The 72,089-nt window shown below is 39.6% G+C and overlaps 1 protein-coding gene and 2 non-coding genes across 3 annotated transcripts; all 3 read left to right on the top strand.

Annotated features, from left to right (window-relative positions):
• The first annotated feature begins 17,534 nt into the window (after nt 1-17,534).
• On the top strand, nt 17,535-17,698 carry LOC139698191 (U1 spliceosomal RNA). The gene has a single exon (XR_011702870.1). It is a non-coding gene; the product is annotated as a U1 spliceosomal RNA (small nuclear RNA).
• A 1,429-nt stretch (nt 17,699-19,127) lies between these two features.
• Nucleotides 19,128-65,953, top strand: SP1173 (major facilitator superfamily domain-containing protein SP1173). Its single transcript, XM_071596493.1, has 10 exons — nt 19,128-19,309; nt 22,984-23,193; nt 26,506-26,726; nt 30,329-30,756; nt 43,468-43,972; nt 48,307-48,536; nt 49,989-50,260; nt 55,475-55,645; nt 61,121-61,348; nt 64,507-65,953. The coding sequence occupies exons 1-10, from the start codon at nt 19,249-19,251 to the stop codon at nt 64,584-64,586; spliced, it is 2,406 nt and encodes an 801-aa protein (XP_071452594.1). The 5' UTR covers nt 19,128-19,248; the 3' UTR covers nt 64,587-65,953.
• On the top strand, nt 40,336-40,499 carry LOC139698202 (U1 spliceosomal RNA). The gene has a single exon (XR_011702880.1). It is a non-coding gene; the product is annotated as a U1 spliceosomal RNA (small nuclear RNA).
• Nucleotides 65,954-72,089: the final 6,136 nt, after the last annotated feature.

The following is a 72,089-nucleotide window of genomic DNA, read 5'->3' as shown; positions in this document are numbered from 1 at the left end:
TGACTTGTTGAACATGTAGGGACAGAAGACGTAAACCTCGCACCACGGATCCGAGGAAATTTTGCGTTATTTCGAGGAACCCGAATTCGGAGGCGGAGAGCAGTTTCTACTTAAATTTTAGCATTTGCTCAATCGGTCCGCGATTTGACCGCTGTGATATGGTTTGGAGCCGGATTGAAGGGTTGAATAATAGATTGGGGAATTGGAGTGGATGGACTTCATACGCTTATAGTTTGTCCTTGCATCATGTCGGGAATATCACAGTCGTTCTGGAGTACATCGTACGTTTCTACATCTACTTTATACCCCACAAGCCGCCGCAAGGGCGTGTGGCGGGGAGTGTTAGGGCACCACCCGTAATTAAGAAAAATACCGCATGCAAAAGCCACAAATTAATACAAGCCATAAACAAAACAAGGTATGCATTCATGCAAAAGCCCTTACAACCCACACACATGCAAACACAAATTACCAACTAACATACACATGCACCTACAAAAATACCTGATGACATTGCAATGTTTACTTATGTCCATACTTGTAAATTAAATGTTTTTAATGTTTCTAAATTGACTTCGGTTTCTTACTATAATGATTTCTGATTGTTCCGGGAAAGAATGAGTAATTGTATCTCTCTGTCCTGGAATCTATCTCCCTTATTTTATCTTTGTGCTCTGATCTACCTAAGTAGTGTTGGGGGCCAAAATAATTCCTTTCGTGTCATCGTTAAAGTCATTTGTGCTGAACCTTTCTAAAAGTCTAAGCCTCGCTTGTTCTCTCCGCACTTGAAGTGGTTCCCAGCCTAAATCCCCCTAAGAAACCTGCCACACTTGTGTTCTTATTATAACAATTTTTTGCGAATCTGGCAGATTTTCTCTGGACTTAATCTAATTCTTTTTGCCAAATTTTCTCCCAAGGATCCCAAATACTTGCGGCATATTCCAAGTGAGGTCTAACTAGAGCAAAAGAACACCTCTCTTTAACTTTCTCATCACATTTCCCCACCACCCGTTTTATGAAGCCGTGTTTCTTTAAAGCGGATCCGCATATTGTCCTGACGTGATATCCTCATGAAAGGCGTGGTGAACACGGTTGTGGCATCGCAGAAGGCAGTGACGAGGATTCATTCAGCAGATGAAGATGAGTTTAGCATACTTGGTAGTTTAGAGAGTAGGTCAACGAGTGGGAATTTTCCCAATGAACATTACACGAGTCATTCTCATAAAAATCATGACAAGATTCACAGAATATGTAACAGAAAGATCAGACTAACGATAGGACCCGAAAATGTGCTGGAAAAAAATATTCCTAGATTAAGTGGCATCAGAAAGGGAAATTAGCCGATTTAATTATAGAAACCGAGAGCTGGTTATCGGAAGATATTACAAAAGAGGAGATTTTTTCAAAAGGCTTTAGACTTGGTAGAAGGAATAGAGAAAATAGAATGGGAGGAGGAGTATTGATATGTATTAAAGATATTCACGAAAGCAGAAGTGAGTCTTTCTCCATGGTAACAGAGAAAGCGATTGGTGCTCCATAAGAAGCCCAAGGCCCGGAAGAGTCACGCCTTGCCACAGACATCCCGATTCCGGAGACACGTCAATTTTATAATTATGAATGAAAGGTCGTTATTTTGAATTCCCATGTACACAATAGGAAAATCACAATCGGAGGGGATTTCAACCTGCCCTCCGTATACGTTAGAAACAATAGTTGCATAGCAGGAGGTAAGGACACGGAGTCACTCGAGTCACTGCCTCGTGTTTTCACATCATATTCATTGAACCAGTTAGTACTAGCACACCCAGGAGGAAACAATATACTTGATCTATTGGCAAAAAATTATTCGAAGGCGTCCTAAATGCAACTTGAAGAACTTGATGACCTCTGAAATGTGCTGTTTAAAATAAATTTGATAACACAGAAAAATCATAAACCCAAAAGAAAGATTTAGTTGTTTGATCGAGCCGATTACGACGGATTAAGGCGTGGCCTGTAGAAGTCTTGGGGTTTACTAATGGTAAGTGGTAGCAGCTGAGACAGTGAGAGTTTGTGGAGTGCTTTTCTCGACAAAAAGTGGGCAGTAGTGGAAGAATATATGCCTATTAAATTGAAAAGTTACAGGACGGAACTTAGATTGTACAAAGTTGAAGTACGGAAAGCATTGAAACACCAGAGAGCATAGTATGAAAAATGAGGAGATAACACAAGGACTAGCATAGCAATGAGGAAAATGAAGTAATACATAAATAAAGTTAATGTGGTGAAAATAATGTTCGGGTCGATGCTCCATATTTCTGCTGAGATTTTGAAAGGGTATTCGACCAAGTCCCTCCTAGAAAGTTTATTCAAAAGTTGGGAGGCTATGGGATTACTGTGTAATAGACTAGATTGATCAATTTTTAACTTACCGCGAGCAAAGGGTCGTAATACCATACGACAGAGTAAGCGTCACATCGAAATTCCCACAAGGAAGTTTCATCGGCCCGCTATTGTTCCTTGTATGCAATAAAGACATAGGTGTGTCAGGTTTCCAGTAAAATTTGTCTGTTTTCTGACGATGCCGTTGTATTAAATATCAAATCATGAAGGTAGGATAGCATTGTCTAACATGACCTAAATTCAATCTAAAAGTGGTGCGAAACATGGGAGCTAGAATTGAACGTGAATGAATGTGTTTCGATAACTTTTTGGAGGAAGAATATTTCACCCTAAAATAATACTGACACAAAACTGGACACCAAATTAACAAACGTATCGTAGAATCGTTAAAATACTTGGGTGTGATGATAGCTAAGGATATGCTGTCCTGGGGAAAACACATTTGCGAAATTTGCGGAAAGCAAATAAAAATTTAGGATTTATGAAAAGGACATTAGGGAATTGTAATGAGTGGGTCAAAGGGCTGTGGTCATTTCACGCTTGAGTACTTATACTGCAGGCGTGTAGAATCCTCACGAGGAAGTTATAGCGTTAGAACTAAATCGAGTGCGACGTAGAGCAGCTAGGTTTGTGAAACGTTGATCAGATCAAGGTAGCAGTGTGAGGACACTATTGCAGCCCTATTGGCGTGGCGGGCTGTCGAATCCCCACCCCGAGCACCTTCCCTCTTGGGCCAGAAGCCATCCCGCCGCCATACTAGCTCCCGCGCCATTCTTTCCGACGTTGCAATACGATCCCTTACAACTAGAGTTTTTGAGCATGGCAACAGGGGACCTAAATGAAACCATCCTAAATTAAGAAAAAAAGTTCCCAAGAAAGCTAACCTGAATAAAACTTTTTGAATTTTTCTAGATTTGAAGAATTAATTTATCCCACTCCCTATTCGCGAAAAAAACTCGGGCGAGAATCATGAAATGAAAATTGGAGGGTGCTGGCTCAAATAGCCAGGAACGGGTTAAAATATCCTCGCATTTAACCCGATGCTTGGTGTTCGAACGCACCCCGCCACTCGCCCTTTGGCCGGGTGTCGTGGTGTTGAGTGAATAAATGTTTTATTTCTAATGTATTTGTGAGTTGCTCGTCGTGACGCATTAGAGCACTACATGATAATAAGTATTAGGCTGTTTCATGTGGCCCTGATCTTTCTGATGAGCATCTACTCATGTCTTCTTAATATAGCCAGGGGAATGGTTACTAACTGTGGAACCATTATAATGTGTATGCAATTACATACATAAAAACCCTTGCGATTCGCTAAGAAGGTGTGTGGCAGGGGGTGCAAGCACTTTGGAAAGGGTAAGGGATAAGGGGGGAGAAGGTGTTTAGAAAGGTGGAAGGAAACACTCATTTAAAATCCATGAAAAGACGCTCTTGGTGGTGCGCCAATATAAATGTGAGCGGATAACTTAGTTTTTAAAAAGTGTTGATTTTACTCCCTACAGAGGTTCTCGGGTTTATATGAAAATAAGAGGGGATAAATATGAGTATCAACCACTAATGCAAGGGTAGGCTGAAAAGTAATGCACACATGCATTTAGAGCGCGAACAAAAACAAATAGCAGTATCGGGCAACAAGCACATTCGAGTACAAATGTTAAGTTTCAAAATCATTTATATATTTTTCAACATAGTCGCCGATAAGGCCAACACATTTCTTCCTACGTGTTACAAGGTTTTCAATTCCGTCACATAAAACTCTTCCGACTTTTCTCGAATCCAGGACTTGACAGCTGCCTTCACCTCATCGTCCGAGGTGTAATGATTACCCTTGAGGTGTCTCTCGAGTTGAGGAAAAAAATAAAAATCGCAAGGCGCAAGATCGGGGGAATAAGGAGGGTGTGGAATCGGTTCAAATTTCAGGTTTCGCAGAACCTCTCCAGTTGCGCGCGAGGCGTGTGGACGAGCGTTGTCATGGTGCAAGATTATTGGCGCCAGGCTGCCTTTAACACGACAAACTTCTTCCTTGGATATTCCAATATGGTTTACGGTACACTTCTGAGTGATTCGCCGGTCATTTTGTATTAAATCTTTGACGATTTTGCGATGTTTATCGTCTGTGGCAGTGATCGGAAGATCGCTGCGTATTTAATCAACTAGTATGCCAGGTTCTTACCACGAAAATGTACTACCCATACATTTACTGTAGACCAATCAACAGCAACGTCACCATAAACAGCCTTTAAATGACGATGAATATCTGTAGGAGTCACTTATTAAGCAGTTAACAAATTCAACTGCTGTACACTGTTTAACTTGCATTGACATGGCACTAGAACACGTCTCCATACTTCCGCTTCACGAAATACCCTGGATGAATGAAACGACCAACGACCTAAAACCTGCGCATACTTGTTGAGGGGGAATGTTACTTCCACATTCCACCAGGAGCCCTTCTGTAGGTCATTTTGTTTGTGGTCTACGAGCATGTCATTAGTTTTCAGCCTACCCTCGTACGATCGACCGCCACCATACTAAGGCCACCACCCGTCTTAACCTACCTTAACTCCTTGGGAGGACTTGCATATATATACATGCAGAATTACTGGAACAAGCGGCTTTGAATTAACTTGCTAAGTCCAGCCTAGCATTAAATCGTCTTACTTCAAATGATCCCCAACCCAACTCGAGAAACATTTGGTGATGATGCTTTTCGCTTAACGTAACAGTTTTCAACGAATCGGGCCGCCCTGCGTAGAACCTTAATTTGCCAAATGAGACCTTTTTCTGTCTGATCCCGTACACTACTGCATGGGACCTCACGAGAGTATGGCAGCAACGGTCCGTGACCATACCTTCACCCCTCCAACAATGCGCTTAATGAATCCCAAATTTGGATTTGCTGACCGGCAGGTTTTACCAATGAGAGGAGTCCCGTGATATGTCTAAGCGGTCATATGTCATCGGTCGACATCAAGATATACCTTATGACCCATTGTATTTATTAATGAGCACATCGTACTCCAATAATAACTCATTCACCCATAAAAATATATCGCAATTAAATTTAATAATTTTAGCCCGATGTCATCGTTGTAGCCCCAGGGATCCTGGTTTGTTTACCTCTTCGCGGCCTGTTATTCGTATCCGAAGGGAAGCCTTGTCATCCGATGCACGGCATTTTCCCAAAATTCGAAGGCCCTCCGATCAACTACGAGGAGAGAGAGCCGTGAATGCGCCCGACTGTGGCGCCCCTCGGCGGTGCACGGCAGCCGGGTGCAGCCGACCAGAACAAATGAACGATGCTTGATGGCGAATCGGGGTCAGCGAGGCGATGCGCGCGCTCTCGAGCGGAGTTCCTACGAAGCTCGTGCGCTCTTGGGAGGGCAACGCACCCCTGCTCGACAACCCCCGTCTGCGGGGGCGGAAGGGGGAGGGAAAATAGGAGAAGGGGAGGCAAGCCCCCTCCATCCCTTCCATCCCCCACGGGAAGCCTCCTAAACCCTAAAGCCGGAACTTACTTGCGAAGGAGCAAATAAAAAGTCAGGATTAATAAGGAGAGTATTTGGGAATTGTAATGAGAGGGTCAAGGAGCTTAGTTATTTTACGTTAGTTAGGCCTCACCTTGAGTGCGCTGCAAGTGTATGGGATCCTCATGAATTGGGCTTAATTTTGGAACTAGATCGAGTCCAACGTAGAACATCTACCGTAGGTTTGTGAGAAGTTATCATGAGCAAGGTAGAAGTATCACGATACTAGTGGAAGGGATTAGGACGGGAGCCGCTACTTGTCCGTAGGCTTAAATACAGGTTACTTCATAATATAGTGAGGTCACTTAATCGAGGATGTTGAAGACATATTACAGGCCCTGAATGACTCTTGTAGATCAGATGCGTGCGTAAAATAAGGGAGATTTATTTTAGAAAGGATAGATTTAAAATGTCGTGGTTTCCTTGCGCCATTCGAGATAAAAATAGGTATGATAGCAGTCGAGTAGGAGATTATTAGAATTGGTTGTGAACATATATATTTTGTCAATACCCTGTTTTTTTTAAATTTAATAGACCCATCTGTTTAACAGTTCTGCAACATGATTTGAATATACGTATTGGACTACTGACCGGAGGGCCCGGATTCGATTCCCGGGCAAGGCACTCTGGGCACCTGCAGCTCCACTCTAGCCAAAGTGATATTTCGGGTACCAGATCTTCCTGGGAAACCATAACCGGAACAGGGAAAGGAACTGGCCCCCCTACCCTGATGTGTGAATTTCACACGCCGTATAGGGCTTAGTACTGGGTGATCTCTACCATCACCTACCAAACCGACCTTCGGGTTGATTACTGTGTTTATGGTTTTTCTTATCCTGTTGTTGAATATTTTTACGTGTAAGTACCTTCTTTCGTGTGACTAACTTTCATCCGGTGAATGATCGAACTGATATTTGGGTATAGATGACATGATTGTATTCCATTGTTCCTGGCTCAACTTTGTGGATGTTCATACCGCCACACGCCCTGGCGGGGTATTGTGTAGATGTAGATATCCATTCACGACGTCCTCTACCTCAATTCAAAGACCCCCGCGATCCATGAAAAAGTTGTGTGGCAAGGGGTGTAAGCACCAGGTGGGAAGCGGTACCGATTAGGTAGTATGGGAGTAGAAGAGAAAAGGGAAAAAACACTAGTTAAAATGCAATCAAATAACGTGCAAATTTGTGTACGTGGTGGAGGAAGACTTAATTTAAACAATTGTCAATTTCGCCTTATGAATTAGTTCGTTGTTATACGTAGAAAGGGAATAAAAACAAACATTCACTCGACAGAAGTCCACCATGAAACGTTCAGTATTGTATTGCAGAACTGGAGAGTAAGAAGGTGAAATTCTACCTCGAGTGTTTCATGAATATTGAGTTCATGGTCCCCGCCCCTTAAGTCACGGGCATAGAGCGTGACGCGCCGCTGTTGGCAGCGGACGGCGTGGGCAGGTAGTCTCTTTTGGTGCGGTTGGGAGAAAAACCTCAATTGAAGTAATTACGGTGAACTTATCCTGTCCTTGTAATTTCTTCCATACTGCACCGCTCTTGCATACATTTTTTTCTCAGTTTCCTGTTGATTGAGACTGCACACTCGAACACGCCCTCCGATTCGGGGCGTTCCCCGATAGAGAGAGACCCCTCCCCCTGCACCATTCAGGGGGGTCAGTCAGTGCATGTTGTGGCTGGCTGCATTCCCCCTCCACTCCCCACCCCCTCCACCAAAAACGCGCGCTTAAACGTGAGTGAACTGAAAACTTTCCGACCTCAGCATGGAGACGGTAGAACCCTTCAACAAAATTGGGGAATGTGTGCTGCGCATGCGTTGAATGGTATTCCATAAAATTGGGGCGCTCAGATGTTGTTTTACAGTCGTCTTAGTTGGTTTTTGTGAAAACGGAAAACATGGAGAATGGAGCCGTCATTAAATATTTGTTTTTGAAAGGCAAAAAAAGCCTTCGAAAATCAATCAAAGACGAGTGGTAGAGAATGGTGCGGGGGCTAACGTACTGGCTTCCCACCCAGAAGGCCCGGATTCGAATACCGGAGGTGGCAGATTTTTTCAGTGGTATCCCAATTCTTACTTGAGGTGCTTTGTGGAGGGCACTTTGAGTGAGTACGCCGTCCGTCGGATGGGACGTTAAGCTGCGGACCCCTTGGCGCCTTTCGACGAGAGTAGGCTAATGCCGACGCCGGGTTTCTCTCTCCACCCGCCCTCCTATCTCATCCATCCCTTAAGGCGCAAATGACCTTGGCTGTCGGTCCCCCCCCCCCAAAATATTACTACTAAATACTACTTTCATGCCTTAAGAACAACAAGAAGCTACTTGAAAAGTTTGCAATAAGAAAACCGGCAAATACTGAACCACAATAAGTGAACTAACTGAAAAAGATCCAGTGTAAAATGTAGCAATGAATTCTCCTGTTTTATTTTTCTATTCAGTAATTATTTCTTCAATTGTTGATCGTTAATTGAACACCTAACATTGCCGTTTAACTTAGTTGTAACAAACAACAGAGTAGAACATATGGACCAGCATTTTTGAAGTGTCAAGCAAAAAAATACACCTGTGGATTTTTAAAATTTTAGAATATTTAATGTTTATTCCTTATGTCGGTTTATTATTTGTGTTGCTTGGATAACTGAAGTCCCATGTGTTAAACCCTAGTGATTGAGGTAAACATAATGCCTGGGACTTAATGTTGTTTTGCTAACACGCGAATTGATTGAATGCTTTGCGTGTCTGTGATAACCCATTGTATTGGTGTATTTGTGATATTTTAGTGCACACATTGGCAAAGAGACATGTAATATTCGGAACATTTTTAAAGACTAAGCACGTTGTTTGTATCTTAAAATCTAAAGCATACTGTACTTGCTGTGCATGAACATTTCTTTATTGGTGAACTAATGTTTTTGGAAAAGCGGAAACTAAGATTCAAATGAATACCCAATTTAGGATTTTCGGAACCATACGTGAGGCCAAATGGGTCCAAAAAACAAAAGAAGAGAATTTGGAAGCTTGAGAGACGCAGACTGGGCCTCTGCTAATCTTCCAATTCTCTTTTTTTACTAAATACTACTACTACGATGCTGTGTCCGGGAACTCTGCAGCTTTATATCTTTTACAACCGTGCAATTTTGGGCAGTTTAATTTAAACGTGGCCGCACCAGATTGGTTGATGAAGAGCGTCCGGGACGGCCAAAAACTGCGACAACCACCGATAACTTCGATAAGGTTCATCAAATGGTATTGAACCACCGTCGACCTAAGGTTAGCGACATTAGCAGATGCAATGGGTATATCGAAAGTATGCGTTTGTCATATACTGACCGGAGAATTGTACGTGCGTAAGCTATCCGCGCGTAGGGTGCAGCGTTTATTCACGTTGGACCCAAAACGCATTCGAATGATCATCACCAAGTTGGTGTGAGCGGTTTAAACGAAGCAAGTAAGATTTTTCGCGTCGATCCATAACTGTTGTAGATGAGAGTTGCATCCACCATTCTACTCTCTAGACGAGAGAGCAGTCAAAGCAGTGGACGGCAACGGGTGGACGTATAAAGGACCTGTGTGTTTCTCTCCCTTTTCCTATGCAAGGAAAGGGATAGGAACACACACACAGAGTGCGTTCCCAAAGTAATGCAATTGAATTTCCCGCGCCGCTCCTATTGGTCGGAGTGGGATCGAAGCACTTGGGGTAAGTGGGAGGGGGGGGCGCTAAGCATTGCCACTACACCAGTCTCAGCGCTCTCCGAGCTGTGGAAGAGGGCAGGGCGCCAGTTATTGTAAACCTCGGCGTGCCGACCGTGCCACGAAAAATGGAATCGACGATTGAGCAACGATACTCGATTATTCAATTTTGTGCTAAACTGAAAAAAATCTCTTGAGGAGACAAACAATATGATTTGTCAGGCTTACTGGCACTCTGTTCTGTCCTACTCACAAGTTTCTAGGTGGCCAAAAGCCTTCAAGGAGGGCCTGTATAAAGGACAAACACAGGAGAGGTGGGGAAAATGGAATCGAGCAGATCACAAGCGTGAAATGGTTTCCTTGACCAGGGTGTAAACCACCGATCTTTCCTTTTGCCGGGCCCTTGCTTAGACCATCTGAGTTATCGAGTGGACGTAAATTACGCTGAAATTTGCGTGGGCTTTATGCAACCAATTGCCCTTCGATTCTTCGTCCAAGAGATGGCGATCGGGAGCTATTTCATCCGCCATAGTAGAAATGGACGAGGACGCAAGAGGAAAGGATTGTAGGGAAAGCAATCATTCAGCGTCCTAAAGGATGGGAGCAGTGCGTTTCGTGGCATGCATAGCCAGAAGAAGAGACGAGCCACTTTGGCCTAATACACATTCATTCAAACACGGGAAGCCGCCAAATGGCGAATTCATATTCATTCACATGGACAAGGAAGCGCCCGGCCATATTTCCCTCGCACCCCGCCTTTCACCGTCTCTGTCGTCCACCCAACGTCTCAGCTCAACTCCCCCCCCCCCAAGGGTTCTAGACCCGGGTCGGGGGGGGGGGGGGGGGGGGGGCATTTGCATCCGAATGTACGCTTGCCAGCCATAATACTCGGCTCCGAATCAGAGTACTATTCACGGTATCTTCACCCGCAGCGCCTTGACCATCTACACCTTTCGCCTCCACTCCTTCCCATGGCCTCAATATCGGACCATCAAGTCGACCCGGTCGGCGCGGGGGAGTTTATTGCGGCGGAGAAAGGGTGAGGGAGCGGGCCTTGAATGAGCGCCGATGGGGTTGGACGGCTGAGCAGCGGCGACGGAATATGGCGATGACGCGCACAGGCGGAGCCTGACGTCATTGTTGCGAGTCGGCGTTAAGAAACGGGTGGTCACGTGACAGTGGGCGAAACTGCAGGTATCGCCATTGTTCACTTATGCCGTGCTTACGCATGCACAGAAATATTCGTGACAGGGAGAACCTAAATTTTCTCACAGGTTTGTTAAGTACTGCACAGTGTAAGCATAAAGATAGTAACTGCTTTAATAGACGTAATTAACATCGGTAATTCAATGCACATAGCTTCGGTATACTAAGTGAATGTTTCATTGGTCCCTGCTTTTATCTTCTTTTTACATCATGCGCATAATTACTGTAATCGAAATGAATTCTTACGTATTTTGCATCTTTGTTCAGGTGAATAGTTTTCCTAAAATTGACGAAGCGAAACGAAAATGGACTAAGGAAAAACTATTTTCGAAACGTTTTTCCTGAGAACGTTTCCACCGAGAGAAGCTTGGTGGTCGGTTCAGATGATGTTTCTATGGTTAGCGAATTTGCGGATCCTAAAGCAATCGGAAATGATATTATTTTCAAAAATGACATACAAAGAATTGATGATAAAATGCACCCGAGAAGTGAAATACGTAAAATGAATTGATCCAAGAAAATTATAGGGAAATAGATTTAATGTTTGTAAACTGTGACGACTAACTGAAAGAGGGTAAGCATTTAATCAATATATTTAGTGTAGCCATTGACAAAGGAAAAATTAATTCATAAGAAGAATAGTAAATTATAAACCACGATTAGCAAATAATGTGGAAGTATTGCAATGTGAAAAAGAACTCTGGAAGGGAAGAATGAATCTTATGCGAAACTGCGGCAGACGGGGGCGTGTAAGAAAGTTAGAAGTCATTAATTGCCTCGGCACTGATTAGTTCCGAAAAGAAAAGTTGTAGTTAGTGGTCCATTGATAAATAAGCTTAAAACTTATGTTGGAAACGCCGGTATCAATATAATGCAAAATGGGAATAAAATCCAATTCTGTCAATTAATGCCCTTGGCGGTAAATGACACACGAGCTGTTATATTTTAATTTGAAAATCACGAGGCATCGTTTCTGTTTGGCTGTTATTACATAATTATACAATAAGGGCCAAATTACGTGAATAATATGCAAAACACTGCACTTCAATGGTGGAAACCGTTCATTTATCCGAAACAAAAGGGAACATAATTTATGAATGTAAAACATTAACTATTATATTCGCTATCCCAAAAATTCATTACCCCACTAAGTTAAAAGAACTCCCAAGCTTCACATTTGTTAGCATTATTGGAAAAAATTCGGCGACATGGACTCATAAGAAACATGATGAGCATTTCGCGGATAACATTACGTTGTCCTATGCCAACCAATCAGGTTTTGGGAAAGATTTCAATGAAAAAAGTGCAGTCATCCCTACTCATATTTTGTCGGTTGAAAGGGGAGCTAAATTGTGATACGAGTCGGATGTTAGACGTCAAAAGTGCATGTGAAACTGTAGATGAAGATATTTTGGTAAAGTATTACAATATATGGAAGATTAGGCATTGTTACAGAATTATTCAGAGTTGATGAATTAAAGAATTAAATTAACAGGATTAAATTGACGCAAATCACAAAAATTAAGAATAAAACTAGATATACCCGAGGAGTGACGGTGGCGTGACTGTTATGGACACGATACATGAACGATTAATGCTTTCAATTTTGATGTTCATTTGAATGATACTGAATGCAAATAATGGTGCAGAATGTGTTACGAAAAACTGCCCACCCCAGTGAATGAGTGCATGTGCAAGGCAGTGAAGCAATCCCTAAGGTCTTCAGGCATTGGTTTGAAGTGACTCCTAGTCCTTCGTGATCTGCCTTCATGGTCATCGTTTATATTTCGTTTGTTTTTGCATTTTTTAAATGTGATCACGAACATTATTTATTTTTGAACTAATATGCGTGTTTTGAACCATTATTTTTGTATTTGAAATATTAATTGGAAAGAGACGCAACAAATCATACGTTAACTTAACCAGTGTATATTTTCTTTGCATGTTTAGCTTGTAAGAAATTCATAGACTTCTTACAACTTAACACCTCGATAAATGTTTATTAAAAGGTATTTGCAAAATGTTAATATCCTTTTACGAGTTGTTTCCTTAAATTAAGCGAAAGCAATGGAAAAATATGGAAATGGAAGTCGGCATTGTATTGTGTGTATGCGCGCGTCGTTTTGCACACCCCAGCGAGATGACCACCTCAGGGGCGAAGGGGGGGGGGCGTGGTTCATCGCGCAGCAGTGACTTCATGACGACTCTCGAGCCTGGCGGGGGTTGCTCCGCGCATGCCCGGCGTGGGCGAAACGTTGGCGTTCTTCACGAATGACGAAGGCACTGAAATTGTCGAGGCGCGAATTCTCCCCTTGGCATTGTGACGTGACGAAATTATAACAATAAGTATTTCTCCCGCGCTTTTAATTCTACCCAACGGCCGGCTTCGAAGTTCCACTAAGCGCATTCCCGAGATGCTTCTCTATATTTTGACTCCCCATGCAAATGGCGTCATTGGACTTGGAAACCGGTCGTAATATAACATTTGAATTTTGGAATTTTACAAATTAGTTCATAATGAGAATAAAAGGAAACCTAACATGTCCACGATAAATATAATTATATAACAGTATAATTCATATATACAATTTAAAATAGAATATATATTATAATTAATATGCATAATTTATAAAACAATACAATTTCCTTTATTGTGGAAATGTTGTTTCTTTTTACCTTCATAATGAAGGAATTCAACAAAGTTAAACCTGAAACTGTTGCGTTTAATTTAGTTTATTTTCAAATCTGAATGAACTACAGGTCTGCTTGACTTTTGAAGTATATAAATGTAATCACAGATAATCATATTGATATGAGCATACTATAATGAACTTCTCTACGATACTTTGCCGTTCCGCTGACGACTCATATCGACGTATAAGGCCTGTCCCAAAAGTAGGACCGAGTTGATGAATTAAATTTATTTCCACAATTGATACATTCACTTAAAAGTCTTCGACGTAGCATCCTTGTGCGTCCACACTCCGCTGCCAACGAGTGTTTCATGCCTCGTACGCCTTCCGGAAGGCGGCGACCGGAATGCTGCTAAGCTCAGTCGTCACGGCCTGTTGTAACACAGCCGTGGTCACGTCCTTTCGGCACGGATTTGAGGCGGGTAAAGAGAGTGAAGTCTGGTGGGGCAACGTCATGTGGCCGAGGCATGGTCGAGAAGCTCTTGGCAGATCCGCGTACAAGTTTCCTTCTGTTCGTTCGAGAGCACTTCGTCTGGCACCAACTTTGCACTCACCTTTCTCATTGTCCATGTTTTCGGTCACAAGTCGATTCACATCAATTTTAGGGATGTCAAGTTCATCAGAAACCATGCGAACACTTAACCTGTGATCTCTGTCCAACAAAGACTTCGCTCTTGTAATATTTTATTCTCTTTTTGAGGTCGAATGGTGTCCTAAACGTACGGCGTCTTCAACATCTTCTCTACCATTCAGAAAAAAATGTGTGCCCCCCGAAGATACCTGATCTACCGATGGCGTTATCACCATAAGCTCCATTGAGCATATGATGAGTCTATTTCCAGGGTTTTCCCGGTTTCACGCAAAATATAATGACTCAGCGCTGTTCCAATAACCGTTTCATGACGTAGCGTAACGATGTCATGTTACAGAGGTTTCGCAAACTAACGATCCGCACTCAGCATAGGCTGGGGGCCAATTGCCGCTGGCATTCGGTCTTTCTTAAGAATACCCTCCGGCGAACCCAGCCTGAGAAACTGCCACCCGTCCGTCCGTCTATCCGGAAAAAATAAGTCATACTACTTTTGGGAAATACCGTGTATTTCCCGTGATATCCATCTCGTTCCGCGCGTCGCAACCCGTCGGCTAATGATCTGGCGTCGGATGGAGCTCGCTGTCTGCTTGGTTCATTTTCGCCTACTCGAGGATTCGGGGTACAAGTTACTGTTTCCTTCGAGAAAAAAAATCATCGAGGGATGTCGTCGGATATACATGTTTCAGGTCCCTTGGAATAATTTAAAACGTTCTCCAAGCGTTGCTCGTTTGCGTGTTCGTGTGTCTGTTACAGGTTTGCGAGATTGAAATCTTGGAAACAGACTACACACTAGACTAGACATTCTTAACCTCACCTGACAAGACAAAATAAACCCTCCCTCGATTCCGTATCCCTCCCTCAGCATCCCTAACTTGTTCCTGCCCTTTCCTCGTTTGCCTAACATATCCCCTCCATCACAGGCTTCAACATCCCGGCTGCTCCCAACAACCCCCTCTCCTCGCCCACCATAACTTGCACTTCCTCGTTTGTTTTCTCCTCGGTTCATTTCACCTTCTCCATTCTTCTCCACACCCACATTTCACCTTCTCCGTTCTTCTCCACACCCATATTTCAAAAGCCTCCAATCTACGTCTATCCTCCTGCTTCAATGACCACGTTTCCGCGCCGTACATAACTATGCCCCTTATTAAAGTTTTGACAATCCTTTTCTTAACATCCTTACCCAACGTCCCTGTCATCAATTTTCTCCTCTATGTGAAAGCCTCTTTGCTTTGCGCAATTCTTCTCCTTTCCTCCCTGCTACTTGGACCGTTTAGGTCCAAAACATTTCCGATGTACGTAAACTGTAGTTTTATCTGCTCTAGTTTCTGCCCGCCCATTTTAATGTTTTGCTTAAACTTTGTCTTTCTAGAAAATAGCTCAACTTTGTTTTATTTATATTGATTCTCATCTCATATCTATCACATTGAATTTCCAATTCACTCAGCAATGCTTGCAACCTGTTGGCTGACTGACAAACTCAAGTTTGGTCATCAGCAAACTTAATTGATTTTACGTATTCCCCTCCGACTTCCATTCCTATCTCCAGTTCTACCTATGCCTCTTACATAATTTTGTCCACATATACCTGTACGTTGGGCAGTACCGGTGATAATGGATAACTCTGCCTTAAACTTCTTTTTCCGGGCTACTCGTTCCCCACTCGCACCTGAGCAATGCGAGACTTGTGCAGGTTGACAATTAGCCTCGGGGATCGAGTTGGTGCGGTGGCTACCGTACTGGCTTCCCAAACAAAGGGGCCGGGTTCAAATCCCGGCGGCGTCGAATATTTTACAGTGGTGTCTCAATTCCTACTTGAGGGGCTTTGTATAAGATGTCCATCAGATGTGACGTTAAGCTGCGCACCCCTTCGTTTAGTGTACGCTAATGACGACGCCGGGTTTTTCTCCACCCTTCATCCTTTCCTGTCCATCCCTAATGGCGCAAATGATCTTAGCTGTCGGTCGCCTCCCTAAGTACCACTACTACAATTAGCCTCCTATATACTCATTAGTTTTTCCCAGTTCACTCTATCAAACTCCTTATCCAAATCTTAGAAATGCGTCTTGATGGTATTTTATATTCCTCTCGATTAGCGATCTCATTACGGCAGTGGCATCGCGCGTGCATCTCCCCTTCCTGGGCTCAAACTGATCATCCCCTTAGTAATCAATTGCCCTACTCTCTATCATTTTGTTGAGGATCTTCAGAACCATTTTAGCTGCGTATGAAATCAAACTTACTGTTTTTCAGTCCTCACATGATTTCGCGTTAACCTTTTTTAGAATGCAATAGACTCGATTCGACAATTTTTACGAATTTATTATTATTTTGAATTATATTTTTAATTTTTATTTTTACCGCAAATGTCGTGATATATGGCGTATCATCCGGCTGGGTAAGCATCACATCGGGTGTCCCGCAAGGAAGTGTTATCGGTCCGCTGTTTTTCCTTTTATACAATAATGACATCGGTTCCCTGGTTTCCAGTAAACTTCGTGCACTTGCTGGAAGTGTTGTGATGCAAGTGCCGGGAAATACAGGTATCCAGTCGCGAAGATAAGGAATAATTATCGACTGACCTGAATGTTATCCGATGGTGGCGTGAAACATTGGCGCTGGAATTAAATTTGAAGAAATGTTTCGATGAATTTTTGGAGGAACAGTATTCTACCCGAAAATATTTTTAGCGTTCATAAAACTAATATGAGAAATGTGTTAGCAGTAAAATAATTGAGTGGTACGATAATTAATGATTATTAATGATAACGTGACTCCTCGTCCTAAATTCAGTGTATATAGATCAGTGTAAATTAGACCCTTAATTGGTTTTCTTCTCCGGTATTAATTTTTGCGAATTCTATATCTGTATAATAGAGTAATGTTTTACTTATAAATTGCGCTGACTGTTTTGAAGGGCCCAGTAATGCGGAATTTGAATGTATGATTCAGTCGCAAACCTCAGTTTATTTTTTCGTCTCGTATACTATTCCGTAATTTTTTTTCTTCTTCGAATCATATTTGCAAATTTATATATTGAAGAATAGTCATGATCCAATGTACATAAGATAATTGTATGTTTATTGTTATTATGCTCCCGGAAATAACTTGAATGAGTGAGTGAGTACGACAAGCAAACCTCGGGTTGAGAATCGGCCGGCGTAAATTCTATGCGAAATCGAGTGCGAAAGTTGCGAACTTCCCTCTGTAATCTGACCGTTCGTAAGAAAATATAGAGGTGTTCGGATAGAAATGCGAATACTACGAGTGAATCTTGACGACGGTTTGTCGCCCATATCCAGAAACATAAAATAAAATGAAGGTAATTGTGCTTTGATGAGGAGCATGGAAAAGGATACGACCTCATAACTTAGCAGTCGAAGCAAGCGACAGTGCGAGAAACATTGGGGTTGTTTGAAAATGGAGATTAAAGCATACTTACCTGGCGTAGGGGTCTACCATGATCCGCAAGGTGGTTCCCCCAGGACGAGGCTTGCCCATTGCACTCCGGGCAGGCTGACCCCTGCGATTGCCCCAAATGTGGGTAACTCGGGCGCGTAATTTTTGGTAGTAGGGACTGCGTTCGCGCCGTCCCTAAATAATATTTCCAGAGGTATGACAGATGCAGATTCACCTGTGGCTGGGAAGAGACTATTATTCGTGTCTATCGTAATAATTCCTTCCTTACCGATATTACATTACGCCTCCCTGATAGTCATTCCCGTGTCGTTAATTCCTGACTCCTTAAGGTGCCATTCGTTTACCTTTAATCGCTAGTAATTTCTCTTATCTTCGGGTCATTCTCAACCTTAATAGTTCAACGTTTAGGACAACAGTACCTGGTCTTTATACGAAACAACCACTGCTCCATTCATCTCAATCCGTCACCTTTTTGAGGGTCTGCTGGCTCGCTTTATAGGGGGGTAGAGTGTTTTGTGGTGCATTTTCATGTGGTAGTGATGTTTCACATTCTTGCTTGTTGTGTCCTGGCTTCCGTGTTGTAGGATGGCTCTCGTGCTGCATCCTGGGGTGCAGTTTTTAGTTGTTTTGCGGTATATGTGTTTGCATGAGTGTTGGATGAAGGGATTTTTGCATGAGTGTGTGCGCTGCTGTGGGTGTAATTTTCCGTGTTGTTTTTTTGCATGTGGTATTTTTCTTTTTACGGTTGGTGACCTAACACCCCCCGCCACACGCCCTTGCGGGGTATTATGTAGATGTACTATATTACGTATCAGTGTATGAACGTTTGTTCCAGAAGAGGTGCCACTGAAAATAACCTAATACAAAGGTTTCTATTTAAATTTTGAGCCTTTACAACACTAAGTGCTTTGGGCGCCATCTAACGCTTCCATCTGAAAGTGTGACCCTTTCGACGCTAACTTTCTTCAGATCATTTTGTTGTTTGAACATAACTAGTGTTGTTGCGAAAACATGGAGTTAATTCGTGAACACTTTGGTGCGATGATGTTTTACGACTTTCGACGTGGGTTATCAAGACAGGATTGCATCGATCGACTTACTTCCACTTTTGGCGATGAAGCCCCATCGTTTGCCACTCTGAAACGTTGGTATAACGGATTCCATCATGGGCGCCTTTAGCTCAGTAACGAAAGTCGTGAAGGTCGTCCAAAATCAGGTGTTGTGCGAGACAACATTGATGCTGTGCAAGAAGTAGTAAAGAAAGATGGTCATGTGACGAGCATCGTGAATGAGCTGTGAAAAAAATTTGCAGCAGGCACAAGAATAATAGTGTATCGACATTCGGTGTATCGATAGCGATCGATTTACGAAAGAATTACGTCCTTAGTTGATGATGATGATTTTGCTGGCGTGCGGGAATAAAATGGAATACTAACGATAACTCAAAGTTTACGTTTGATTTTGAGTAACCACGAGTGGTTTACAAGCGTCTGTTTGTCACAGTCGCTCCGCAGTCGTCGTGAATTAACCCACGTTCATCTTCTTTCAGGAGCAGCGCCGCTCTGCTGTTTGGGGGTGGGGGGAAGAATGGTGTCGAGGCGTCGGGGAGGGTGAGGGGCCGCGACCGCTTGAGAGGCTCGCAGTTGGTGTGCCGGAGAGGGATAACGCAAGCACCACCACTGGTGCTGGGGTCGGTAGCAAGGCGGCAGTTCTTCTTGGCGGCGCGAGATGGCGTGCTTGGACACCAGAATGGTTCCCTTCAAAGTGCTGCTCTTCTGCATCTTCGGGGGTGAGTGGTCTCGGCTTAACAGGTTCCCTCTACTCCCGCGTGGCCTGCAGACACTGGCGGGAAATCACCGGCGTCGCCTCACACGGTCGCCGTCAACCGCTCTGTCACTGGCACCGGGTGTTTTCAGAGTCCATGTTTCGTGTATTATGGCAATAAGGGAGTCATTCTTATTCGGTATAGCATGGTAAAACTCTACAATGATTGTCTGTGATGTAAAAGCTTTTATTAGTGCTCGAATAAAACATGGTTCTGGTAAACAGGACATCGCTAGCATGTTGGTATATTTCTCATCAATCCTCTTTTGAGGCAGATTTAAAGTACCAACTTTTGAGTACCATGGGAAACAATGTTTAGATGTCAATTTATATGTCATGTCCGGTATAGGTTACCCTACCAGGAGCAAATCTCATTACTCCCACCAGCACGTCTCGAGAGGTTATGTATCAGCCTTTCCACCACATCAAGGTTACAGTCCCAAGGGAGAGTAATGAATGTTTGCTCATCTCAAATATTATGTATTGGGTCCAAGAAATATGCATTCAAGAGATGATGTTTTCAGTGCCTCTTGGACTAGGAACTAACTACCCCTGGGATTGTGACAATAGGTGAAGGAAGAGATGGCAGTGTGGGAGGGACTATGCTTCGGGGAGTAGTAGTTTTGAGGGGAGGCGACCGACAGCTAAGGTCATTTGCGCCATAGGGGAAGGACAGGAAAGGATGAAGGGTGGAGAGAAACCCGGCGTCGGCATTAGCCTACTCTTTACGAAAGGCGCCAAGGGGTCCGCGGCTTAACGTCCCATCCGACGGACGGCGTACTCACTTAACGGGAACAAGGAATGACAACGAGAAGGAAGCAAAGAGTTCTGTTGGAGACAGGGTTTAATCATCTTCAACACTAGATCTAGACGCGAGAAAAGGTGTAAGTATGCATGAAAAATGTTAGGTGACTCAGAAATGTATCAATTAAATAATATTATGGTTAGGTGCAGATTTAGGAACAGTATGATAAATGCACACAGTATCCCAGGAGTGGAATTGGACTTGGATTACAACAAATTAATTATAAATAATAGTATTTCATTCAAAAGGATAAATTAGGGATGTTAGTTTAGGATATGGAGCATGTAAGCATTAACTGGGTTGAAAATGAAGGAATATGAGCAGGCTGTGGAGAAAATCATGAGTGAGAAAGGAGAGCCGGATATAATGGAGGAAAAATTGGAATAAATGAAAAATTGATATTGAAAGACATTGAACAAATAATAGGAATAGTAGTTTTATTGTGGTAAGCAGGTCATTGCTGTAGTAGTTCCAGCTCAGAAAATCGAGGGCATTTGTGTCATTGCAACTCACTTGGGTTACTGTGCTGTGTAAACCTGAGTGGGAGGATGTATGTGTGGCCTTTTTTAATCATTTTTTTCTTTCCCCAACCTTAGAGACACGATTGGTGTACCAATGTTGTCAGAATTCCTCTTGAATACCATAAATGTGTGTGTGGTCATTGCAACTGATGAGGGTTGCTGTGCTGTGCACAAACCTGATTGAGTGAGTAGGTGTTGGTATGACTGCTTGGCTCCAACCCAAAAATTATGGCCTTTCCCCTTTACGTAGTTCCTTATAATGTTGTTAGAGTTAAAGGCTATGCTATAATTATGGGTTGTCCTTAAATTTCATCAATCTCTTTTTGGTGATGAGGGTCAATAGATTTTGTTTCCACGTGAAGGAAGTGGTCCAGAAGAAATGTTAAATAAGGTTTATTATTTATTGTTAGTAAAGTATTTGTCAACCTTTTAGAAGAGTTCTAAAATATTGGGTTCTTTCCATGACGTAGACTAATAGTACCAAAAAATAACTAAGAATAGGTCAACGAATCTTTTATCGTGTAATCTTTTTACCATTCACTAAGAGTGGTGTATCTTTTTCTGGACAAGTATATGATTGAATTGGGAGATGCTCTTTTGATAAATTACGAGGGTAATCCCAGAAGTACCCGACCCAACAAAGAAAGCAGAAATATTTTGGACAAAAATGTATTATTTTTAAACATAGACTCCTTTCGGATCTATACACTTTCCCCAGCGATGTTCAATAGGTTCGATACCCTTTTTATGATAAGAACTGTCTTGCTCCTCGAATAGCCATTCACTGCCCACATCACTTCTTCACGGTTGGAAAATCTTTGACCACCGAGCCATATTTTCAAGTTTGCGAACAGAAAATTACCTGAGGGGGCTAAATCTGGCGGAAAGAGTGCATGACGTAGCAATTCAAACTTCAATCCATGAATTTTGGCCTTGGCAATAACGGATTTGTAATGCAACGGATTGTGACAACACTTTCCTGGTAGCCAAACGCGGACGCTTTTGCTTGATTTCCTCGCTCAAACGGGGCAACAAGTTTGCATAATACTCGCCGATGGTAGATTTTCCTTTTTCAAGATAGTCAATCAAAATTATCCCTGACCTGCATCCCAAAAAAACCGACGCCATGACCTTGCCTGCAGATGAAACGGTCTATGCCTCCTTTGGAGGCGGTTCTCCCTTTTGAATCATTTGTTTTGATTATTCTTCTCTTGGGCGTGAAGTAATGGACCAGGGTTTCAACGGGGCGAAAATTCTGCTTTGTTGCTGTGAAACTTTGCTAAACACTCAATTGAAACATCTTCACGACACTGGTTTTGCTCGAGTAGTGATTAAACGCGGCACATATCTTGCACACAGCTTCCTGATGTCCAAAAATTCCGTTAATATGCGATGTACTGTACTTTTTGAAATGCCTGCTAGCTCGCGCACTTCCAGTCGACGATCATCCAGTATCACTTTAATGGATTTTCTTCACCGTTTCTGGTGTCGTCGCCTCATTTGGTCGACCAATGCGATGTTCGTCTGGACAGCTCGTACGGCGTCGTTTAAATTCTGCTACCCAATATTTTAGTGTTGTCAACGAAGGAGCAGACTCATCCAGAGTGGAATCCAGTTCAGCTTTTATATTGGTTGAGTTGAGGTCTTTCAAATAAAAGTATTGTATCACATAACGATGACCAATTTTCTCCATTGTCACAAATTCACTGAAAACGTTCATTATTGATGGCTGACAAATAAATACTAAACATTGTATTGTCTTCAAACTTGGAACACAAGCTTCATAGGTTGCATACTTTCTAATGCAGTGATATTTTTTAAACAACTACCGCCATGGTACAGGTCAGGCCGGGTACTTCTTGGCCTTCCCATGTAATGATAGTGTTGTTAATTTTTAATAGGGGGACTCATATCTTATGGATTCTTAAAGGTAAGGGGGTTGGATGGGCACTAAAAGCCAAAAATACTTAAATCCTAATTTAATAATGATTCTCCCCTCCAGGGGTAGAAAGTTTTCCTTTCAGTTTATGGGCAATGCTAACCTCAAAGAATTTAAAATTCAACTAAATCAGAGGAAGCTTCTGAACCAAGCTCATAAATATTCTAGATTGTATTCGCTTTTGCGTAAGTCATTTTATTTGCCCGCATGACACAGTTTATGAGTTTGAAAGTTGTACGTGTTGCATTTAAAACTGTATTCAGGGGATCCATGTTTCGACTTGTGGCTTTTAGAGGGACAGGTCCCTGGGATCGTGGCTTACCATGAGCTCAGATGTGTGTGCCGGATGCATATGTGCTTTGTCTGCCCCACAGCGCTGGGCTGCCTGGTGCCATTCCTACCGCTGCACATGAGGTCGGCAGGGCTGTCCGCAGAAGAGGCCCGCATTGTGTCCATGGTGGCCCCCGCTGTGTCCCTCCTGGGTCCCCTGGCTGTGGGCCCTCTTGCTGACAGACTGGCCTCGGGCCTCTGGGGGCACTCTGGAGCCAAGGGCATCCCCGACTGCGGCCTCAAGGACTATGCCGGTGAGTCCACTCGTGCCAACATGTTTCCATTGCTGAATGGAGGCACCACATGAATGCACTAGGAATATGTCATCGAAAAAAATTATGAGCCTTCTTTAGTTAACAAACATCTTATTTGCAAAAACGAATAACTTTAATTGTGGACTACTCATAGTTTTCAGAATGTAATTATTGAATTGAGGAAACCATTATTTTTATTACAATATCACACAGCTTATTTATACTCAGTTTAGAATACTTTTTTTTGCATTTGGAGGTTAAAAGCTATATAATAAGTTGCAAATTTCACAGCCGGTTGTTTACTATACCTTATAAGTGTCATGCTTTGTAAAGTTCAAATTAATAATATGTTTTTTTTTTAATTTTTCCTTACAATGCCACGCCCTTTCTCTTGTAAAACTGCTGCCTCCTTGTGGTCGTCGCACCCCCCATGATTCGCCAGGTGAACGTCACCACACAGAAAGTATTTTTCGGGATTTTGTGAAGGGGCTACTGAGGGGGTCACCACCGCAGCGGACACAATTCGGGTTAAGGAAGCAGTGATTCTTGGTGTGGCCAATGCATTGGCAGCGGTGGCATTGCACGGGTTCATTGGGCTTCTTAAAAATAGTCGCGGAAACACGTAGACTCGCGAGAGAGGTGATCGAGAGGAAAGCCTCGCAGTCAATATTGTTATCCGCCATGATGTACCACGTGCTGGGAACTTCGCGAATGCCGGCCGCAAGCTCCTCAATGTAGGAAGGACGCGTGGAAGTGATGCGGCGAACCGAATCACGGCGATATGGGCGCCATTGGAATGTGCAATCGGAGGAGTGTTACAGGCCCGGGTCATCCCAGCGTGCATCTCCGACCAAATGGACGTGTCTGCCAAGCGGAAAGGCGGCATGCGGCCTTTGCCGGCACCCGGAGATGAAGCCGGGGCCGAAGAAGACGGGTGCGGGGGATGCACAGGAGGAAGCTGTGCGCTTGCTACCCACTCCGGAGGTGGCACTGATGCATCAGCGTCCAGGGTGCCGATGTCCATTGGCTGCGGGCAGGGAGGAGGAGGAAAGCAGGTCGGGTCGGATGCTGAGGAAGAGGCGGCTGTGTAGAGGCTGAGGAAGAGGCGTCGTAACGGGAGTAGAGGAGTTTCGATGGGAGGCAAGGGTACTAGAGGTCAAAGCACGAGACGTCGACACACCAGTGGGAGGCGTAGACATCATTGCCTCGAGAAGGGCATTGCGTTCACTCACGCGGCGACAAGCGCCGCTCTCTCCGCGGCCAGCGAAGAAGCCACACATTTTAACATAATAGAGACGGAATACGAGGCACTGGGGAAGCACAGGCAGTGGCTGGGGAGATTCGGTGAGTGAAGAACGGGAAGAAACTACACGTTTCACGACTGCAGGGTCTGAAGCACTTCACTGTGGATGCATTCGTGGAGGCTGGGGAAATGTGCATGACGCGGACTGCAGCCCCGCTCACTAGCGGCGCTAGTTGCCTTAGACTCAATGCTGTGCTCGGCGGATCGTCGAGCTGTGCGTATGGTGCCAGTTATGTTAGTTTCTTCTGTCCTTGTTTTTACTGTTCGTCGAAAATGGAAATTGACGAAATCACGGAGCAACGAATAAACATCAAATGTAATGGTGAAGTGTGGTAAAAGTTTTCAGTGAGTGAGTGAAGAACGGGAAGAAACTACACGTTTCACGACTGCAGGGTCTGAAGCACTTCACTGTGGATGCATTCGTGGAGGCTGGGGAAATGTGCATGACGCGGACTGCAGCCCCGCTCACTAGCGGCGCTAGTTGCCTTAGACCCAATGCTGTGCTCGGCGGATCGTCGAGTAGTAGTAGTTTTGAGGGGAGGCGACCGACAGCTAAGGTCATTTGCGCCATAGGAGATGGACAGGAAAGGATGAAGGGTGGAGAGAAACCCGGCGTCGGCATTAGCCTACTCTTTACGAAAGGCGCCAAGGGGTCCGCAGTTTAACGTCCCATCCGACGGACGGCGTACTCACTCAAAGTGCCCTCCACAAAGCACCTCAAGTAGGGATCGAGATACCTCTGAAAAATATTCAACACCGCCGGGATTTGAACCCGCGCCCTCACGGTGGGAAGCCAGTACGTTAGCCCCGCGGATCGTCGAGCTGTGCGTATGGTGCCAGTTATGTTAGTTTCTTCTGTCCTTGTTTTTACTGTTCGTCGAAAATGGAAATTGACGAAATCACGGAGCAACGAATAAACATCAAATGTTTTGGTGAAGTGTGGTAAAAGTTTTCAAGAGATTACTGAAATGTTGACAGCTGTTTACGGTGATAACGCTCTGAAGAAAGTATTCGTTTTCAAGTGGATGAAGTAGTTAAAGATGGCCAACAATACACCACGGATGATGCAAGGGCGGTACGACCTCCAACCACCTGTATTGACGACAACATTGATCATGTGCGGCCCCTTGTCCTTACCTTAGGCTCATCGCCTACTGGTAATACAAAACACACGGCTTGGACGAAACTGGGAAAGAGGGAAGAGGAGGGTACCCGGCCGGGCGGCGATGAAGCACCGCCGGCCAGGCGACGCGCTGGCCGGGCTCAGGGAAGGGATAAGGGTATCTATCACACGAGAGGCCCATCCGTTGAGTGGTGGCGGCAGCGACTGTCGGGGTAAAGGGCCCAACCGGCGGCACAGAGGAGAGCACGAAGGCGACTCAGGAGCCCAGTAAAACTAAAAGGGCACATTGGCGAGCAGGGTGAAAGACGATCTTGTCGGACTACGCCTGAATGAAGAGTCGAACGCATTTTTCTTAAGTTACACTCGCTAAAAATGTGGAAATCTTAAATGTAGCATCTCTTTTGAAGAAACTGAACTCTCCATCACCTACCAAACTCAATATATATAGAGACAGAAAATACCAATGTCTCCTGGAATTGGACTTTCATGTAAGGTCTGATTTCAAAATATCAAATAAGTCTGTGCAATATATTTGTAGCTGTAGCTCATAACTTTTTAAATAATGTAGCTGATACTTGTTGCTGATTGAAAATTCAGAAGGGTGACTGAAATTGAGCACAGTTACTTTAATCTATTCCCATTGCTATCTATAACGGTGTCTTAAATAATTTTTACTATTGCCCACTCTTTAAAACATTTTGTTTATGTTCAGACATATTTAACTGTGGATACAACTGCAACAAAGGAAGCAACTTGAAATGTAGCTGAAATAGGTACTTTGAAATTTTGATCTACCACCCAAGAATGTGCATTTTTGTGGTTGTGCCCCCACACCATCTTACCACAACCCTCCCTACATTATCATCCGCCCCTCTCAATCCATCAGGTCGCACCAAGGGTCACCGTCGTCTTAGGGCACTGCTGGCTGCCCTGGTGCTGCTGTCTGCTTTGGCTTATTGTCTGCTGTTGCTTGTGGTTCCTGTGGTGACGCGAAGGGATGCCAGGACACCAAGGGTGACCTTCCAGTGCGGTGCCTCCTCGCCCAGTGGAGGGGTCATAGTGCAGGAGAAGTGTGCTGACCAGTGCCACGACTGGGGCAGTGAGGGGGTGAGTGAGGGGGATTGGGCGCCAGGGCAAACTCTCAGGCAAAGTACTGGACCGCCCTACCCCTGGAGGTGTGCTTCCCTAGATTGATCTCAGATATATTTGAATGCTTTATCACATCTGCTTACTGAAAATATATTAGTGGTATCACAGTCCTTTTTAAACTTCAGTATTGATCTATTGAAAAGGGAGTTGCCAAGATAAAGAATGTGTACACGTCATTATTATTTGTATTCCCGTTTAGTTTTTATTATGATCAAAATATAAGCCTTTGGTTTATCAATAAACAAAAAGTAATGCACTTTAAAATCAGTCTGTGTCTTATGGACAGTGTGTATATGGGTATTACTTCAACCTATACGTACAAGCCGATTCACTGGACATACTTACTATTACATATTTTTTTCTGCATCAGAAGTGGAAAATGGTTGCCTTGATTACAAATTTTGATAATATTACTGTTTGGGGTCAGTAATAAGTAACAGATTTGCAATATGTCATGGAAAGTACTTTGAAAAAACTCCCAAGTAATTCAAAAATGTGTACAATGTAGCCAGTTTAGTTTGCCTCATGGAGATGTCACCCCTCTGCTAATGAATTGATACACTGTATATCTCCTGATAAACTTGGATCACACTCATGCACAAACAAAAACACACAAACACTCACAATGTTGGTGCGACACTTGGCGGCAATTAGCACTAAACTTGAAAGAGTGCGTAGCCCTAAATTTTTGGAAAAATAGCAATTCCCACCCAAACGCCTACTGCATTGTGAACACTGAGATGGAATGTGTAGACTCAATTAAATAACTTTGGCGTTACTCTCACTCACGACATCTCCTGACCTCTCCAATAGTATGGGGAATAAGTGGACAAACTGACAAAAAATTAGGATTTATTAGAAGAGTACTTGGTAAATGTGGATTGAAAGGTCAAAGAGAAATGTTATCTGTCATTGGTTAGGCCTCATTTAGAATATGCTGCAAGTATATGGGATCTTTAAAAAATTGGATTAATTACCGAATTGGATTGCGTGCAGTTTAGAGGAGCTAGATTTGTAAAGCGGTGTTATGATAAACTTAGTAGCGTATCCCAAATATTAGAGCAGCTAGGCTGGGAATCACTTATGGAGCGAAGGTCAAATTACAGATTGAAGCCCTTGCATAAATTGGAAGGACGTCACATTATCGGTGATGTTGAAAATGTATTATTATCCCATCATACTATGGTAGGAGAGATCATGTCAACAAAAAATTATAGAGATCAAGTGCAGGACAGATAGATTTCAGATGTCATTTTTTCCACAAACAATAGGGGATCATTTTAACATTGTTCAACCGTGGCAAGGTCATGTTCAGGTAAAAATTAGTCTGGTGTGTATTCATCCCCTGCCATACACCCTGGTGGTGGCTTGCAGGGTATATATAAATAATTTAAAAAAACCCGCTCAAACATATGCAAACACTCACAAAAACACACAAATATACAAACACACATATATACACACGCACATGCATATGCATACACGCACATGCATATGCGTACACACACACACTCATGCGTGTACATTTGCTCAGTTTAACCATTATTTGTACTATTCTAGGGATCCCAGAAAAAGTGTAATGAGTGGAGAAAACACAAGTGGCAGGGAAAGGAAAATTTTAATGTTTACAAGCTTAATTACTGAAGTCCTCGCCTAAATTAACATCATCATCACAAATAACATCAACTGAGAATTAATGAATCATAATTAAGAAAAAATTCAGCTTTCCTAATGCAGTTTTATATTGTATAATCCTTGACTTGCTTCCAAGTGGTTGATATGTAGTGTACAAGTAAAATCTGTAAATCATGCATTACAAATGATATACCAACCACTAGTGGCCAAAGCTTCTCACTCCCTTCTGCATTTGTGATTAATAAGACAGTAATCCTTTGTTTACTAAGCACCCCTTTAAGCAGTTGAATGCCTCTGAAACACACTATTTTGGCTGGAAGCACATTAAAAACTTGTCATCTAAGACTGATGTACACCCACTCGTATGACGTATCAACCAATTTCTGTGCTGTCCCACCTGGAGATGTATATGCATGCACTTTGGTGGTCAAGATGGCCAACCAAAATATATTGATAAGGGCAGGATAATCTGGGAAGGATGGTTGGCCAAATTAGCTGCCGAGGGGACTTACCACCAGGTCACAGTTTTTGATGGTTTCTTCATTCGTAATAATTGTACATAATATCCAATGAAAGCCTGAGCTGCAAACAGCGGGCCCCTAACTTGGTTCAGCAAGGTGAGGACAGTCTGGTTATCAATACGCAGTAGAACATTTGCAGATTTGGGCAACATAGGTAAAACAAGACTGAGGCAATAGAATGAAGTCCAAGCTTTGGCTTCTTTGTTTGCATTTAAACATCTTTTGGGCTTTAGTTTTCAAGAAGTTTATTAAATTCTGACACCTTTCACTGAGTTGTTGTCTCGATATCAAGCCTTTTACTTTCACCACACAATACAAGACAATGCAAGATTGTGCCTATTTTTAAACCTATCCAAAGAACCCTTGAGCCCCGTGAAATCTTCGATACCTAATATTGTGGGATTGTGCAATAGTTTTTCTCTCATGATGACACCATTCATGGGGATATCTAACGATCTATCAATTTAAAACTACTCCTCCATCAAATCTTCATTCTATGCATTCTTGAAGTATTTTCTCTTTTAAGGCAAATGTCCACACTGATTTGCATGTTTCAGAATTGAAACACGATTTTTCGCTATTGTGTTCAATGTAGAGGCCTGCAATCTTAGATGATTCTCCATATGAATACAGAGTCCATTATGGGAATCAACTTCTCCCAGAATTTCAATTTCCCCCTCAGTTGAAAATGTTCTCTTTTTACCTCATCTTTCCAATTCCAAGCAGAATAATATTTGCATTCTTGCATCATTGAGTAAATCCTAATGCATGAAATTCTGAGCTACCTCATGATTAGACTGGTGCTAGCAATTGGCCAACTTAAAAATTTGTTTAAGAAAATATAGTTATTTTAGGTTTAGTCTGTCTGTGATGCAATAAAGCAAGTTTCAATGCATTTTATTATTCAGGATCCCATCCCTATTATATTTCTTGCATCAAGGTGGTGCAAATGATCCTAAATGCCAGTCCCCAGTTCTTGTGTTTTTCATGCTTCATCGTGTTTGGATCAAAGTCATTTTGATTCCTCATGATTCTAACTTATGTGCGGTGTGAACATTCTCATGCAGGTGTTTTACAATGCATACATTATGTAGCCAACTCCTTGTTGTACAACGTAATCATTTCATTGCATGGACCTTTTTATGACTGACTGAGATTGTAAGTTCTAGTAATTCACATTGCCATCACTAGTGCCCGCCATATTCAAATTCTTATATGTTTTATTTTATTCAGTTTAGTAACTGTGGTTGTTATCTGACCCTTTTGCATATAGTTGACGGAACAATTAGTATTTTAGAATAGAAATTTGTATGTGCACTTCTTTTTATGGAGTTCCTGCAATCATGAATACTATTTGGTTCTCTGAAAGTGAATAGTGTGATAGTTGCAGCTTTCCCTCGACAGGCAGGCTCTCTGGTTCTGACTGATTGCCGCTACGACTGTGAGGAAGAGGATGAGTTGCCGGAACCGTCTCGAGTGGAGGGCGAAACCACGACCATTGGCACCATGGCGATGGGCATGGGGGAAGAGGGGGAGGGTGAAGGCACCACCACAGTGCAGCCTGCTGCCTACATTGGTCCTTTGGAAGCATCTGAAAATGAGAGCAATGGGGAGGAGGAGACGGAGGTGCCAACGGAGGATGAAGAGACAACCACCGGCGCGACCACCCTGACACCAAGCATGGTACATGCCAGTGCCCGGCACAGCAGCCCAACGCACCTCTGTTTCTCAGGGGAGGATGAGGCGATGAAGCTGGCGGCCACCTGCCATGCATTCTACAGGCCATCAAACAGCCTGGCCATCAATGCAACCCTCGATGGCTCCCTCTTGGAGTAAGTCCGTCTTGGACCTTTTATTGTTCACTGCTGATCTCTGAAAACTTGGTTGTAATCCATTCTAAAATGAATCTCTTGAATTTTTGAAACTCGACAGTATAAAATGTCACACAAAATGAGTATGGCTATCAGATGAGCATTCACGGTATGTCTTCCTTACACTCTAAAAGAGGTGTGTAGAGGGGAAGGGGATAATATTGTCACTGTTTGAGGAAGGAATGAGTGAGAGTCATTGATTGGCCTGATTTTGGGAGGGATTATTCAGTTTGAAACTTACATCTGTTCTTTGGCATTAAGCTATGTAGTGACTTGCCGTTAAGTGCCCATGCCTTGCGCTATCTTAAGAAACACTTGTTGTAGAACTTAAGATCCTTGACCCATGTTACGCTTTTGGTTGCATGTACATCACTGCTCCATTTGTTGATGATCTACCATTACTGCAAATATGGCAATGTTGGTGAGCATTTTGAATGCCGAGGGTTGCGAATGAAGGGTGAAGTGAGGAGACTGCCTTCCTGGCGGAAAATATTTGAAGGGAGTTACTCTGATGTTCATCATTAGGGGATGGCTCGCAGCTTTCTAAGGGGAGTAGAAGATGAAATGGGGAAGAGAAGGGAGGAGGTAAAGTGGTTTTGACTAGGTGAATAATAATCCAATTGATGCTGGAGGAATGCTGAGCAAAATGCACCGAACTACACTTGCAGACTGTTAGATGTGCAGTTTCAATCATTAGATGCATTGGCTTAAATACACAGAGGCAGTTGGACAAAAGTCTTGATTCACAAAATATATGATGCTGTGTATGATGTTTGAGGTCTTTGTGTTGGTTTAGTTTACCTAAGTTCTAATCTAGTGGAAAATGAGGGTAATCTTAGAAGTACCCCACCCAGCCAAGAAAACACAAACATTTGGAAAAAAATGGATTTATTTTTCAACATAATCTCCTTTCAGCTCTATACACGTTTCCCAGCGATGTTCAATAAGTTCGATACCCTTTTTATAATAAGAACTGTCTTGCTGCACAAATTGGCTATTAACTGCCTAAATCGCTTCTTCACAGTCAGAAAATCTTTGACCACCAAGCCATTTTTTCAAGTTTGTGAACAGAAAATAATCTAAGGGGGGTAAATCTGGCTAATGAGGTAGCATTTAACCTTTAATTCATGAATTTTGGCCATTGTAATAACGGATTTGTGAACTTGTGCATTGTTTTGATGAAACAACACTTTCTTCTCAGCCAAATGTGGCTGTTTTTGCTTGATTTTATCACTCAAATGTTGCAATTAGTTCGCATACTACTCGCCGTTGATAGTTTTTGCTTTTTCAAGATAGTCAATCAAAGTTATCCCACTCGCATCCCTAAAAACCAATGCCATGACCTTGCCTGCAGATGATATGGTCTTGGCCTTCTTTGGAGCCGGTTCTCCCTTTTGAATCCATTGTTTTGATTGTCCTTTTGTCTCGGGTGTGAAGTTATGGATCCAAATATCATTCATGGTTATAAAATGGCTAAAAAATTCTGCTTAGTTGCTGCAAAACTTTGCTAAACACTCAATTGAAACATCTTCACGTCACTGATTTTGCTCGAGTATGAGCAAATGCTGCACCCAACTTGCACATGGCTTTCCCAAGTACAAATTTTCAGTTAAAATGCGATGTACCGTACTTTTTGAAATGCTTACTATGTCTGTAAGCCTGCGCATTGTCAGTTGATGATCATCCAGTATCAATTTAATGGATTTACTTCACCGTTTCCGGGGTTGTCAGCTCATTTGGTCAACCAATGCTCGTCTTGACAGCTCGTACGGCCTCGCTCAAACTCTGCTTCCCAATATTTTCCTGCTGTGAACGAAGGAGCAGATTCACCCAGAGTGAGTTTCCAAGTGAGACCAAATTCCAGGTTTCGCCAGAGCTTCTCCAGTTGAGCATGAGGTGTGTGGACAAGCATTGTCATGTGGCGAGATTGTTGGTTCCAGGCTGCCTTTAAAATGACAAAATTTAACCAATATGGTTTGCCTTATGCTTTTGAGTGATTCACTGGTCATTTTGAATCAAATCTTTGATTAGTGTGATGTTTATCATCTATGGCAGTGATTGGATGTCCGCTGCATTTTTCATCCACAATTATGGCTTTTCCAGGCTCGCAACCACGGAAGTATACTTTTAATTGATTGACAGTAGACCTATCAACAGCATTGTCACCATAAACAGCCTTGAAAGGACGATGAATTTCTGTGGGAGTCATTTTTTCAGCAGTAAAAAATTTGATAGCAGCAAGCTGTTTTACTTGGGTTGACGTAGCACTAGAACACGTCTCCATACTTCAGCTTCTTGAAATACACTGGAAGAATGTAACAACCTCTAACCCATGTATGCGTGTTGAGGAAGAATTTTACTTCCACATGCTACCAGAAGTGCTTCTAAAGGTCATTTTGTTTGTGGTCTCCAAGCATGTGTGCATTAGTTTTCAGCATACCCTCGTACTATCAAATGTAGAACGAACAGATCTAAGATGCCTTTTACCCCCAAATGATAAGGGATTGAAAAATTTGTAAGCAAACATACTAGGGAAAATAACCACAAAAAAACCATAAACACAGTAATCAACCCGAAGGTCGGTTTAGTAGGTGATGGTAGAGTACATCCAGTACTAAGCCCTATACAGCGTGTGAAATTCACACATCAGGGTAGGGGGGCCAGTTCCTTTCCCTGTGCCGGTTATTATGGTTTCCCAGGAAGACCTGGTACCTGAAAATCACATAGCCTGGGTGGAGCTGCAGGTGCCCAGAGTGGCTTGCCCGGGAAATGAACCTGGGACCCTCCGGTCAACAGTTCAACGCTCTATCAACTGGACTACCGCGACCCTTTTACTAGGGAAGATATAAAGTTAATTTTCTTTTTTCATTAAAAGTAGCCTAGTATGTTGTCATTGTTTTATCTAACTTTATTTTATTGTTCTTCTCGTTATCAGCAGCTCCTCTTGCATTCTTAGAGAAGTTTACACACTTAAATACTGTGGTGCATATACCTATAATTATCATGATCTTCATTATTTGAATTATTTTACATATTAATTGACCAACAATTAAGTTAAATTGACAAAGAAAATTAATCAACTTGCTATCAACTAACAATTGAGTTAAAGTTAATTTTTGATATTGCATGTCTGTGTGAATCACCCCCTGCTAACCACTCTCGTGGTGGCTTGCAGGTTACTATTCATATTTGAATGAACTCCGCCATCAAATTGTTCCATGCAAGCAATAAAACACCCTGTTGAAAAATTTCAATTGTAGTCATTGCTTAAACAGTCTGGAAAGCAAAGCCTTGTAATTAATGCATTTTCTCTTTTTATAAACAAGTAATTTACCCTATACATGAAAATATGACTGTTCTAAAGATGCATGTATCCTTTATATATGAAGTTTGATGGGAGTTGAATGCCCTGACCTCCCTATTTTCTGGGTAAATTGTATTCCCATAAACAATTACATATGCATTGCATTGACCACAGTATTTTTGCCCTTTTGTAATTTATGAACTCTAATTACATAAATGAAGGCATTACTATGGCATCACATAATTGCCTTAGCATATAATGATCACTTTAGCTAATGTGGATAAGGTAGTTAATAATTAAAACTCAGGACTGGATTGCAGAACTAATAACAACCAAATATGAATGAATTGTTTTCATGTCTGTAAAAGCTTTCGGTAAAAACACATGATGTAATTCCATCTCATTTAATTAGTCAAATGATAAAATATTAGTAGTTGTTATGTCTTTCTCTTGCCACACCTTAAGATTTAAACTCTTTAATCATAAAGGCTGGTGGATATTCTAAAACTGTCAGGATTCCAATCCTAAAGATTTCAGTGTAATTCTTTTTTATTTTTTGCTTGACAACATGGCTGCCATGATATCATTCTATCAATTTTTGTGTCTGCCCACATGCATTGAATTAAAGCATAGTTAAATTGTGCTTTCATTGTTTTACATTATTCATCATAGAGTTGACCTCCACTGATAAAATTTACCCTGGATGAGCTATTTTTTATTTCTCTTTCCAATTCCCAAAGTTTTAACATTCAGCTTCGTTTTGGATATAATTCATTTCCATCTGCTCAAGCAGCTCTTGAAAATCTCTATTTCATTTAAATATATATCATACATCATAACCGTGATTTTATATGCTGAAGTGGGGAAAAATTTACTCTGTCTGCAGCTCTGTATTATCTTCAGTTGGTGACCTTTATTTACAGTTGAAATGATTGCTATATTTAGCAGAAATGTTCAAAAAAGAGGTTGATAGTTTGAATTAAAAATCACTTATGTAAACAAAAATGTCAAGTGATATCTTCTCTATGACCAGAAGGAGCAGAATATGACTCCAGAAATCCCTCACAAATATGGTGGTTATTATTTTGATATCCTGCAAATGAATATTTTACTGTATGCATATTAATGAATAGAGTGGTAGTCCTCAGAAATAGCAGTTCCTCCAAAATTGCAGTCATATCAATATGACATCTGTTTTGAGGAGATCGAGGCATTTGTAGGCCTTTTATATTTTTGTGGGGTGCAAAAGACATTTATCACTGCTCTGTACCCACTCTGGTCCACTGAGTATGACCTTTGTTGTGCCAATGTTCCATGCATCTACAGAGATTATTGCCCATACTGTCCACACTCTGTTTTGAAGTTATTCAGTCAGGTGACAGCATTGAAATATTGATAAATCATCGCTAATTTGTGAGATATGGTAAAGCCTTATAGAGAGAACTCAGAGAGATGAGTTGTGCACGGTTGAGGACCAGCCCCATGAATTCTGCGGCCCTTGTCCTGTTGGGATGCACATAAAGGGGAAAACAGATAAATTTGGCTTGAATATTGTCATGATGATTGATGCAAGAACAATTCATATGGTGACTGCTGCTCCTTACATTGGAAACTGCTTCTCCTTATTTTGGCTCCTGAAGCAGCTGAAGAAGCTCTGATGTAATGCTTTAGGATGCCATAATCAGCAATTCATAGGACAAAGAGAAATATTATATGTTTGACGACTGGGTTACTTCTGTGAAACTTGTATGTTTCCTCGATTTTCTGTGAAATCATTAGATGTAAGGCTCAATAATTTCATCTCTATCGTATGCTCAATCATGTGAATATCTGAGTTAAGTACTTCTTTTCATGTCATCTGGGCAGATCTCCAAGAGCAAATGATTGACAAACTTGGAAGACTCACTGAGCTGCTATAACTTTTTGCGATTTCATCACAAGGCACCCAACCACTTAAAATAGTATAACTTTATCTTCTCTTTATATTTATCACTAGGTTATAATAATGACAGGGATGTGGAGTTAGGATGTTAAGAAAAGGCTCGTCAAAACTTTTATATGAAATGTAGTTATCTAAGGTGCAGAAAATATGGTCATCAAAGCAAGATGAGAGACGTAAATTGGAGATGGGCAAAGAAATTGAAGTGGACGGAAAGGAAAACTAATGAGGAAGTGCGAGGCATGGCGGGGGAGGAGAGAGGGGATATTGGGAAAAATAACAAGGAATAATGATTGAAAAGCATATTGATATCGGGAGTGGGAGGTTGAAGACTGCAGAAGATGGGAGAATGTTAGGCAAATGTGGGAAGGGTAGGAAGAGGATATGGATGTTAGACGGGATGGAGGAAGAAAACATGAGGAGATGAAGTTGGACTTTTTGTAGAGCAGGATGATGGGTTTTGTTTTTTTTGTAGAAACAAATTATTTAATTGGTAGTTGTGCCCATCCAAAACCTACCTTAACCGGTAGACTATCTGTAAACAATATGCATGTACATATGCAAATACATATGCGCATGGATATACAGATGCAGGTCATCTATACATGTTCAAGATAACCATGAAGACCTGGGCACGTGGTGTCTATGCAAATTCATGATAACTACCAAGTTCTGAGTGCGCGTTATACATAAGGGGCGTATTATCGATGGAAAGACATGGCACTATCAATCCGCAACCAATGATTGCTGTAGTTTATCATTAAGTTCAATTTGTCTCAGTAGTTTTAAGGTGATTTATAACCATAGAAAATAAATGGCTAAAATTGTGTTATTTAGAATCAAATATTTATTCATTATTTATTTATTCTTAGCCAAAAAAAAGCACTCTTTGGTCTTTTACATCGGGCTGTTAGTGGTGATAACAATGGACCCGATAGAGAACATATTTTCTTCATTTGTTTACATAAGTGGATGTTATTGTCAAATAAACTCAATTTTAAAGCTGAAGATTTTGTAAGTTAGCTCTAAGTAGCACGTTAATTAACTATGGATCATTTTTTCTTGCCGACCATTGTTTTAGTATTTCACGACAAAGCAATTAACTTGGCATATGGTTCAAAAATCTATGAGATGTTGGCAACTAATGACCGAGGGAGTCTAATGAATTAATTTATTAAGCTGTAATAGCGATCATATTTAAATTATTTTAAAATATGATAACGATAAATTTTACGTAAGTGCGTGTATTCATTGCAATTTGCTGTGCATGATCGTGAATTTATGGAGAAGTCATAATTATCAGAACAATCTGAAGGCTGAGAATTAAATCTTAGCATCATTACTGACAAAGAATATAAACACGGGAATTGATTATTTAAACTGTTACTGTAGAGTTAGTCACATTTCTGATAACAAATGCATTTGCGTTGAAAGTTCACTTTTATAAAAAATGAGGTAATGGAAAGAGTAATAAATGCTGTAAGCAAGGTTTTTTTCCACGACTCTGAATTAAAATGGCCACTGCATTTGGAACACCGAATTGGAATGTGTGGACTCAATTAAATAACCAGTCATTGCCCTCACTCACGATCATTCCTGAGTGAAACACATATGGGGAATATATGGACAAGCTAACATAAAATCGGGATTATTGAAAGAGTACCAGGTAAATATAATGAAAAAGTCAAAGAAAAACGTTATCTGTTGTTGGATAGGACTCATTTAGAATATGATGCCAGTGTATGGGATCCTCAAGAAGTTGTATTAATTGCCAAATTGGATTGCATGTATCGTATAGGAGCTAGATTTGTAAAATGTTTTTATGATAAACATAGTAGCATATCTAAAATATTAGAGTAGCTAGGCTGGGAATCTCTGAATGGAGCAAAAGCTAAATTACAGATTGAAGCTGTGGAATAAATTAGAAGGGAGTCTCTTTAGCAGTGATGTTGAAAATGTTTTATTATCCCCATCGTACTATGGTAGGATAGATCATATTAATAAAATTAGAGAGATTAAGTGCAGAACAGATAGATTTAAGGTGAGATTTTTTCTTGAACAATAGGGGATCAGAATAATTTTTGTCCGACCGCAGTAGTGTCATGTTCAGGTAAAAATTAGTCTGGTGTGTATTCACCCCCCGGTCACGCACCCTAGTGGTGGCTTGCAGGGTACACAAATAAATAAAAATAAATAGATGGGGCTGATGGTGTATTTTCAGCGTCATTCCTGGGGAGACGCCCTTCCAATTTGTGCTAGAGAATTGGTCTGTAATTTAGCCTTGGCTCAGTGAGTGATTCCTCGCCCCTCTAATAATTTTGTCACTCTACTTAGATTAACAATGGCAGAGTTAAACAAATCTGGGCTCTTCTATGCTGCCTGCGATGTGCCTTGGAAATTAATCTAGCGTCGTGGGGGTACCATATACTAGCAGTGTGTTCTGTGTGAGGCCCACCCAGAGAAAGATTATGTTTCTCTTTGACCTTTTCGGCACATTTCCCCAATACTTTTCTCCTGATGCAGTAGGTGTTTGGGGGACAATTGTTCTTTTTTCATAAAATCATGACCATGCCTTTTTTGGGTTCAATTCTAATATCCATGTGTTAAACCAGCATTGTATAGCCATTGTCTGTGTTTTTGTCTAACTATCGGACTAGCTATATGTTCCATGACCTTGCATGATATGAGTGTGAGGGAAATAGGTCGGTAGTTTCCCAATTCCTCCTTGTCTCCGTTTTTAAATGTAGGCGTTACATTTGCCGTTTTCCTCTCGTTGGGAACCTTTTGATCTACTAGCCATTTCTTAAATACGAGTTTATTAGTGATGATGCATTCATAATTATTTTTTACAGGAAACAGTTTTTAATAAATCCTCATTTATTTTTGGAAATGCGACATAGCATTTCGTAATTTCTATCATTTAATGTCTACACGTTTTTCAAGGGGAGTGGAAAAGTTAAAATAATGTTACAGGTATTTTTGTTTGTTTCTGTTTCCTTTCCTAATTTCTAGTTTTTGTAAAATGTTCATTAATGAATATCTTGGACCACAATTTACCGAATATTATAATTATGTCTCTATTATGTACACCGTGTTGATAGTAATATTGGCGTTACATTGTACTATGGCGAACAGTCAAAAAACCTGTAACTACGACGCACTTAATATTTCTGCTAATCCAATGACTTAAACTGTGTTACTCCAGCAATAATTAAGATTTTATTACTTGTTATTATTAATTAATTACAACCAACAAAGTAAGATGAAAATCATAACGAATTCATCACATCATTCCATTTATAACGTGCGAATTATTCGTAAATCACTCCATAAAGGAATGCTTAAGTAGCAGCGTTCTGACTTACTGGGAGGGAATGACTCTCGATTCCTACTGAGTCACTTGGATTCGTCGGAAATGAACTTGGACCTCTCTCTTGATTCATCGAGGCAGTCAGTCTATCGCATTTGTTTCACTTCCTCATTGTAAACTCCGCGAGTTTTTCGGGTCACCGAGTCGTGGGAAGACTTCTTTTGAATCAGCAACGTAGTTAGCCATCCCAAGCATTCCTAATCGCCAAAGACTCGTTGATTTTATTGCGAATGCCTCAAGTCATCACACTCATTTGAGTGACTTGTTCAATTGAAAGATTCGTGACTCCTCGTCCTAAATTCAGTGTATATAGATGAGTAATTGGTTTTCTTCTCCAGGATTAATTTTTGCGAATTCTATAACTGTATTATAAAGTAATGTTTTACATATAAATTGCGCGGACTATTTTGAAGGGCCCAATAATGCGGAATTTGAATGAATGATTCAGTCGCAAACCTCAGTTTATTTTTTCGTCTCGTATACTATTCCGTAATTTTTTTTCTTCTTCGAATCATATTTGCAAATTTATATATTGAAGAATAGTCATAGATCCAATGTACATAAGATAATTGTATGTTTACTGTTATTATGCTCCAGGAGATAATTTGAATGAGTGAGTGAGTACGACAAGCAAACGTCGGGTTGAGAATCGGCCGGCGTAAATTCGCGAATCGAGTGCGAAAGTTGCGAATTTACCTGTGTAATCTGACCGTTCGTAAGAAAATATAGAGGTGTTCGGATAGAAATGCGAATACTACGAGTGAATATTAACGACGGTTTGTCGCCCATATCCAGAAACATAAAATAAAATGAAGGTAATTGTGCTTTGATGAGGAGCATGGAAAAGGATACGACCTCATAACTTAGCAGTCGCAGCAAGCGACAGTGCGAGAAACATTGGGGTTGTTTGAAAATGGAGAATTAAGCATACTTACCTGGCGTAGGGGTCTTCTATGATCCGCAAGGTGGTTCCCCCAGGACGAGGCTTGCCCATTGCACTCCGGGCAGGCTGACCCCTGCGATTGCCCCAAATGTGGGTAACTCGGGCGCGTAATTTTTGGTAGTAGGGACTGCGTTCGCGCCGTCCCTAAATAATATTCCAAAGGTGTGACTGTAGCAGATTTATCTGTGGCTGGGAAGACTAATTTCCGTATCTATCGTAACCGGAGACCAGAGTCCACCCTTTGCAGGCTCTGCAAGGAGACGGATGAGACTCTGGTCCACGTCCTAAACCAGTGCCTCGCCCACAGGCAGCTCCGCATCGCCCGGCACAACGGGATCCAGGAGCTCCTACTGGAGTGCCTCCCGCCCTCATGGGAAGTCGCTGTGGACAAGAGAGTCCCCGGTCAGGACTCACGGCTTCGTCCTGACCTGGTGATCCGCGAAGGGGACAATATTCATATCGTGGATGTTACGGTCCCCTTCGAAAACCGGACAGCGGCTTTCCGAGTGGCACGGGCGGTAAAAATGGAAAAATACCGTGGGCTGGCCGAGAGCATTCGCGTCGCCCACGAGTACAAAGTTACTGTCCGCCTGGGTGCCATCATCGTTGGGGCCCTCGGGTCCTGGGATAGAAAAAAATGATGCGGTTTTATCCCGACTCGGCATCCAGAAGGGCAGGGCTCGTGGGCTGAGCAGGAAAATGTGTTCGGCAGCCATCGCGGTATCAACAGATATATAACGGAAGCACATGAAGTTGCAGGACCGGTAGCGTGTAGTGCTATAGTGTAGTGTTTAAGGGACATGTAGGTTTTCTTTTATGTATTCATGGACTTGTAGGGACACATCCATTGCCCTTGGGACGTGGATAACTCCATCTGGAGGATAAATTTTGTTTTATGTACATGTCACTAATTATGTGAATAAAAAGGTGGTTCCCCCAGGACGAGGCACTCCGGGTAGGCTGACCCCTGCGATTGCCCCAAATGTGGGTAACTCGGGCACGTAATTTTTGGTAGTAGGGACTGCGTTCGCGCCGTCCCTTAATAATATTCCCAAGGGTGTGACTGAAGCAGATTCATCTGTGGCTGGGAAGAGACTAATTTTCGTATCTCTCGTAATAATTCCTACCTTACCGATATTAAATTATGCCTCCCTGATAGTCATTCCCGTGTCGTTAATTCCTGACTCCTTAAGGTGCCATTCGTTTACCTTTAATCGCTAGTAATTTCTCTTAACTTGGGATCATTCTCAACCTTAATAGTTAAACATGCACACGTCATTTTTTCTACAAATGATAAGGGATCAAAATAACATTGTTCGACTGTGGTATGGGTAAATATTTTTAGGTCAAAATTAATCTGGTGTGTATTCACCTCCTGCCACACACCCTCGCAGGGGCTTGCAGGGTACTAAAATGTCTACAAGCCTCAATTAGGCCCTTGATTCTGGAAGTTTTCAGCATTGAGGAGCCTCCAGATTGCAGCAATCAGAGCTGATTCCAAGGAAAGTTTAGTCTCCAAAGGGAAAAAAGGTGGAAAAACTGAACTTTTAGGCTCATCAGTGGAGTGAATGTTTAAATATAGTGATTTATAACTTCAAATTTACCATTTATTTTTTACACTTAAATGAAAACAGTACACCATTTAATCTGACTTTAAGAAATATTTTAAAAAATTTCATATTATCTGAAGAAAAATTAAACTGGGCTGCCCGTGATACTAACGTTCAAATGTTGAAAGAGATGCATTTTATGGGAATGAAGTTATTCAAATACTTTTAAATAATGAACAGTATCGTTCCTAGTATAATATTCTAAAACATTCAATTTCAAAACAATCAGGAGATTAAATTTATTTTCAGCAATTTTGAACACCCCTTTCCAAACATTCATCTGTTATTACTAATATTTATAATGGAGATACACTTTGAGCCTAATATTTTCATGTTTAAAAATATGTTGAAGACTCCAAGTATTATTAATAAGACCCTAATATACTTTGCAAATAAAAATAAAGCAAGCAAATTAATTTCTATTGAAGTGGATGGGAAGGTGATCCCACAGGTACGAAATACCAAATTTTTGGGTTTCCACATCAATTCTCAAATCTCTTGGGATGAACACATGAGTACTAGTAAATTGAGCTCAGCCTGCTTCTTAATAAGGTCCATTAGATCCACAATTTCAGTGGCTGTTCTCTGTACACTATGTGATGGTGAATTTTATTCTCACATAGCCTATGGTATCTTTTACTGGGATTCATCATCACTTGGCCATTTTCAGTGTCCAAAAAAGAGCCATTCGGCTAATGAGTTTTGCAAAACACACTGCCCCTTGCCATCCCCTGTTTAAAAAAATTGGATGTATTGCCAGTGCCATTATTTATATTTTTCGTATAATAATACATACAAAAAGAAATCTATATGAATATGTGAATAATTGTGATATCCATAAATATTCTACAAGGCAGAATGAGCAGCTGCACATTTTATATGTATATGCACCAAAAATGCAGGTTCTGGTCCAAATTTTATGGGCCTTAAACTTTATGATAAAACTCCCAGCTGAGATTATGACCTAAAAAAGTGTGGCTGCATTGAAAGTCAATCTACTTTGGTTCTTAAAATTAACAATATTTTATTCAATTGCTGAATTTCTTCATAATGGCTGATATGTGTCTGTAGTATCCATTGTATGTATTTAGTTACTTTCCCTGTCACCAAGTGTAACAGTTGTAAAAACTTGATCGCAGGACAAATAAAATGTATTATTGTTATTATTGATTTTTGCAATATAAATTTGCAAAGAACAACAAAGGGGTGGATAGCATATTATTTCTGTTTTGTGTTCTGCTGGACTGGAGTGTGCACTCAATGATCCTTCCTAGAAGAATACACTTGTGTATAATAAATAAACAATAGAGTAAAAACTGTATTTTTTATAACTTTTTGAATAATTGAACATTCGCCCAAAACTCCTGATTTCATTTGGATTCAAATCAAGGTTGGTGATTCAGTCAGAGAATTGATTGAAAGGAGAATGAGTTTCAACTCCATGCCAAGACCTCTTCCTCTAATGTGTGTCCAATGAGTTTGACTCTCCTCCCTTCTTCCTCCCAGGAGCTCAGACAGCCTTTGCATCTACCCGCTGTCATCGTTCAACCTCGAGGGGAGGGCCTACTCCCACCTCTCGTGCCGGCCCTCTGCCATGGGGCGGTGCCGTGTACTCTGCTCGATCGATCAGCCCTACAATGAAGTCAACTCAGGGCCCAGCCTGCTGGGGCCCTCAGGGTCATGCCCCTCACTTCTGGGCAACCCTCGCCTCACCTTCTGGTCCTACCTGGCAGTGCGCTCGGTGGCTGACTGCTTCCCTGCTGGAGCCCTGGCTCTCATTGATGCCTCTCTTCTCCTCCCCTCGCACCATGCCTCCCCTGGGCCACAGATGGTCCCAGGGGCCCTCGGGGTGGCCCTTGCTGCCCCCCTGGCTGCAACCTTCCTCGCCCTGCAGCAGGGCGAGCCCTCGGCAACCCAGCTTGCCTCCAACTACCTTCCTTACCCCTGGCCCCCCTTTGCCACCTCTGCCGTGCTGGCCCTGGTAGCCACCATTCTCCTCTTGAGTTTCCAGGTAAGGCAAGGCCCATTGGGTCATTTGTTCAAAGGGAAAGTTGTGCACTATTCATCCAGGGACCATGCATGATTCTGCTCCATGTGACTGTGACATTCTAAGGCATGTTACATAGATTTTGACATGTTCCAGAACATATTATGCAGCGCTAATATTAAATTTTTTTCAAGCCTTTGATGAGGCCAGTCCTCAAGCCGATATTAATTTTTTGAGTTGAAAACAATCAATATTGGCTATAGGATTGGCACCTTGCAAACTCACATTTAATAGTTTACCACACCCTCTTCATTGGGCGAGGTTTAATTTATTGTTTATGCATACATTAAAATGGTGTTTGTGAATGATTGGGGAACCAGAGGCAGCTAATTGATGCTGGCATTAATGAATATGGTATGGAAAGATTTGCCAAGAAATGCGGGCAATTGTCAACTGAGGGTATTAGACATTATTTTTTGTGAATGAACATGCATATTATAATTTGTAGTCTGCCATATAAGGTCATTTTGGATGGACACACATTGACCATAATTCTATTTCTTAGCTTCATCCAAGAAGACACAAACTAGACAACCCATTCTCTTAAATTATTCTTCAATAACACATGCTTTCCCTATCCCTTCATTCCATTCAAATTGCTTTTCCTCTTCCTTCCCCTCGTCTGCCTAACCGCTCCTTTTTTTTCACAGTCTTCAACATTACTTCCCTGGTGAAAAGCCTCTGCAGTCATCTCTCCTGCCTTTAGATTTCTCCCAACAGTCCTCTCTCCTCCCACCTTCATACTCAGCTCTACCTCATTTATTTTCCCTTCTGTCCACTTCACCTTCTCCATCCTTCTCTACACCCACATTTCAAAAGCCTCCTATCTACGTCTATCCTCCTGCTTCAATGACCAAGTCCCTGCACATAATAAAACCACACTTCATGTAAAAATTTTAATGAGTCTTTCCTTAACATTATCACTCAATGTCCCTGTCATTGTTTCACTCCTCCACTTGAAAGCTTCTTTGTCTAATGCTATTCTTCCAATGTCCCTACTACTTAAACCATTTTGGTCCAAAACAATTTCAAAATAGTTAAATTGTTCCACATGCTGTGATTATTTGCCATCTTATGTATAGTGTTTTACTTAGCTTTTCTCTTTCTCAAACACATCATGATCTTTTTTTTGTTCGTTGATTCTCATTTCATGTCCATCTCTCTGATTTAAAATGTGCTCAGAGATGAGTTTCACCTCTCAGCTGAGTTGCCAACTGAAGCTTGATCATCAGCAAACCTGAATGATTTCATGCATTCTCCACCAACTGTCATTGCCAGCTCCAGTTCTTCTCATGCCTGTTTGACCATTTCCTCCACATATACTTTGAACAGTGCAGGTTATAATGGACAACCCTACCTTAATCCTCTTCGTAACACTGCCCATTTGGGCTCTTCATCCCCCACTCACACCTGAGCGTTTACTCTATTTCGCTCCTATTTTCTGCAATATATTAATTACTTCTTCTCAAATTACTCTCAAACACCTGGAAATCTATTAAATAAATCCATCATGATTATTATTCAATGTTCTTTTCTATTAGTGACCTTATTAGTGCTGTGGTAGATATTACTGAACCCCAAGTGATCACCTCCTAAATAATCTTTTATCCTCTTATTGATCATCCTGAGAACCACTTAAGCTGTTTGAAAAATCATTCTTATTGTTCTGTAGTCTTCACAAATACACTGGAGCCTTGCTTAAACAGCTCCTTGCACACCAAGTAATTCCCATAACGAGTGGAAATATCGGTCTCGAAAGGGACTCACTTAACAGGTGACTTTTCACATAACAAGTGACAAGGAGAGGGGAATTCCTGATTTCAAGCCACTACATTCATCGTGCTCCTGCTACTGCCAATTTGTCTGTGGCACTCATTCTGCCAACATTTACCATTGCATGTGATCACAAATTTTTCCAAACTTGTGTTCAAATGTATTGTTATTGATTTTCTTGTGCATTGCTTTAAAATTAACCCTGAAAGAAAAATCCAAAAGAAGAAAGCCATAAGAGAATAAAATAAAACATAGCAGTAGAAATGAAAAGTGAAATCATTGAAAATTGGGAACAAGATGTGAGCGTGGCTGATCTAGTTTGCTTCTCTACAATTGGTGGACATCAACGATTGGCCTTTTCTTCAAGAACATGGGCAAAATTATGTAGATAGATGCTTGAAAGAGAGTGACCAAAGTATCTACACAGTGGTTACGTATTCTCACCGAATTTTAATAGTTTCTTCTCCATTGGATAAATGAAAAGCAATTGCAATGCAACACCATTAACGGGAGTATAATTTGTGAGAAGAGGAAATTGATTTTTGCTGACCTCGTCAATCATATGTCTGGATCATCAACAGTCGAAGAAGTGTTTAAGGGGAGCCGTGCATGATTTGAGAAGTTAATCAGAAAAACCATCATGCACGGCATTGTGAGGCATGGTGAAGCAGCTGGCTTAAGAGTTAAAGGTAGCAGGGAACTTCATCGGTGACTTAAAGAACCACGTTTATTTTGAGGGTTAATTGCCTCAACATGTTTACAATTGTGATGAGACGGTTCTCTTTGGGAAGAAGATGCTGAAGTTAACCTATATTTGTACACAATACAGTAGAAGAGAATATATTGTCTGACCTAAAGGCAATCAAATTCCATCTCAGGCTGCTATTTTGCATGACTGCTAGTGGTGCTTTAAAAATCAAATCCCTGCTTGTTTAACATTCAGAAACTCCACAAGTCCAAAACAGCAGGTTAAATGAGATGTGTAGGTCATTGAAAACTGTTGCATCATACCATGCATACGGGGAATCACCCTAATAAGGCTGTAGCAATGCTTGCCACAATATTGTGAAACAATATGGTAAAAATGAGACTCAGTTTTATTTGACAATAAAACTGAGTCTCATTTTTACCATATTTTGAAGCATCGGCAAAAAAAAATGTCTTCAGGCAGCTTTCTAGTTAAAGGATTTAGGTATATATAATAAATAATGGAACATTAATTTAAATTATTTTTTGCTTTTACAAATTGAGTTTGTATTCCCATTGGCTTTATTCTGCAAAAATCACAGAATGGATTATACTTATTTTATGAGGTTCCACTGTACACAATAGGTTTATACACTTGAGAACAACTAAATTAGGATCTCATAATGTGTATCTCAGACTGTACAACAAACTACCAGAAAATACAAATGCATGTATATTGTGTGAATAATTTTGTATTCATCGGAAAAAATCTTATTCGACAAACATATTTTAATCTGTAAAGAAGTATTTTGAAGATAATCTGTAGTTGTCACCCTTAAATGATGTTTTTTGTGCTCTCTCAGTGTGGGAATTCCTTGTGGTTCCTTCAGTGTTTCCACTATTATTTAGGTTTAGTGCCTGCTATCTGATTCATTGCAGCTTTATAACTGACCCTCCTTTGCTTTTTGATACATATATATGCATACATACATAAATATTACTTATATGTATATATTATACATATAATTAGTACTGTGGTCTTTATGGATGAATAAAACATCTTTATTTTATGCCTTAGCTGTACAGAATTCTTTATTTATCTTCTTATTTGCCCCTTGAGCATCTTTAATTCTCTCATGCCTTTTTTCCTAATTTTTCCCACCAATCTGCTGTCTTATAAAATGCGCCTGATCTGTATTTTTCCAGAAACATTTGCTCTGAAGAGGCTAATCCAATGCTCCACCAAAGAAAAGCCAACCCATCTCCTTGTTTATATTGAATCAAATTAAATTCAGATTTTTGTCTCAAACATGCAAATGAAATGTTTTCCGGAAAATCTACGGACAGCAAAATACCTCTTTCCTTTAACTCCCTGATGGATGCTGTATCTAGTCTTAATTTTCCTAGGGGTGAATAAAAAATATATTTCTGGGTCATCCTGAAAGTGAGAAATAATCCTAAACAATACTTCAAAAGCCGTTTACTGTCATAATTCACTCTATTGACCAAAAGCATTCTCTGAATTGCTTCCCAATATTTTGCATTCATGGTTAAGGCATGTGCTAAGCTGTAGGATAGGTTTTGCTATGCTTTGCCATAGAAATCTGCATTCTGCACTTCCAACTGAGTGAATATTTCACCTCTGATATCATGAACCACTCTCTCTTGTCCTGGATGTAATTTTAGACAAGTGAACGAGCTGAAGTCACCTTTGAGAATGGATCTGCCTCCCAGTTTGCTGCCTAACCACACTGCTGTCAATGGTGGTAAAGATGCCTGGGCAGTGTGGTGCATAGGATACTGTCATTAATTTGCTTCACTGCTTCTCCTGTGTATAGGTTCCTGTTCTGCTGGGTGAGGGAGGCAGGGAAGAGGGAGTGAAGGGGACAAAGGGGCAAGCTACCATTTCAGAGTCTCCAGATCTGTACACTAGGAAGAAGCTGAGGCCTAAATTGGGGCCCTACCCGCCAACCCATCTCTGGGCACATGCTTGCGAGGCTGCAGCACTTTTCCTTGTGTTAGTGCTCCTTGGCATGTTGTGGGGAGGACTGGACTCGTACACCTCTTGGTAAGTAACTGATGGAATAGTGCCTCTCCTGTTTGCTATTTCTGGGTTTGAGTTTCAGACATTACATGAGCTTTATATTGATTTAAAAGGTTTCTTGTTTATATGTGTACTTTTCAAGCGTGTAAAATACTAGAGGTGGCATGGTTTGTTCTTGCGACATATTGTTTTTGGGGCCAGAGCATCTGGTTAGCTAGACCTCACATTTGAATGAATTCACTGAGGTTACATGAGTAAGCTCAGTAATGATCTATTAAGATACAGGGAGAAAATTTTAAAAATGTAACAGTGATGCTGTTTAGGAAATAGATTTTAATTGTACCTCACACAAGTATCAAGAGAAATTAAGAAATGAGTCCTATTATTTCACAGGTATGTTATAAGATTTTTATACATGTTGATAATCCAGGCTATATTCTAATAATGGAGAGGCTTGAAGAAATTACCAACAAAATCCACAAAAATCATGTTGTGGATTTTGTCAATCATTTCAGAGGAAGTCTCTGGATGTCCCAAACAGTTTTCATCATTTGTGTATGGACTACCGTGTTTAAACTCAGTTAATAAATTTAAACCACCACAAATACAGGAGCAGATGTGCCATGAACTTCACACAACTAGGCTTGGATCTCTTTTGATGTATACCCTTTTAAATAGAAGTGTTTAATAACTGCACTAAACTCAATTCTTTCCATTTTTCTATGTGAAAAAATGTTTTTTGCTTCAATCAACAATGAAAATGAAACCATACGATGGATATAGTGGAAACTCCAACAGCAGTCTAGTGAGAGATGAGGCTCACTGAAAGTAAACTTAATACATTACTACTGGTGGATTTTTAAAGGAATTATTGAATGATTCATGTGCCTAAGCATTGTTTAATTTTGAAACGCAAATAATCTTGTTTTGTGATACATGAAGGTGAATATTTTGGCCATTAAATTTTTATTCCTGATTAAATTCTGTTGGATATCTCATTGCCATATCTCATTATATACCACTAACAATAGCATTCACAATCATTATACCAGGACCTGCAGTCATCTACATATGAACTTCATCAGAACTTGCAAGTCTACTTTTTCCCCCCATAACTTGGGACTCTTATTATATAATAACCTTCCTCTGGTTATCAAGAGCATAGAAAAAATGTCCACCTTTAAATTCAAAGTAAGGGACTTTTTCATGGTACACTATTGATGAGTTTCTGAATATGTAACAATGCATTGTATTTTATGTTAAGATCTTTGACGTGCTGTATATCTTGGAACATGAATGTACCCAGATCCTCGGGCAAATAAATAAACACTATGTGTGCAGCATGGTTGGTTGAAACATAGATATATGTATGTATTGGATACATATATACCTGGATTATATACATAGTCCAGATATATATGTATTTTCATATTATATCATTGAAATTAATATTATGATTGCTATGCCTTTGCACAGGTACTTGTCTGACATGATGGCTGTGAATGATCAAATTGATGTGCAAAACATAAGTACAGTGTTGAACGAGACGATGGGTGAGTTCACCATCAATGGCTGGCTGTACCATCCATCCCCTCTCCTTCCATTTCTGCTGCTCCTTGGCCTCATGATGACTGCTGCAGCACTTCCTGCCATTCCACTCTTTTGGTATGCGGAGAAGATCATAGAGATATGTGGACATGCAAATCTCCTCATCATTGCATTCACCTTCTACATTGTGCGATATTCAGGTATGCTAATATTCAGTATGCTATATTGTCTAACCACAGAAACTAGTGAATAAATCAGGGCGACCAGAAAACTGAGAGGCTGAAATAACTCTTTATTTGTTCATGAATTTAAAAACCCACACTGTTCTCATTAGCTTTGTTTTTTCAGAAAAGGAATTAGTTCGCTCCTTTTTCCTTGATTCTCTCTTACTGGTACATGGCTTAGAACCACTCTATTTCATGTTCGAAAGATCTCAACAAAGTCTTTATTATTAATGGCCCAACTCTAATTTTTGTTCTAAATTTGATTTGATGCAAATTAATGCAATGAACTCATAGATGCTGTTATTAATGTTGTATTTGAATGATAATTTGCCAAAATACAAAATATTCATCATAACACATGATGGGGTAGCTGTTTTCTTGCACTAAGAAAAGTTAACTCTGAAAATTGGTTGCCCATATCCAAGAGTGTTAAGGATATTTGGGAAATAATAGTCAAAGATATGTGTACAATATATCAAAAAGGAATAAAAGCATAGGTGAAAAGTACTTTCACTATGAACATTGTTTCCCAATTCATAACCTGAGCTCTGATGTAGGGCTGTTCTTTTTAGCATAATAGGAAAGTGAAACACAAGGCTTTGAATTTGTACATAATGGATTTTAATTGTTAAGTAGTTTCACTACCCTGTGCCATCATCAGGCCCCAGAAAGCCTAAGTCACTTTCTATCATTTTAATGGAATTCCAAAAGTTATGGGTCTCAACTATCTTGAAAATAATTCCATTTTAGTAAATGAATACAGGCTTGTGCATGCATTAAAATTAAACAAGTCTGCTGTGTAAATACAAGGGTAATTCAACAAATAACTCTAAAAAATGGATAGATGCAGAGGCAATAATAATCAAAATAACTTCCTGAAATTTATTTCACTTTTCTTCTATATATTGACCCTGTGCGTTCAGGCACTTATCCAATCTCTTTAAAAGTCCTTGGTATGAGCTGACAGCGGAGAAGTCTTATCTTTGCTGTTGCAGCCCACCCAGAGTGACTGACCTCTATGGCCACCCAAATGATTTCTTAGGGGCCCAAACAGATGGAAATCACTCAAAGTGGGCTAAGCCGGGATTGTGCACGTTGGATGTTCTTAGCATCCCCTATGAAATGTTTGTAACAGCTGTTCCTCCTGTGTAATCTAATGCCCCCCCCTCTTGCCCCGGCTACCACTGACTGATTGGACAGGAGATGTCACGCAATCGCTACGACAAGCATATGCTATCTGCTGGTGAAGTATGCATGCATAATTTAAACATGGTACTAGGTAATCTGATGTTTGCAATTTTTTCATTTACATGACTTCGTATGATTCTCTTTAGTTTTGTGTGAAGTTAATTTTATGGACAACAACTATATACCTTTCTATATTGTGGCAGAGACTAAACAATAAATGCAGTTGGACTACAAATGAGGTGAGAATCTGTAATATTACAGTAATCCAGATTTATAAAGTTTTATTTATAAGGTGAAAACAGAGGCTAATTTGTACAGGTTGAGCAACTACCATGTTCACCGGCCCACAAGACAGCAGCCTAAGTGAGAGTGATCAAGACTCACTCTGATTTTTCAGCTTACAATTTGTGAAAAATGCTTGGGTCTGACAGAAAAGGGTCAAAGTATTTTGATCTTGACTTCCTTTCAATGAATTTTCAGCATTAGTGCCATGGGATTGGATTCCAACTGCAAAAGGCAATTCCTCATTAAACAGAGGTGCGACGGGAGGAGGTTTCTTTTTAAATGAAAGGCATGAATTATTGTATTAATGGACAACTCATATTTGCTTGTCTATATTTCAGGATTAGACATTCCATGTTTAATTTTGTGTTATGAGCTAAAGGAAATTTTTGCTTGGCTGAATGAAGTACCCTTGGCAAAGAGCATAATTTACTTCCAATAGCAATTCTAGTACGAGGGTCATCCGGAAAGTAGTACCCGTTCGTGAAATAAAGACACAAAAGTAAATATTAACAAACATAAAAAATTTTATTTGAAAGAGGATACTTTAAACTACTTCTCAACATAATCTCCAAGCAAATTAAGGCATTTGTCATAACGTGTGACAAGTTTCTGTATTCCTGCTGCATAGTCCTTCGCCGCCAGCTCATTGAGATACGCGAGGGACCCATCTTGCACAAATTTTTGCATAATGCAGATGGTGTTTAACAATTTCATGAACAATTATTCGAGAAACATTGGGAAAATGCTCACAGATGTCATCAATTGTGACGCGCCGATCGTTCCTCACGAATTCGTCAACTGAGCTCACCAGTTGGTCTGTAATGACAGACGGTCTCTCCGAACGCTCATCGTCGTGTGTGTTCCCCCTCCCCATGTTGAAGTTGCGACACCACCGCCGAACAGACGACTCGTCCATTACATTGTCTCCATACACCTCCTTTAATTGGCGATGAATATCACATGGGCGAACGTTTCTTGCATTGAGGAATTTAATCACTGCCCTCACTTCACAACTGGCGGCGTTCTCAATTTTTTTAAACATTGTAAACAATCACAGAAACAACACAGGCAATGCTAGCGTCACGCAACTTGGCTCAGAGAAGGCAGACAAGCCACTGAAGCTATCTGACCTCGTCCAGCGGCTACTCGCGTCGTCAGCACTTCATGCGGCACGAACGGGTACTACTTTCCGGATGACCCTCGTATATCATTTATCAGTCATCAAAATATCAAGGGAGCTAAAATAGATCCATGTGGAATGCTTGTCTTGAATTCCCTCATTTTAAAGAAGAAGAAATCCATACAAATGAAGGTGCTATCAAAGTGGGGCACTTTTACCAATTGAGATAAATCACAAAGATAATAATTTGGGGTTTTACCATTACTTTCGCCCTACTTTAGGTCATCTTCTGTGGAGCCAAATCATAATTCACCATATCTAATGCTTTGATGAGATCTAGGAAAACTTTTAAGGCCAATATCTAGAATAAACTATGTTGTTATAAAAAATTAGCTACACTGTAGATATAGGTTTTTTCTTATTTCCATAAAATTTGAGCAAACTAAAATCTGAATATCCATTTCTCAATTAAACATTTTGAAGTTGCTTTTTCAAATACTTTTGAAAACCCAGAAAGTAGGCTGATTTGCCTGCACTGACCAATACCAGAGGCATTTCTCTTTAAATTGGACCTCTTACCATTCCGATGGACCAGGAAACCTACTTTCTGTAATGAAAGTTAAATGTAGGTGCATTTAATGTCATGTGTATATGAAATAAAGAAGTTTTTATAATTTTATTTGGGCTGTTACTATTTCCAGATGAAAATTTATAGTTAAAGCCCTGGCGAATACTGATATTTTTGCTGTAAGCAACAGGGTACAAGTCGTTTGGGCAATGTCATTTGGAGTAAATGTGAAGTATTGGGGAAAATGACCTTTGTAATGCAGTGCTTAAACATTCAAACTCCACTGACTGAGGTACAGTGACTCTGTATTGGGGTGGTGTGGTGGATCGTGGCCTGGCTTCCCACATTGATCCACGTGGCGTGCATCAATGCCACGAGTGCATCACAATCAAGTGCAAACTGGTGTAATCTGGTGGCCGTGACACAAGACTTAAGTCTCACCCACTAGTTGCCTGAGACCCAATTAGCTGTCTGATCTTTGCCTAAGACCCAATGAGCTGTCTAGGCTTGGCGAATCGTCGAGCTGTGCATATGGTGCCAGTTACGTTAGTTTCTGTTGTCCTTGTTTTTACTGTTTGTCGGAAATGGAAATTCACGAAATCATGGAGCAACAAATCAACATCAAGTTTTTGATGAAGTGCAGTAAAAATGATCAGGAAATTAATGAAATGTTGACAGCTGTTTACGCTAATAATGCTTTGAAGAAAACATCCATTTTCAATTGGATTAAGCGTTTTAAAGATGGCCGACAAGACGCCATGGACGATGCAAGGCCGGGACGACCTTCTTTCAACCCCCTGTGTTGGCGACAACATTGATCGTGTGCGATCCCTTGTCCTTACCGATTGTTGAAAAACTGTCTCCGAATGATAGCTGATGAACTGAATTGGGAAAATCAACATTGCGCCACACTATTTTAAATGATCATAATGGATGGATCCTTCACCATGACAATGCAGCTGCACATTCAGCATTGATGGTTTGCCAGTTTCTGGCAAAAATTCAATCACCTTGATCCTTGATCATCCTCCTTATTCGCCAAATCTCGTCCCCCCCCCCCTCTGCGACTGTTTCCTATTCCCCCAAAATGCAAAAATGTGATGAGGGGACATCACTGGGAAGATGTGGACACAAGAAAGCAAGAAAAGATGAGAAAACTAAAAAGCCTGACTGCTGAGGACTTCCAAGGGTGCTTGGAACAGTGTAAAAGAAGATGGAATAAGTTCATAGCAACGAATGGGGAGTACTTTGAAGGGGACAACATTGATGTAGACTAACTTTTGCAAGATGAAGTTTTTATGGCTTCAGTTCGTGTGATTAGACAGACCTCGTAGGCTTAAATCCTAGTGGTGGAATAGTTTTTTATAGGTCTTTCAAACGTCACTTGGGCACTCTGCTTGAACTGATTCCTCTGCATATGCCATGCAGAGAAATCAGTTCAAGCAGAGTGTGTTCTCCATTATGTCGGTCATTTAAGGTTGTATCCATCGATGCCTTTTGTTATTGAAATTGGGCTGATGATGATGATAATGCCTATTTTGATTTCTCTCCTTAATTTGCTGGAAATGCGGCCTCTTCCAAATCACCCTCCTTTCTCTTTGGAATGGTGCATATGGTATTAGATATCCTTTCCCTCTCACCCCCTCTGCTTCAACTACCTCAGCCGCAATGACCCACTGGCATTGCTTGCATAAGCAAACAAAGTTGCTGTCAGGGTCATTCTGCTTAATTGTGCATTGCAAGATGTATTCACAAGAGCAACCCAGGATCAAATAAGTTCCGTCCCTTCTCCTCACAGATTGGCATGTTCCAGTTAGCAGCCACCCTCTTTTGCTTAGTACTTAGTTTTCCAAAGATGAGTATTTCCTTGAGAACCACCCGTGACACTTGCCGTTGATGTCGCTATTTGTGAAATTAAACAGCATGTCTGTATCTTAGCTCATGAGTTTCACCCAGAATTTTATTTGTGGTGGTGTGTTTCAGTGTAGTGTATTCATCCCTGAAGAATTCTGCTCCAATATCTTTCCAGTGCTTTCATTCATTGACGATGGGTGGTGGGCGCTGATCTCTGAGGCGGTTGCAGCTCCTGTTGCTATGGGACTTGCATGGGCAACAGCTGTACACTACGCACACCTACTCTTCCCTCCCAGGCTGTCAACAACGGTGCAAGCGGCTGCTGTCATGGCACACTTTTGTATTGGTAAGCCACTGGGGGAAATTACTTATATTTTGGATAATGGTACTGCGTATGCTATCATGTTTGTTGAATATTTTGAACATTGTAATAATTTCAATAATTTACACCAGTGAACTGCCATATTTTGTTTCGTTTGTGCTTAAAGGAATATGAAATACTTATGATATTAACGTTGTTTATATTTTCAATAATTAATTTTATTTGATTAATATCCTGGTGTCAACTGCCAGGGAAATGGTTTTCCAGTGTCATATTAATATAATATTAATATGAATAATAATAGTATAACATACTGTATTTCCAGGCCCAAAGGATGCATACTGATTTTTCGGATTAGTATTGATGAAAAATATTTGGGTCTGACAGAAAATGATCAAAGTATTTTGATATTAGCACGTAAAACAAGGAGTACTGGGAAGTTGCATTAAAAACTTAGCTGCTACACATGTATCAATGTTTAATCATTTTAGAATCTCAGAAAGTCATCATCATTGCTGCTAAATCATTTCAATAGTTATTTTCACTGGGCTTGTCACTTTCCTCTTAAGCAATGTCATCTTCACTTCTGTGTAGTGCATTGTTAACTTCATACTTATGAATATGCATTATGATAGTCCTACCTTTCAAGATTCCGCAAGGTCTTTTTCAATCACAAACATTCGAAAATGATGGCCATTTCATTCTTCCCACTTGTGTGATGTCAGGAGTTGGTGCCTTATTTACTTTCTTTTGTATCCGAGTATCAGTTTCCATTGAAGCTTTGACCATTTAGAAGCACATTAGCATGCATTTTTTCATTCATTTCTGCTTTTAATCTCTGATATTGCCAAAATTTATATTAAAAGCAGCCACTTTTCATGCCGTTACGACACTCTCGTATACTACTTTAGGTGGAATTCCTGTTGATTCCGGGTTTATCAGGAGATATTATGTATGTACATGTTAGCAGAGGGATTAATAAATATCATCAGATGGATCCCCTTTAGCCCAACTTGTATTAAGTTTCACGGCAGCCCCATTTGCAAGATGAAACTTAACTTGCTACGCTGTATAAATTTTGGAATCATTCGGGAATATTTTGGAAGTTAATTCAATGAAATATTATAACAATGCTGCTTACAACTGACTCTAAACAGTGACATAATCAAAATTTGTAATAATGGCAACCATTTTCCATGCCCTCTGCTGGAAATAATATGTAATGCGATTTTTCTGGTGAATCAGCTTTCGCTTATAGGCTGAAGTTATACTGGTATACTCCCGGCCCACAAGACAGGCTGATTTTAGAGCACATTTAGAAGTAAGAAGAGTGTGCTTTATAGGCTAGGGAATGCATTACTCAATTGATTTTGATAAATGATACATCCATATTAAATGTCATCAAAATAAAGAATACATAATATATAAACATAAATTCTTAAATATGATGAGAATTGTGAAGAAAAAATGTATCACTTGAATAATGTGGGTTTACTATTAACCTTGAAATTTGGGATATAGTCCGACTTCAACTGAGTTGGCAGCCAGTCATATAATCGAATGTTCACACCATGTAATGAGTTTTAAGTTGAAGACAGTCTAATTTGAAGGTAGTAGCACAAGAAGTATTCAAATTTGCTTTACCCCTAATGGTATAAGTATGGATTGATAAGTTTCTATATTAACTTTCGCATGAACCATGGCCTTAAAGGTGTATAAACAAGACACAGTCTAGATTCCATACCTATTAAAAAAAGATGTGGGTAATGACCCCCTATGTCAAGGCCATAATTCAAGCGGCATTGAAAGAAGGTATGTAAAATGGTCATTGCTCAAATTAAAATGCTCATTTTAAATGAGAAAGTTGAGATTTATTAACATATAACTATATTTACTCGCTTTATTACCAATCTGTCTGATGTGGGCCTCTTAGTTTAGTTTTGTACCGACATAAACTCCCTGTATTTTAGCAGTTTCAATCGCTATGAAAATTTTCATTTGAGTGCAATTTCGGTCCAAAGTGAGCAAATGCGGCAGCCAATGCACGGATAGCATGCACACTTCCAATTATTCCGTTAATATGAGACAAATATGTTCTTTTGATACACCCATAGCCTCTCCATATTTCCAGATCTACATCCATCCAGTTCAATCAATTAGTGGTGATAATCCAAATATGACTTCATTAGTTACAGTGCTCCTCCCTTGATACTTAATTTTCTGGCTTTGAAAATAATATGAAATGGTTAACACAGTCAAAAGCTTAACTAAGATCACAAAGTGTCACACAGAGACTGAATCCTACTCTTCACACAAATTGTTGATATAATTGACGATGGACTCGTCTGCCATAATTGTAAATTTTCCAAACTGATCATTTGACTTGATGCTACTGTTTTGGAATATTTTAGAGCTGCTGGAAAACTTCCCTCTCAAAAAATAAGTTGAGTAACAAAGCTAATGGTTCCTTAAGAGACACAGTGAAATTCTTGTTTAGAGAATTTGACTGATCATAGATATCCCTACAGTTGGATATAAAAAAAATTTTTACAGTCAGTATAATATCAAATGGGGCAACAAAATTCCCTTAAGAATTTAAATTGATTGGAGGAAAATTTTGTAGCATATTACCAATATTGGCAGCATCACCTTTTCAGAAAACATATTGTTTTCAACATGTTTCATGAAAAAATTGTTGACTGTGTCTGGGGTAAAATGAAGATGTTCTTTTGCCTTACCAGGACAAACTTCTTCATTGATTACACTCCATTCTGCCCTGCATATTTTCTTGGTTGCAAATGAAGTCCTTGTATATGTCATTGTCCAACTATATGCCTAATAATAATCTATTTTGTATTTCATGTAGGCCTCTTTCTCATGCAGACTCCCACTGGTTTTTTAAGAGTGGTAGTAACTAAGTAAATCATTTCTAAGAGTTAACGACTTGTCGTGTACCAAGGATTGTTCGCCCTTTCAATGAGGTTACAGTTCCATATTTTTTTAGGAAAGCAGTGTTAAAAATGCTGCTCTACTGTCTGGTCACCTTACTACTGACTCCAAATTCATGCAATCGAATGTATTAAAAGAAAATTTGTGCACAAAATTTCATTCAAATTCAATCTTTACAAAGATCTTTATAGTTATCATAAAATGTTACCATTACTAAATTTTCCCTCCTTGCATAAACATAGAAAAATTAATGACATAAATTTTCTTTATCGATTACTGCAATACAAGATTAATTCCTCATAACTCCCAAGGGCAATATCTTTCATTCACATAACACAAGGTATGAAGCGAATTACGAGGGTCATCCGGAAAGTAGTACCCGTTCGTGCCGCATGAAGTGCTGACGACGCGAGTAGCCGCTGGACGAGGTCAGATAGCTTCAGTGGCTTGTCTGCCTTCTCTGAGCCAAGTTGCGTGACGCTAGCATTGCCTGTGTTGTTTCTGTGATTGTTTACAATGTTTAAAAAAATTGAGAACGCCGCCAGTTGTGAAGTGAGGGCAGTGATTAAATTCCTCAATGCAAGAAACGTTCGCCCATGTGATATTCATCGCCAATTAAAGGAGGTGTATGGAGACAATGTAATGGACGAGTCGTCTGTTCGGCGGTGGTGTCGCAACTTCAACATGGGGAGGGGGAACACACACGACGATGAGCGTTCGGGGAGACCGTCTGTCATTACAGACCAACTGGTGAGCTCAGTTGACGAATTCGTGAGGAACGATCGGCGCGTCACAATTGATGACATCTGTGAGCATTTTCCCAATGTTTCTCGAACAATTGTTCATGAAATTGTTAAACACCATCTGCATTATGCAAAAATTTGTGCAAGATGGGTCCCTCGCGTATCGCAATGAGCTGGCGGCGAAGGACTATGCAGCAGGAATACAGAAACTTGTCACACGTTATGACAAATGCCTTAATTTGCTTGGAGATTATGTTGAGAAGTAGTTTAAAGTATCCTCTTTCAAATAAAATTTTTTATGTTTGTTAATATTTACTTTTGTGTCTTTATTTCACGAACGGGTACTACTTTCCGGATGACCCTCGTAGATATCATGCACAAAATTACACTTACTCCTTGCCTATAAGCCAGATTATGAGAGATGCCGACAGCTGTGATTATATTGACTTATTTTCTATCTCACCATGATCCCTTAGAAAAATGTTATTAAAAATACCGGAAGAATTATAGAATGCTAATTATTGCTGTGTGGATATCTGTACATGTCTATAAGTTCTTCCTAATGTCCATTTGGTAAATTTTCTTAATCAATGCCACAAGGTGCCTAGCTAGCTAATAACTACTACTAACATTTATCATTTTGTACCATCATCTGGCCTCTAACAAATGCTATATTTCTAATATTCTGTTTTCATGTTTTAATTTGGAATATTATTTAATATTGATATTTTGTCTACATTAATTAACCTAACTGGGTATCCATTATTGAAATAGAAAGAAAGACTCTTACTTTTCCACAGATTTTATTATACGGCACGACGCGTTTCACCGACTTGCGGCATCATCAGGTACAAATTTGCAAAACAGACAGAGCAAGCATATATACCCTCAGGACAGAGTGGGGGCGGGGAGGGTTGGAAGGATTTGAGGGGGGTGGGGGCTCGCAGGTGCGTTGATGGATTGTTTTGACCATTTCCAGGCTAATTTCTCGGAGAGGAGTGGGGAGGGGTATGGGAATAATTGCTCATTACAAAGTGTCGTGTTGGGGTTCACCAAGTGCCTTCTAATCTCTAATTGCTCTTTCTTTCTATTTCAATAATGGATATCAATTACTTCCACGAAGTGAAGCCTGAAACAATAGAATATACTAACTGGGTATGTTTGCGCACCTGTATACCATCTGAAAATATCTTTCTTGTATTGCAAATCAAAATTCTTCTTTAATTTTAAATTATAATTCAATTCTCAATAATGAGTATGTAACTTTTTGTAATTTGACCCGTTTGTGAATGTATTTTATAATTGTGGGACCAATATATGTTTTTTGCCTTTCTTTGTGTAAAAAGGTTGTTCTCGTGAATAAACTAAATTAAAATTACCTAAAAATCTTGGAAAATTTGCTCAACAGAACCTGTGCAAATGCCATGCCAATTGTTACAAAATAGAAGCAACTTTGCTGTGGTGACTGCAACAGATTGTGCATCATAGCAAAAACAGGGAGAAGATTCGAGACACCAGTGACAGAACACCAGGCATGCTTCGTGAATGATAATTCCTCAGCCCTCTTTGCCAAACACCAGAGTGAAATTGGCCACAGAAGTGACTTCATGATGTGGTACATTTTATTTTAGGATTCAACTTACCTTTGCAGTCACATTTGACATTTTCATAAATGGCAGAATGATTATTTCCAAAATTTCTTTTGGTCAAAACTGGTTGCTACGTATGTTTGACATAGGGGTGCTTTATCATTGTATCACTGGGAAAAATGTTGATGTAATGCAATATGGTCCTCCATGCACTGTAGGTCGCTGTCTGGGTGCCGTGATAGGTGCATTGACATGGAGTGAGATTGGGCTGAAGGCGTTCTTGCAGGGAGGTGCACTGGTGGCCGCAGTGGTGGCGACCATCTACTTCCTCACATACCACTGCTGCCTCAAGGCCCGCTGCATTGGAGGTGGTGGTTTGAGGCCCGGGGGGAGCAGTGCAGGGGGCCCCGCATGGGGTGGGAGGGCCCACGAAGCAGGCCCCGAAGGTATGGATATTGCTTGCTGTAATCTTTGCTGCCAGAGCCTCTTGAGTGTGGTTACCTTGCTGTGAAATTAAATGCCCAGGCGTCCATCATACCCATGAAGTTAAAAGAAAGAAGTACTTTGGTAGAAGTCAATAAATCTGTTAAGTATCAAATGCCAAAATGAAATGACTGTCTGTCCGTCAAACTAATAAGTTTGCTAGCCACCTGAATGCACCAGGCTAATGCATCATAAGTAGTTAGGAAATTCAATTCCTCAAACACAATGGCACCATTGGAAACAAACTTCACATCTTGTTAATTTCTGTAATTATATGTATGCTGCACTACTGTAAGGGTGATCACTGAAGTTTTGCTGCCAAATTTTGATATAGAGTGCCTTTCAAATATTTTATAGTGGTGTGAGAGTAATCATTTGTTTATAAACTTAAGTAATGGTGTTATATAATGACTATTCATAGAGGTAGTCCATCAATATCATGTGATTTTCCATTTTCTGAGAAGTCTTTAGCAAGGGGAATATTCAGAGATCTTGGGGCTATTTTTAATACAAGGCTGTTTTGATGTGCACATTTCAAATGTAATATCTAAGGCCTATACTAGGTTTTGCATATTGAGCCAATAAAAATCATGTGAAATGTTTAACTCTCTCATCATTTGTGTTATTTAGAGTATCTCCTGTGAAAACTAGGCTAAACATTACAATCTATTAACAGAATAGATATTATGATTATTAAAATTTATATGTGCAGATATGCAATGTCAGGTGGCACACAAGTCCCAAGTAATCACAAAAGATAATAAATTAAATCAATCGTAAAAATGTACCCTTAAAGGAAACTTCCAAACACAAATCTGTAACGGAAAACAAGAAAATCCCCATCTCATTAACATCAATCAATCAGTGAGAAAAAAAAATGAAGCTGTTACATATAATTTTACACCATACAATTACACTATCAATCAAATTATTACATATATTCCTTACATCTATTCTTAAAAGTATGCACTCTGTTAGGAAAGGCCTCGAATAGTTTTGCAGGTAAGGTGTTCCAATCAACAATTGTTTTATTTAGAAATTAAAATTTTTTTTATTCATTCTTTGCGAGCGGCATTTTCCTTGAATTTGTGATCATTTCTCCCTATAAAATTTGATTTTCCGGCCTCTTTCCTTAGATCTGTCCAAGCTTTCTCTCCCTTCAAGATGTGGAACATCCCACAAAGTCAACTTAATTTTCTTCTACTTTGTAAAGGTTCCCAGCCCAGCATTTTTAACATTTTATTCACATTCTCCATCCTCCTATGCTTCCCCAGTACATCTTGGGCAACCTTTCTGTGTACCTTTACCAGATTTTTTGATATGTCCTTCTTCCTGCGGGTTCCATACAATTTGTCTTTGGGTAAAACTCTAGAACTTGTCTTACCAGGGTCTTATATGCCTTTTACTTAGTTGCTCTAACGATCCATTTGAGGTTTCTCATCACCCAATGAAGAGTTTTGAAATCTTTCTTAACAATGCATTCCACGTTTAGCCCCCACTCTAAATCCTTGGTTAAATATATATTCTTTTTGTCTACCCATGTGCCATACAATGAGGGACACTAATGGGTTCTACAGGGATATTGACTTTTATACTATTAGTGATCTTGAAGGCTATGTAAAAAAAGTAATTTCTTTTAAAACAATAATTTATTGCATACCTCCTTCATTTTTTCTTAAGTAAAGTCTGTCTTTATCTTCTTTGCTTAGTCTTAGCACCTGGTTTTACTTTGTATAAAGTGATCTTTTGCTAAGGGTTCTGCCCATTCAATAAACATTTTATTATGTGGCATTTGCTATTGAACATACTTACTGAAAGAATATTATTGGTACAGTAGGTTACCTTTGATCATATTCTATTGGTTCCTCACTGAAATTTAATGTTTATGCTAGCTCTGAAGGAATTCCGAAACAGTGTGGTATTCATGAAAATCTTCTCACTTATTTAAAGTAAAACTCATTGAACCCCTTTAAAATGCATAAGTTCTGCATATGTGTATTTTAGGGACTTGCATGGTCTGAGAATGACTTATGCAAACTTTTGGTGTCTAGCAACCCAAAAATTAACTTGAAAATACGAGACTGGGAAATGAAGTTGTATATTCCTTTTGAAATGGTCTTGTTAATTGGGAATTACTCTTTTCTTACTTGACTATGTTTTTTGAATCAATATTTTTTATTGCCCATAAATACTGATTTGAATTATTGGTTAGAAAGAATATGGAATTGGTAATGCTGTTCTATATTGACAACTTTCAGTCCACAAAAATGGGTTTTCTTATTCATGAAATGAAGAACACAATTTATTTTTCTACGTCCTTCTTTTGGGTTTTCTTATCCTTACTCAGACCTATTTGGTGTTGGTATCATGGACCCTAATTCTGCTGGCTTTTTTGGCATATTTTTTCTGATTGAGTTGTTACTTCTTGATTCAGTTTGATTGTTCAAGTTTAAAGAGGGTATGGCCATTATTTAATATGATGCATTTGTTTGACTGTTTCTATAATAATGTCTTTACCTATTTCATCAAAACATTATGTTACCTTTAAACTTTACAGCTTGTTCTTGCAAGTCTTGCACATAGGGCGCAGTGTCTGATTCTCAACTCACGCTGACCCTCTTGTTCCAGTTTGACTTCATCAGTGCCCATTGGCACTCCCCCCCATTTGGAACCTTACCTCCAAATGTGTTGATGTTCACATTTCAGTTTTAGCCAAAATTCATAAATGTTGAGTGGATCCCTTAGGCAATGCATGTATGTGTGCAGGTATTGTGGGTGTTTACTGAATACTTGGGTATGCATACAATGAAATAGCATCCATTAAAAGTTTTGATATTATCTTGTAATACCTGTGGGCACTTAATTGGTATCTATAGAATGATTTTGTTTTATATTTGAAAAGGTATCAGATTCCTAGTGAAGTATAAAATTCGTTTTTCAATCTAAGAGTCAATGTCAATTCACTCTAGGACTCTCAAGACAGAATAATGATGGCCCCTTCTGAATGTTTGGAATGTTTTCGCTATTAAGCTAGTGTTGATGGGCACAGCCCAGTCAAGGATACATTTCAAAATGGAAAGAGTGGAAAAAAATGAAACCCTAGCTTGTTTTATAATTACAGGTCCAACCACGAATGGAAATTATACCCCCCTCCGTGTGTACCATAATGGTAGGGGTGATGCCAGGAAAAATAGGTATTAGGGTGTTGAAGAGGAGAGTGAACACCATGCTGTGGTTGCCTGCATTGAAAATGATGAGAGTAATCTCAAGGCTTGAAAGCATTGCCTATGCAAACAAAGTGAAAGGCTGTGAGAACTGAACTGTGTTTGCGCCACTCAGTGATGTTTTTCCCTCTTTGTGATTGGAAAGAAACTGTTGGACTGCTTTAAAAGCAATGGACTGTTCTAGGTGTTATTTCTCCGTTTCTAGGATTTGTATTTCCCAGCTTGGTGTTCAGTTAGTCTTGGTTAATGACATATGATCTAAAAACTTAACACATTTTTAACAGCCCTGACTTGAAGGCATTGCAGTGTGTAATAACAAAACTAATTGGTGATATGCATAGGAAAATTAGTGCTGCAAGATGTACAGGTCTTGTATTTTTAATTGTTTTTTAATTGATGAAAAGTTTTTTTTTTTGTGATGATGTTTTATTCCAATATATCAAAACTAAATGGCCTCCTTACTCTGTGAAAAGGTTTCTTATGGGAAGCTTTATTAATAATAATAGCTGCAAGTTAAGCAGATCAGTAATTTTATTTGTTTATAGAGAGATATATGACATCGATAGGCCAAAGAGTAAGGAATAATTCTTTAGTCATTAAAAAGGTTTATAATTCTCATTTTTGAGCTGCAAGTTTAGTAGATCTCAGACTTTCTCAGATATTTTAAATGTGATAAACAGTAATGTTTCATTTTATTTGATTAAAGAATAGGGAATATTTCTTTACTATCTGTGTGAGTAAATAATTTAATTTACTTAACTGAATGACAGGCCTTTTTCTTATAAAAAATAAGAGAAATACATTCATGCAATGTAATGGTTTTTTATTTATTTAAAATGGTGTTCCCAACATATGTGACATTTTTATATAATTTTTATTACTGATTGCGTGCTTGTGAATACAAATGCATTTCTGAACATTGCAAACATTCCGGAAAGAGGTAATATTGTTGTAATATGCACTCTGGGTGATGGGCCAGGATCCTGATATGCTGAAAATAAAATTAAAATCGATTGTAAGCTTGGTGATTAACAAATGACATGGAAATATTTTCATCAAATTTTTTGGAGTAAAGCAATTGGGAAGATGGAATCAGTTTTTCAAATATTGATGAATATTTTATATATAAATGATAGTTTAATACTTTGGCCATTGTTATGAAAGAATGCATTTTCATATTTTGAATATAAATGTTGCAAAAATATATATATATATATTGTGTATCTTATGAAGAATTGATATATTACATGTAATTAGAAATTTCATGTTACTATCTGTGTCTTTTGAATTTTCCCAAAATACTAATTATTAATTTCAGTACATTTGTTCCAGGAATTGTTGTATATTGAGGAAAAATAAATGATTATCCTGGTATTTATGTGCCATTGTAATTTTAATTCAAAATTTTACATCATGTTTACCAGTAAACAGGACATTCATTAATTATGATGCTTCATTTTTACAATATTTCACAAAAAACACACTAATTTTTACTTCCCAAATCGCATGTCAATTCCTGTCATACAATCTAGCAGTTGTTAATCAAAATTATGAGTTGAAATTTGTCTGAAACTTTTGCTTTATGCACATTAATCATTATTATCATTGATATTCTACTGGTTAAGAAAGGTTTTCAATGAACATATCCTATACAGTGACACAAAAATACATTGACATACCTCTCCTAACAAAAATGCAACTTCATGTCTCACCCTACTACAACGAGACCCCGGGGGATCGGATTGGCGCAGTGACCAATGCACTGGTTCCATATCCAGATGAATCCAATCTGAATTTGTTTGAACGCTATAGGTGGCAGATCTTATTCAATGGTATCCCTATTCCTACTTGCAATGTAGGAATAGGGATACCATACTATTTTAAACTGCGGACCCCTTTGGTGCCTCTTGCCATTAAGAGTAGGCTAATGCCAACGCTGGGTTTCTCTCCACCTTTCCTCCTTTCCCATCCTTCCCCAGTAGCACAAATTACTTCAGCCGTTGGTCGCCTCCCTAAAAGCTATGACTAATAAGTCTGTCTTCACTTCTGCATGCGTCCATACTCCCTTCATTCCATCCTGGCCACCTTATACGTATTTGGAAACGTCATGCTGTGTTTTATTCTTCCTGCATCATGCTTTTGTTTGGTTAACATTTATTGTAATGGTAAATTTTGAAATGGAATTTCACCTTGTATGTAAATATGATGCAAAGTTGTGCGTTTTTGCACTGAGTATCTATTATTTGATGACTATAATAATGGAAATTGCATATTTTCTGTACTAATGACAATTTCATGCAGTATCATGATGTGTTTTTTGAGTTCCAATTGTATGGTTGCCAATTACTGTCAGTAAATTCTTTTTTTTTTTGCGACCTGTAGGTGAATTTAATGCAGGATTTCTTGCTCTGTCCACTGAGTATTCATTTGGAAAATATCAACTGTGATTAAGTTCATTATCTAAGTACCATATTTGTGAATTTAATGAAGTTTTGAATACTTTGTGGACTAAGAGTCTGTTTGGACAAGAGTCAATAACGAAGGAAAATGTGTTAATCACAAAATCTAAATTTTAATAATAATTTTGCGCTTCGTGTGCAAAATATCATTTCTTATGACAAAAATGATGAATAAATAGGCATAATTTGCTTATTATGTATGTTATTACCCCTAAGTTTAAATTTCGTTCTTTGTTTATAATTTCCGTGCACTAATTATGCATTGGGCGAGTGTTAATTCTTATGGTGAACTTTTGTATTTTCCGCATCCTGTGTGTATTAATTATTTAATGTAGGATTTAGTGTTTCGAGCTCCGAATATCCATGGGATGAGTGTCCTTGAGGGTGGAAGAATTTACTTTATCTGTAATCTTTTATTTAAAGTCACACGGATTTTTGTGCTTCGTGCACTGAGTGTTCATGTGAAGAGTGTTGGTGATGTCGGAGAAATTTAAATTCTCCAGAAGCTATGCGTGAATTTCATTCGGAAGCGCAATGTATGCGATGGCGGTAAAATCTTATTTCCCGCTCGCCATTTGTGAATTTTAGGCAGAATTTCACGCTCTGACCGTCAGGTAAAATACCCAAGGTCTTATCATGCGATTTATGGGTGAATGAGTATGAAAGTATATTTTGAAGAGTGTCAGGAAAATCATGCAGGGTTTTGCGGAAAATCAAACCAATTGTTTAAAAAATAAACGAAAAATATCTGCCACCTTCACCAGCATTAGGAAATCTAGGTGTAGACTTGCCCTTGTTTTAAATTACTTTTACTGTGTAATAGCCTCCGTGTGGTGCCACCTCCAGTGTGTATTGCTTCACTATTTTCGAAATTTCTTTCTGGTGAAACTGTGTGCGACAAAGCCCATTCTGCTTCTTTCTTTCATTTATTGAAAAAAGAGCCGTTTCTCAATCAATTCAAAACCTTTCGTTTTTTCGCCTGTAATTTATTGCTCTCATGGCAACAGCGTCAATTCAAAATTAACAGAATGGGGTCTAACCACTCCTGGACCATAACCAGGTAATGTTATTAATATATAAAGCCATTTTGTATTTGGGGATAATGCACAGCCTCCAAAACTTTCTATCTGGTGATACTGTACAGTGATACAGCCTCTGGACCATAACCAGTTGAATTTAATATATATTTAAAGCCATTTTGTATTTGGTGATACCATACAGCATCCCCTGTTTACCATTTTGAATTTTCCGGGGACTTACAATAAAAAAATTAAAAATTGTACTTGTTTCACTAACCAATCCCATCCCCACATATACACTAAACCCCCTTGATCCAACCCACGTGACTTGGGTAAGCTCGCATAAAAGATCCCTGGCGACCGGAAGGCACTCGCATAAATTCAAAACTCCCGTAGAGAGGAACCCAACCCACGTAACATGGGTAAACCCAGATCCATCACCAGAGCACACGCACTGACCACAATTCAAATCTCCAGCCACATTTCCGCTGTGCATTCGTCGAAAAATAATTGAACAACGCTAAAACGACCGAAAACAGATATTTCATATCTACCAAAGCCATAAAATACCTGTTTTTCGGTGCCATTTAAGAAAGAAATTTCTTTAAATGAACAGAATTCATTACATTTTAATTGGAATTTAGAGGTAAGTAGAATAGAATCATAGTGTAAATATTAAAACATAGCGTGAATGTGTAATCGGTAGAAATGGCAAATATGAACGAAACTCAATAAATTTTACTTGAAATTGATTAAATCTATCGATCAGCGTGGTTGTGGAAAGGAATTAAAATTTTCTGGTGTCGTAAAAGTAATAAACGCAAAGATGTGACAAACGCTTCAAAGAAATTTTAATATTGTGACATTTGCAGAAAAACTGGAAAATATGAAATAAACATGGAGATTTACTAGGAATTAACAAACCCCATCGAAAAGTGTCGTTGTGGAATTTTTTTTCTATTTTCTAACTAAAGCTTCAAATAAATTGTATTTTTGTGCCATTAAAAGCGTCGTTTCCGAAAAAATTTAAATTTTCTGAAAGCAAAGATGTGACTTATGCTTCAAAATACTAGTACTTTTCGTGCCAGTGTCATTAAAATGGTAAATATGAGCAAAACTAATAAAATTTTACTTGCAAATGATTAAATCAATCGACAAGCGTCGTTGTGGAGAAAAATAAAAGTTTTCTGGTACCGTAACGATAATAAGCGCAACGATACGACTTAAAGTAAAAAAAATTGTTTTTATTGTCCCATTTTAAAAAAAATCGGCAATTATGAACATAACACATATTTTACTTAGACTTAACAAAATCCGTCAAGTTACGTCGTAGCGGAAACAGTTAAAATTTTTCGGCGTTTGTAACCGTTATAAACGCCAGGATGTGACTGACGCCGCAAAGAAATTGCATTTTTGAGACATTTAAAAAAAATTTCAAATATGAGCCATACTCTGGAAATGTTACTAGGAATTAAGAATATCCACCGAAAAGCGTCATTGTGGAAAGACATTTTAATTTTTCGGTATGCTAGCAGTCATTAACGCAAATATGTCAAAACTATTTGCGATACAAAACCAGAAAATATTAATTTGTCATATATTTGTATTTATGCCAGAAATTACATTAGAAAATAAAAATTTGATTCCGAATCGGCGCTTTTTGATGGACTTTTTTAATTCCTAGCAAAATTTCATGAGTTATTTTTCATATTTGCAATGTTTTTCTGAAAAAGGCAAAAAAAAACACAATTTCTTTGAAGCGTTAATCACAATTTTGCGTGTATGTTGTTTACGAAACCATAAAATTTAATTTTTTTCTCAGCAACGCCCGTTGATGGATTTAATTTTTTCCAAGGAAGCTTAATATGTTTGTTCATGCTAAAAGTTTTACCGAAAATTGCACTAAAATGCAATTTTTTGAAGCGTTGGTAACATCTTTGCGTTTTCATGGTTACGACACCAGAAAGTTTTACCTTTTTTCCACAAATACGGTATTTGATGGATTTTGTTTACTCGAAGTAAAATATTTTATTGTCGATATTAGCCATTTTTTCTGAACAAAATTTCTTTCAAGCGTTAATCACAATTTTGCGTCTATGGCGACTACGACACCAGAGATTTTTCTCCACAACGAACCTATCGGATTTATTTTATCAATTGCAAGTAAAATGCAACGAGTATGGTTCATATTTACTATTTTCCTGAAAACTGCACGAAAAATACGATCATTTTGAAGCATTATTGACATCTTTGCGTTTATGAAGGTTAGCACACCAAAAAATAAAACTCTTTTTTCCACAACGACACTTTTTGATGGACGTTTTTAATTCCTAGTAACATTTCATGAGTATTGTTCATATTTGCCATTTTTTCTGTAAAGGCACAAAAATACAATTTCTTAAATTGTTAATCACATTATTACGTTAATTATGGTTATGACAACAGAACATTTTATTTTTTCCACTATAGCCCATACAATGCATTTCACCAATTGCAGGCAAAATCAAATGAGTGCGGTTCAAATTTATATTTTATCTAAAAAATGGCACGAAAACTACAATTATATTGGAGCATTAGTCATATCTTTGCGTTTATGGCGATTACAACACAACAACATTTTTGTCCCACAACAACGGTTTTTAAAGAATTAAATTAATTGTGCAGAGAATTAAATGAGTTTCGTTCCTGTTTTCTATTTTTCTGAAAATGGCACTAAAAATGTAATTATATTGAAGGAATAGGCAGATATTTGCGTTATTTACGTACAAACCATGCTTTTGGAGAAATTTTGTCAATTCCAGAGGCAATTTCACGAATTTTCTTCATATTTACCGTTTCCATCGAGAGAATGGAAAAAATGCAATTTTTTGAAGTGTAAGTCCCATCTTTGCGTTTTTTGCGGTTATGACACCAGAAAATGTTATCGTTTTTCTAAAACGTCGCTATTTGATGAATTCAATTATCGCAAATAAACTTTGACGAGTCTCCTTCATATTCTCCATTTCTACCGAAAACGACTCGAAAATAACATTTATTTCGAAGCATTAGTCATGTCTTTCTTTTATGACGTTTACGACACAAGAAAATTGTGATTTTACATTCCACAACCACACTATTCGATGAATTTTGTTAGTTCCAAGTGAAATTGCTTGAGTTTTGTTCATATATGCCCTTTCCATTAAATTTGCACAAAAAAAAATTATTTGCGTTGGTCAGTTCTTTGCGTTTATTACTGTTACGGCACAAGAAAGTTTTAATTTTTTCCAATGCGATGTTTTTCGATAACTCTAATGAACTGCAAGTAAATGTCGTTCGTATTTACTCTTTTCCTGAATATGGCACAGAAATACTATTTATTTGAAGCGTAAGTCAAATCCTGGCGTTTATTACGGTTACAAAACCAGAAAATTTTAACTTTTTTCAATGACGACGTAAATCGATGGATTTTGTTAACTCGCAGTAAAATCTTAATTTTGTTCATATTTGCAATATTTTTTGAAAATAGCATAAATAAACAATTTTTAAAGCGTTAGTCAACGCGTGGCATTCATACGGTTACGACACAAGAAAACTTTAATTTTTCTTCACAACGACGCTTTTGGATGGATTTCATCACTTGCGAGGAAAATATAACAAGTTTCGTTCATATTTACCATTTTCCTGAAAACGGCACGAAAATATAGTCATTTTGAATCATTAGTCATATCTTTGCGTTTATGACGATTATGACACCAAAAATTTGAAAAAATTTCCACAACGACGCTTTCCGATGGATTTTGTTAATTCATAGTAAATATTTATGATTGTTTTTCATATTTTCTGGTGTCCTTACATTAATAAACGAATAGATGTTATTTATGCTTCAAAATAAATTGCTTTTTGTACCTTTTTTCGGAAAAAATTGAAAATATGAACAACACTACTGAAGTTTTACTTGGATATAAAAACTACCATTGGATTGCGACGTTGCGAGGAAAAATTAAAATTTTCTAGTGTCTTAAC

Source organism: Hetaerina americana, unplaced genomic scaffold (genome assembly GCF_022747635.1).
Source record: "Hetaerina americana unplaced genomic scaffold, ioHetAmer1.1.p SCAF_8, whole genome shotgun sequence".
NCBI lineage: Eukaryota > Metazoa > Arthropoda > Insecta > Odonata > Calopterygidae > Hetaerina > Hetaerina americana.
The sequence above is the reverse complement of the archived record's forward strand: the minus strand, read 5'-3'. Positions and strand labels throughout refer to the sequence as shown.

What these genes read in the sequence shown, in the direction of transcription:
- SP1173 (XM_071596493.1), top strand. Translation starts at nt 19,249, where the DNA reads ATGGCGTGCTTGGACACCAGAATGGTTCCCTTCAAAGTGCTGCTCTTC. An exon ending in GCTCTTCTGCATCTTCGGGG is followed by an intron (nt 19,310 to 22,983) that starts GTGAGTGGTCTC and finishes TCTGCCCCACAG; the next exon opens with CGCTGGGCTGCCTGGTGCCA. An exon ending in CTCGATGGCTCCCTCTTGGA is followed by an intron (nt 30,757 to 43,467) that starts GTAAGTCCGTCT and finishes TCTTCCTCCCAG; the next exon opens with GAGCTCAGACAGCCTTTGCA.